General features: G+C 31.6%; 1 protein-coding gene across 1 annotated transcript; it reads left to right on the top strand.

Annotated features, from left to right (window-relative positions):
• The first annotated feature begins 29,671 nt into the window (after positions 1 to 29,671).
• LOC126742277 (gamma-interferon-inducible lysosomal thiol reductase-like) lies at positions 29,672 to 30,536 on the top strand. The gene is made up of 3 exons (XM_050448906.1): positions 29,672 to 29,809; positions 29,869 to 30,024; positions 30,089 to 30,536. Exons 1-3 carry the CDS (start codon positions 29,756 to 29,758, stop codon positions 30,500 to 30,502), a joined length of 624 nt encoding a protein of 207 aa, XP_050304863.1. The 5' UTR covers positions 29,672 to 29,755; the 3' UTR covers positions 30,503 to 30,536.
• Positions 30,537 to 72,089: the final 41,553 nt, after the last annotated feature.

Raw genomic sequence — 72,089 nt, forward strand, 5'->3', positions numbered from 1 at the left:
TATGTCGCGGAATAGTTAATAGATGTAATTGTCTAAAGCGTCGGTGGTGAGTATTTATTCGAAACTGGACTTTACTATATAAATATGAAGGTGTTTTTAATTTTAAAACTTTGTAACTAAGAGAAGTAAAATATAATTTTCGACAATTGAACATATTTAATCATCCTATTCCTGAAGCTTATGAGATTATGATTTCGGCGACGAATTCCAAAACAAAATTAAGACGAAGGCATGCATTTTGCACTTTTTGAATTCTGCGATAGTCGACTTGATCTAAGCATGGTCCATACACGATATCACAATGGTTGAAACTGGATAACACTAAAGAATCACAAAGATGCTTTTTCTTGACCTAAGACTTTTCTTTGGTTATAGATAAGTTTAAGCGCACTATATGCTTTCTTAGAGTCAATAATAAGATCTTAGGATTTCGAAGTATTAGTTATTATAATAGGGATGTCATTTATTTTGATTTTAAGTTCCTCGCTTATTCTAGATTGGTGGCTTTTATGTCCTCCAAATAAGGTAATTGACGATTTTGAAGGGTTTATTTTTTAATGATGTTGTTTGGAAACTGTAATTAGATGTTGGAGATCGGTATTAATATTTTCATTTGCAGATGTTATATTATTAGCGTTAAAGGGAAAATAAAGCTGAGTATTGTCGGCGTACAAAATGGTTATTACAAAATTTTAAAAAGTCTTTAAATCGGCAAGTATAAATTGTATAAAGAAATGGTCCTAATATATTTTCTTGAGGGATACCCACAAATAGAGGTATAGTATTAGATCTGGAACTTTTCAAAATTGTTTGCTGTCGACGATTACTCAAAAAAGAAGTAAAAAACTTAACTGCACAATTTGAAAAGCGGATATAATGCAAGATAGACAAAAGAATTTCATGATTTATGAGGTCAAAAGCCTTTGTATAGTCTAGCAAAATAAGAGCCCTAAATTTATCCTCATCCTACGCTTGAAAGATATCATAAGTTACGTCAGCCATAGCTGTATCACAACTGTATCCTTTTCGAAAGCCTGATTGTTTTAATGGCAAAATTATATTTTCATTAAAAAAAAACGAACCTATATATCTACAATTTTTTCTAATACTTTAGAAAGTGTTGGAAGAATACTTATTGAGCGCAGATTTTTCAATTCCTTAGGTTGCAATATTTTAGGCAAAAGTGTGATGTAAGCATGCTTTCACATATTTGGAATATATGATTTAGTTATACATTCATTTATTATATGAAATAAAAAAGGAATCATAAATGGACAATAAAATTAAATCATTGTAATATTAAGGTCGTCGCATTCGTATGCTTTGCTTTTTATGGATAAAATAATTCTCATTAACTCTTCCTCTATCAAACCCTTAAACTAAAAATATTTTGAGCATTATTTTTAAGATAATTTTTTATATAAAAGTCAAGTCGATTTTGCTGTGGTTGTTGAGGATTAGTACATCTCGATGGAAAAAAGTTATTTATTTCGTTAACATTAGATAGATGCGTTGGAATGCATCTTTGCTTATTTTTTGTAATATTAAGAACTAAAAAGCTCAGCCCATGTTTCTTTACAAGATAAATTACCGTTAAATTTAATCCTTAAGAAGGCTTTTTTTTCTTTGCGAAGAGCTGCTGTTGTAAAATTTCGTAATTGTTTGTAATATGCGTAGTGAACTGGGTTTTTTGAAGGGACATTTTTTTAAGGCTTTGTCTCCTAATTTTTGAAGATTTCTGATATTTTCCGTAATCCAGGGTGCATATTTAGTTACTATTTTGTTTAAATACTTTTAAGGGAGCGTGCCTTTCAAAAAGATGTTTTAGTGTAGTGTAAACAAATTTTACTTTGTCGTCTATATCATTCATAGTGTAAATATTATACCAAGGTAATAATTCAAAATCGTTTTGAAAGTTGGTAAGATTTATGTTATTAAAAGAACGAAAAGAGAAACATACTGGTCGTTATTGTTCCACTTGAAATTTACTTTTTAAATATACCGGAAGATGGTCAGACAGGAAGACGTTTTGGACCCCAGCGTCTTCAATATGCTCAAAATTTGTGAAAATAAAGTCAATAAGAGTATCGAAGTAGACATTATATGAGTAGCCTTGTTTTTTATTTGAGCAAGAATAAAAGTATCCATAAGTGATTTTAAATGTTTAGTGGCGCTTGGAAAATTTTTATTAAAGTCGCTAGTGCCTATTATATTTTCAGATACCGTGTATAGGTTATCTAAAACATCTTCTACGCATGAAAAATTACTCTTTGGTGGCCTGTAGACATTTTCTTATAATGACGTGGCTATTTCCTGAAGTAACCTTTATCCAAATGTATTCAACAAAATCAAGCATTACTGTACATAAAACTTGAAATTTAATATTTGATTTTATGTAAAAAGCGACATCATCCCCTCGCCTCGTTTGCCTATTACATCGCAATATTATAATTAGTAATATTAATATCAGTACTATTAATTTCTGAGTGTAACCAGGTTTCAGTTACTGCTAAAATATATACATTAAAATCAAGAACATAGTCTTTAAAATTTGAAAAATTTGCCAGTGAAAAAAAAGATCGTATATTAGTATCAAAAATAAGCGAGATTTAAGGGAAAAGGGATCTAAAGGAATTCATATGTATCAATCAAAATAATGAAAAAGAAATTGAGGTAAACGCAGAAATATGCTCGCCTCACGACCACTGTTGCCTAGAATATAATAAAGTACCTAATTTATTACAAATAAAAACCGAAAACCACACCAATTAGGGTAATAAACCATTAACTCAAGAAGGTCGACAAAATAAATTTACCTGCGTAAAATTATTATAACCATAATATTATTAATAATAATTTAAAAATAAAACAGAGCTTTTCCAATTTAGAGCATAAATTATATGCGATACTATTAATATAGTTACCCCTAGTAAAAAAAACAATTAAATAAAAATTTATAAATGAATGAATGAATGAATGAATGAATGAATGAATATTATTCATTTAAATTGTGCCCATTTGAGAAAAAAAATACATATTTAATCAGTTTTAATAAATTCAAGATGAATGAATGCTTAAAGCAATAATTACTCTTACCCAAATATCTATTTTCTTTTTGCCCCCTTTCTTTATCTATCCTTCGTCTTTTAAGAAAAAAAAATTGTATTAGTCATTTAAAACCATGTTAATATTAAAAAAAAACAATTCCGAGAAATGCAACCATATAAACCCTGCAAATATATAAGTTACAATAAAATTAATTAGATAAACTTAAAGATTAATTAGGGTAAATATTTTTCTTTTTTTATAAAGGATAACTTTCTTTACAATATCTACGGTCTATAGAGAATCCAAATCGTCTTGGTCTTCAATGCCAACAATACCACTTCTACTTTTCACATACACATTTCCGTTTAGACACCAAGCATATTTATATGAAAATTTATTAATTGCCGCCGATAGCACTGATAAACGAAACTTTGTAAGATCTTCTTCCACTTGTATACCGGTTGATTTCAGGAGTACCCGGCATTTTAAAGCTGATCTCTGTTCGGTATCATTGTAAAAAGATGCTAAGGTTGCTGGCGAATTCTGTGATGAATTTTTGGATTTGACGCGGTGGCATTTAACTATGCACATCATTGATCTTGAGTTTTTGTTTGTTGTTAAATACGTCCAAAACTTTTTCGCGCAAATTCTCGTTTTCTTAGTAGACAAGTCCGAATATTCTCACATTAAGGACTGCGCGATGCCTCTTCCTGCTTTTCTAGGTTCTGTTCAAGCGTTTCAATTTTTTCCTCAAGTTTTTTGGTCAGTTTTTGAACCAAATTGTCGAGAAATTGGTCATTAAAAATACCCTTAACCTTTTCAATATTTGCAGCTGTCAAACCCATTGTAAACAAACGGTCATAATGTAGCTGCACGACAAGACACAGAAAGTACAGGATAAAGATATTATTAGATATTAACTTTACATGTTCCACTATAGCAGAGTTCTTCTGGATGATATTTGCAACTTAAAATACTATTTTCGGCGTTTATTTAGTAAAAAAAAATTAATAAAAGGCAGCAGCCGCAACGAGTACATGCTCACACCTGCAGCGCCATGTTCATCTTCATCATCATCTTCAATATTGTGTACGTGTGTGTGTGAAAAATAGTTAAAAAAAAAAACAGAGGCACTACTCAAATATTCATTTATTTAAAAACCAGCTACAAAATTAAATACTTTCAGTTAAGCAGATTTAATGGTATCCTTAATATTTGCTTGTTTAACTAATGATCTATACAATGCGGCTCTTAGTTGAGCCACCATATCAGCCATATCCAGTTTTTACGGAAAATAAGTTCGTTGCGCTAATAGGATCTATTAATTAATAGTCCTCTATACATTAAATGAACGAAAACATACCAAAACTCGCCTTAGCCAGCGATAAAAGCATAGAAATGTATTATTCCAAAACTTGTCTTATACATCGCCTGTATCATTGCAAAAGTCGTCTTGTCCATACGAACAATACGAACATAGAATTTAAATTATTTTCTGGTGATCAGGTGATTTATTGTTTTTGCCCCATTTAAACGAGTAAAACGTTTGGTTGTGCTTTTAAGCTTTATAGCAGCTGTTTTTTTCTGTTCAAAAAAATTTAATACTTAATATTAGAATAGATAGTACTAATAAATCATTTTGTGAACACGTGGAACAAGGAAAAGGAAGGCAGCGTCCCAGTAATCCCAGTAAGTCCCCTGCAAAATGGGAAAAAATATTGCAAAATAAAAAAGTAATGTGTAACTTTTATTCATATTATTTAGATATTTTTGTAGACATGCTCCAATGCATTTACCAGTTTGCCATCCAAATGCCATCATTCATGGGGTAAGACCTACCGCTGTTCAACGCTCCGAATGCAGAATATTAAAAATTTCCATGCCCTATTTTATTCTTTTTAAAAACAAAGATTGAACTTTGCAGTTGAGACAATTTTATCCTAAAATATATTTGGGTTGGTAGAGATAAAAAGAGAAATAAAGAATTTTAAAACACATTTGTGCCAAAATACGTTAAAGATGTTCTGCAAGTTTCTAAGGATTGCATTCAAAGAATTGGACGCGTTTTTTTATAAACTGGCTTTTCACCTAAAGAAAACTGGGGTTGCTCAAAACAAAAACCTATTTCTGCGTATAAGAAAGGGGCTGTTACAATGTTTATTAAGAAGCTCCAATGGTCTGATGAGCATTATTGTAGAGAACAAAGTAACATATAGTATTTGTCTTCTGATTTGACTATTAAAAAGTTAGTTTAATTTAACTATTAAATATGTTTAATGAGCAAGTGCCTGAAAGAAATTAAAAGTTAAAAACATTTTTTAGAAATATATTTTGCCTTGAATATAACATTGGTTTTGGATCGCCAGCATTTGACGTTAGCTCCCGTTGCAGTTCTTTAACAAAAAAAATTAAACAAGAGAATGATAATGACAAACGTAAACGTAGTAAACTTCAAATCGAAAAAAAAGGTCTATATCCTAAAAGGCAAAGCTTTTTTTGGAACTTGAGGGAAACAAAGTTCCTTAATCCGAAAGTCCAAGACCAAACAACATATATAGCCGCTAGCTCTACACCTATAACTTTACAGTTGTAAAGGATGCCTCAAAAACTAAATTTCAAAGTAATAATGTATTCTTATAGACCTGATGGAACAAGAATTCAGTCAAAGGATCAAACAAAATTCCCTCGGCTGTTTTTCATTGTCTTTTTTTATTGTCTCAAATTTGTCTGCTTACAGCAAATTAAAATTATGTATAGATAGCTGTGGCGGACAAAATAGAAACTCAATTATGGTTGCAATGTGCATTTACTTTTTGGGAAATATCGTACAGGCCCGTATTCGTCAAATCGAGCTGGTATTTTCTATAACAGGACATTTATTTCTTCCATCAGACCGTTTCTGATATTATGAAGAATAGATTAGGAGAACATATGAAGAAAGTGAAATCAATGAATTTTGTGAAGGAGGAGTTTAAGAAGATATTTCGCTAAGAGTTTAAGAAACCTGTGCTATTTAATAACTCAATATTCTTGCAATAAAATGAAATAAGATCAATCAAGTGTTCTACTTTTTCATGCCATAACTTGTCTTATCTATACAGTCATGCCAAAACTTGTCTTATTCATTTTATTTTAATAAATTTAGTGAAATTAAATAAACAGGAAAATGAAATTAAATAAACAATAAAGGAAATCCATAAAAAAAAAAAATAACTTACAGTTGCAATTGTATATCTAATAACATGTTTTTTGCCAATTGTGAAATTTTACATAAAGTGGAGATTGCAAGTTTTTGAATGGAACCTTTCAATTGTTCTCCCCCTTCCTATCTTTTGAATAAGTGCCTTTATATAAAAATTTAAAACATTAAATAAGCATTTAACAAAACATTTTAAAACATTAAATAATAACATTATATAAGCACATTCAAAAGATAGGAGGGTGGGGGGGGGGTCAATTAAGAGCCCCACTGTATATAAAGATCATACACATTAAGCATCAGTAATATATCTACTACAGGCCCAAAATACTTTAATGGTTCTTTTGTTTCTGAATAAGAACAGAACAAAATTCATTAGCTCATATTCGTGATATTTAATGACGAGGGGGGCAAATTTTTTTTTTATCCACCTCCTTTATTATATATATTAGGTTTTATCATACTTTTAACATTATCATTAGATCTTGTCTGGAAAAAGCGTTATAATTAGAATTTTAGATTTAGGGGAATTTATTTTTTTTTTAAATTTTATTTCGTTTTTGGGAAAATTGATTGAATCGTTCAATTTGTTGTTCAAAAGTTCTTCATTCTTGCTCCCCAATTAGTCTTTTACTGTTTTCAAAATCCCAGGGCTAACTATAGGTAGGTAATCTAAGATTTAAAAACAAACACTCTTTTGGGTAACTTGAAGACTGCTTTCAGGCACTTAGAATAGTGACACTTATTCTAGAATCTTTCATTGCGTTAAACATTCAAGTGGATAAAAATAACTTAAGTCTAACTGAGTAACTATAGTTTAGAAAAACATCCTGGAAAGCCTAGAACAAGTGACATAGACATTAAAAAGCATGAAAATAACCAATTACACAATACACTTATTCTAGCTTTTGAGTTAATCCATTAGACAATAGAGTCCAAGTAAATTCTGTCTACACAGACTTTATAAAACTTTCGATAAAATTGATTATTTGCTTGTACAAAAATTATCTAATTTCGATATTTGTGGATCGGTACCGGTTTTGCTTAAATCTTATTGACATGAAAGAACGCTGATGGTCTAGTTTGGTGGATCACAATCAATAAGGTTTATTTTAACTTTCGGAGTAAAGGAAACAATCTTGGACCTTTGTTATTTATTATTTATATAAATGACATATGTACGTGTTTTAAATATTATAATTATTTATTGTATGCTGCTGATTGAAGAGTTTATAGAAATATCGATCATCTTACTGATTATCTTGATCTACAAGCTGATCTCAATAGCTTCCAATCTTCTTGTTTAAAAAATAATCTTTCATTAAATTCAAGAAATGTTTCATTATTATATATACAGTGCGGCTTTTAAATGCGTTTATATAAAAATTTGAAATTTTCCATACATCATTAGCAACCTAAATACTACTTCTTGGTCCTTTTGCTCATTTTATAAATAAATAAATAAATAATGGCTTTACTTGTATTTTTCAATAGTGTACATAGGCGAAGTCTAGCCAAAGGCTAATCTACTTAACCTATTTAAAAAATGTAAGCAAAATTATGTTAGATAGCACAACAGAAAGAAAAAAATTAACATTTATAATGGTAACACTAATAATAATATAAAAATAAATAAATATACACCCATTGGTCTATAAAAATCAAATATCAAATAAGAAATACCTACTGACAATTTAGCTATTTTGTTTTGTTAAAAAATGCAGCTTTAGTTTTTTATTTAAAACCGCTACTGACATTTCTTTTATAGGATTCGGAACATGGTCAATGTTAATTGTTACAACGTTAAACAATGTTAATTTTTGTTCCCCTATGACCCTTTTCAAATGGTACTTGGCTGACTTAACGGCAGATTCATAATCCACCAAAATGCGGTGAACGTGGTGAAATAAAATGCCACCTTATAAAGTAACCGAAAAAATAATCTGAAAAAGCCTTTAGACGCGTTTTGTCTTGTAAAAATCGATATAATTGCTGAATTTCGTTATTTGCTCCCGAAAAATTCGTAGCATTATCTGAATATATGTTACTACATGCCCCCCTTCGCGCGATAAATCGCTTAAACCAATTTAAGAATGCTTGAGTCGTCAAATCCCCCACTAGTTCTAGATGAACTGCCCTTGTAACAAAGCACACAAATACACATAAGTATGCCTTGAAAACTCTGTAGCCTCTACCTGTATTAGCCTTAATATAAAAAGGTCTCGCGTAATCTACGCCGCTGTTTGTAAATGGTCGGGAAGGTATAACCTTGCCCGTGGGAGATCGCCCATGATTTGCCGTAAATCTTTAGGTTTTACTCGAAAACAAACTATACAAGTTCTCAACACAGTTTTAACCGCATGACGACCAGATGTACGCCAGCATTTTAACCTCAATTGGGCAAGAAGTGCCTGAGGACCCTACATGCGGGTCCTCAGGCACTTCTTGCGTCCCACCCTAATTATTCCTTCCAAAGGATCTGTAGTAGAAGATTATTCCTTACATTCAATGGACCAATTACTCCTAGTGGATCAAGAACCTGTGTAACTAATGACAAAATTTGTCGTTTAGTAATCTGATCTAGTATACTTCCATAGTCAACCGGACAATTAAAACTTAACACATCGTCCTCTGCATTCCAACGTATCCCCAAGATTTTTGATGTACCGTTATCACCTGAAATATAATGTTCAACGTTCAAATCCTCGATGGTGTTAATCACTTCTGGCTTATTAGACGTCCAGTTCCTTAATATAAAACCATCTGAAGCAAGCAACTTACTAATTGTACGCCGGCCCGTTTTCAATATTGTCTGCCCCTGAGAGTAAGTCGTCCATGAAAAAATTCTTTTATCACCTTTGCTACTACTGAATCCACTGGTGCTATCTTATCTAATTGCTGCATAGATTTGACAGCTAAATACCTAGAACTCGCCATTCGGTAAGTAATCGTGTTCGAACGATAGTGTTCGATTGGTTAATTTTCATCGAACCGCCATAAAATTCTTTGATAGTCCCTATCCCCTTCCGAAACCCAAACCTGACGAAACATTTTTTCAACGTCTGCTGTGATAACTACCGAATGCAGTCGAAATCTCAAGAGAATACTAGAAATGTCATCCTGTAACTTCGGGCCTACCATAAGATAATCATTGAACGAAGCTCCAGAAGATGTGATGGCGCTAGCATCAAGCACCACGCGTAATTTTGTTGTAAATGAAGTTTTCTTTAAAACTGGATGATGTGGAAGATAATACCCTTTAGATTCCGTTTTTTGTATGTCCTGAACTGCCTCTATACGAGGCATGTCTCCTAAATCGAGATAATATTGTATAAAACCATGATACAGCTTCCTTAGCTCCATATCCTTATTAAGTTTCTTTTCGATAGAGATAAACCTTTTTAAAGCCATATTGAATGAATCACTTAAACTTGGTACCCCTAAACAAAATGGAAGTTTGACAATAAACCGAGCATCCTTATCCCTTTCTGTTGTCCCAGCGAAAAAATTCTCACACTCTTCTTCCTCCTTTGTTTGTGGCTTCTCGCACCCCACTTCTTCCAAGACCCAAAATCTTTCAAGTTCATCTTGAACAGAAATCTTGAAAACCAAATTACAATTCTGAAGCAAACTTGAATTTCCTACAAGCCCTAAGCTCAAATTTCCTCCCAATATGTAGCCTAGTTTAGTTTTCTGAATTATAAATTTACCTTCCCCTAAACGAATTCGCTCAGTACCCAGAATGTTCCAAAAAATAGATGCTCCAAGTAACACATCCACTTTACCCACATTACCGAATGACTTATCCGCCAAAATTATATTAGTAGTTATTTTCAATGCCGCTGCATTAATATTCGTAGACGGAACTCTATTAGAAATTTGATCTATTATTAAAAACCCTGAATCAATATTATACTCTGTGTTAACTGAGTAAATTTTTGTATTTGCCAATTGTGTTATTTTTGTTATGCCAGGACCAATACCCAAAATAGAAACATTTGTGCGCTTGACTGGAAGCTGTAAATTATCCCTTAATTCCCTAGTCATAAAGGATGACTGAGGCTTGACAATCTAGTAAGGCCCTACATTTATATAGATCACCATCATGGCCTTGAACCTTAATTATTGCAGTAGAGAGAATAGTCTCTGAAGCCTTATTTTTCTTATTATTTACCATTTGATTCTTCTTATATCCGTAAAATGATAAATTAGCCCTAGACTCGTCAAAGTTTCCCTCATTCCCCTATTTCTGATACTCGTTGTTCAGATTTATCTTCCCTGTTTTCCCCTGACTTGTCACTATGTAACAAGGAATGATGTTTTCCTTTACAATACCTACAACCCTGCGATTTACATGATTGTACTCTATGCCCTAGATGTTAACAATTCCAACGGACAATTGACTTATTTGCAACCTCCCTTTTTTCTTGTAATGACAAATCTAAAAATGAGTTACAATACTGAATGTAATGCTCTGACGATTCACAAACTACGCATCGTGATTTCTTTTGAGTGTTGTATGATTTAGTAGAAAAAAAGTAGAATGAGGCTGCGCCTGCCTTGTTTGTAATTTTCCTTTGTCAACGTGTTCGCCAAGACACGTTTTTCTAAAATTTGTCTCTAGTAGTGAACATTTGTTTACCAAAAACTTGAGAAAATCATCCATAGTGGCAAAGGTTTCGTCAGCGCTACTTTTTTGCCAATCTTTTCTAGTTATTGGATCCAATTTACCTGATCCAATTTACCAAAAATAACAATTAATAATTGATCCCAGTGATCAACCCCTAAACCCCTACCCCCAAACTTCTAAGCGCCCTCAGATCCTTTCTTATCTCATCCACAAATTTTCTTAGATCCTTATGTGATTCCTTTAACATATTTGAAAAACCATACATCGCCTCAATTGTTTTCGCTCATATTGTTTTATTTTCATACCGTTCCCTTAATAAAGCCCAAGCTTCCAGATAATTTTATGACGAAACCTCTAAGGAATGTATAACATCCGCTGCCCCACCTTTTAATTCCCCTTTTGAATAGTAAAACTTTTGTATATTTGATAAATTAGGATTTGCATCCACAAGCGAGTTAAATGTGTCTACAAATTTACCAAATACTTATATAACCCATAAAATGAGGATATCTCCATGGGCGAAAGTCGTACTTCTGTTTTAAAAGCTGAAGGGCTCGCTTGTGGTTGTATATTGTTCCCTAAATTACTTGATGACGTTCCAAGTAAACCTAACTGACCCTCTATATCAAAATAAGTAGAACAGAAGGAATTCTTCTCGCTCTTATTTACACTGTCTTCTACATCTGTATCCAACAGCTTAATTTTTTCTTGAACATTTTTAAATTCAACCCACAAATCATTCGCTTTTGATAGACGTAAGGGAATCCGGCATGCCTTGGAAGGATCATATTGCTGTATACATTTTTCAAAGCGCGTTAAGTTCGCCTTAATTATAGCCCTTTTCTTTCTTAATTCAGCCAAAGTACTCATTTTTGTTTAATAACGTATCTTAAACCTTTCAATTTTTATTTAATCTACCTTATAATCTTGACCCAAAGTATTTCTTTATTAAAATACAATAAAATTTAACCATTGTAACCCAGGCGAAAGGTTGTTCGATTTTAGTGACCTTACACATTTTGTTATATAAAAAAATACCTTACACGAAACATAACAGGTCCTTGATCTAATCCTTGCTTTATACAGGTAACTTTTAACAATTACGTTTTATAGTGGCGACCTTATAACCTATTTCTATATTTTGCACATTATTTAAACATAAAACACTGTTATGCCTAACTAACCCTTATAAAATACCTATCGCAAAATATAAAAATTAAAATTTAAAATACAACTAACCTGCTCGATCCTTTACCCCACCTCTCACCATTTATAGAACCCTTGGTGAAAACCAATCCTATGAATCGCCCTTTATTCAATGCGCCGCCACATTGAACCCAATCCACATTTGTCTTGCTGTATAATTATTTTCTCATACCACATACGAGAAATCCCTGCATTTTCTTGAAGTCCGCTTCCTATTAATAACCTTGTTTAGCCAGCTCTAAATCCTAATCGCCTGCTTTTTAATGGAAACATTCCATTATCCGGCTCGAAGGACCAAAATGCTTGAGGGGCTTTTGCAGTTTTAAATAAAATGTTTTTTATTCTTCGATAGCTTTTAATGGAACTACACACACGCACCTCGATAACAACTCGAGGGATTAAGATTAACAAAAAACTAATTTAAAATAAATCTAACTTTACGTATTTAAAAACTGATGCCATTTTTCGATTGTATGACTTTAGCAATCATAATTCATGTTATTATATCGTTGAAGCGGTTTTTTGATTAGTTAGTCCGTAAAACCTTGAAGATTTTCAGGTGGAAAAAGCCAAGGAGAATATAATTCCAACCATTCAAATCTAAGTTTTCTTGCCGAGTCCACGTCCAAGACGTTCCCCTACGCTCCTAAACGATGTTCTTAAAAACACAATTCATTTGGATGCCCCAGTTAAAAAAGTTTGTTGAACACTATCTATAGAATTTCTAGGTTAATAACTTGTCGATGGTATTAAATCTTCAACTGGCTTTCCAGTACCCTCATACTAGATTCATCGCTCTCTTCATGTTTCCATTTTTAACAGCTAAAAATTAATAATTGTTAACTGCAACTAGAACTACATGAATCGTAGGATAGGTTTCCATGTAAGTTCTTCTAGTTCTAAACAGAACCTCAACTGTAAATACTTAATTTTGAGTTTATGAATTTTAAAATAGATCGCCAAAAAATAAATAAAATATCTACATCTAATACTCAAATTCGTGATTTTGGTGATTCAATAAACATGAAACAAAATTTTCAATATTGTTGGAGCAGTTATGTAGGCGCAATAATGTAGATTATTGCGCCTATTGATTGCGCTTGTTGATGCATTGGAAACTACTATCAAAATCTACTGCCCTCCTCTGCCTATGCGCTTGTATATACTGCTTGGATGAAAGCAGGAAACTTATTATTATATTAAAATGTTTAAATTTATATATTAAAGAACCGGAGTAGGAGTTGACCAGCATTTTCGGGATGTTCCTTACGAATTTTTTTGTCTACTAAATCCCATAGATTCTCTATGGGATTAAGGTCAGGACTCTGAGCTGGTCACTTAACAACAGTTATTTTTTTGTCCTCTAAAAATTTTTTTATAATTTTAGCTGTATGCTTCGGATCATTGTCGTGTTGAAACCTCCATTGCAATGGGATGTTTTCCTCTGCATATGGCAACATATTATCGGTTAATATTTCTAAATATTTAAACCGATCCATAACCCCATCAATTTTGACAATGGAGCCCATTTCCATACCAGAGAAACAACCCCACAATTGTACATTTCCCCCTCCATGCTTAATAGTGCCCAAAGTATACTTTGGATCAACTCTTTTATTTTTAGGATGCCTGACCCATAAAATACCATCAAAAGGAAATAAATTAAACTTACTTTTATCCGAAAATAATACTGTATTCCATCTTGCTTCTGACCAGTTTAAATGGTCATGTACAAATTGAAGTCGGGCGGTTCGATTCTTCTTCGATATGAAGGGTTTCTTGGATGGTTTTCTTGCCGGCAAGCCACTGTTCCTTAAACGTCTTCGAACTGTATGGACACTAATATTTACATCGGCTAGCTGAGATTTTATATCAACTTCTGTGTTAAATGGATTTTTAAGATTTAAGGATTTAATCTTCTCGTCACCTCTAGGCGTCGTTTTTCTAGGCCTACCAGTTTTAGGTGGACTTATTAATGAGTTCCTAATGCGGTGTAACTTTATGGTTTTGGAAAGGACTGAGCGGTTTAATCCAAACTGCTTAGCAATGTTTGCTTGCTTAACACCCAATTGATATTTTGATATTATCAACTGTTTTATACATAACGCCAAAGTAATACCTCGAGGCATTTACAGGTTATTCTTTATTAATTAACAAAATATTATTGTGTATAGCTTTCAATAAGCAAACATAAACTAAGAACTTTAAAAATGTTTCTCTACTTTTGCTCCTCATAAAATAATGATAAGCAAATAGATTGGTTTTGTTGCAAGAATTTATAAATACCAAATATGTTTTTGCATTCCTTTGAACCTAAAGAAATAATGTGAGTATTTGTTTATTGGCAATAGTCGATTACTCTGGCTTTATATTTATTTAATAAAATGTTTCTCCACTTTTGCTCGGTACTGTACGTAGAATTTAACAGGCTATATTATAAAAAAAATTAATTCTTCTGTATTAGCACTCCTATATGTCTTTTTCAGAGCACTCATATATTTCATTTTACTTTTCTTTAAAATATAAAGAATAAAAATTGTTAAATACTTCCAGAGTGTCAATATGTAATAAAACAATTTCCAATATATCAAAATATTTTATGTTAATGTGTATTTTAATTTAATTCGTCTTAGGTGGATTTATGTATATATATCCGTCTCATATTTTATTGTTTTATGAAAGCAGTTTGAAGACCTTAAATTTAAAACTTTATTCTAATTTCTTCAAATAGTAATACATTGTTTATTTCTATCTTTATTAGTTTCATATAAGTATGTTTTTTCTTATTTTGCATAATTAATGTGTTATATTTAACCTTGATTGTACCGTAACAAGCATATTTCAATTTGCTTTTTTTAAAATTATTTATAATAAATTAAGACTTTTGTTGTGTCTCACTTTTCTATTCAATTTCTATCTTTTAAAAGGAATTTAAAAGGCTGTTAAATATCATTAGATGGTAGACAGCGGTAACATACCTTCCCCTATAGTGGCGATCAAATTACAATAAAAAAAACGTCCGGAAACAGGAACTGTTGCAACGTAACACCCTGATACTTTTAATACCAATAGGCCGTTTCAACATCTATTGGTATAGTTTGGGTACTATTTTCAAGAGGGCACAGGACAAAGTATCTCGTTACAGGCTCAATAAGAAGCCCATCAAATACTTATTCAATGTAGGGTTCAAAAAAGATTCTGGTTGATTTTTTAAGCGAATTTCCTTTATTACCTGTTAAATACCTTGATATAAGGGCTTTGATCTAAGCCGTGATTAATTCAATATGAATAAATCATTTTATAAAGTTATGTATTAAAGCCGCGAAAAGGCTAAGCAATTAGTTATAAGATAAAGCTTATTTAAAGATATTTAATTGGTCTTCAAAAATAAGGAACCTACTGTTCCAACTTTCATAAGCAAATGGTGTATTAGGATAACATAAATATTACATACATGACCTGAGAGAGAAACATGCTATTTACTTATTAAAACAGGCTACCTTTTTATGTTGGTATCTAGTATCTATAGATACGTTTTTTCTTATTAAACTGTTTTCAAACAAGATTTAAGGTTAGGAATATGGATTGATAGAATTTTCGTATTATTGAATTGTATTTTAGTCACATACCTCAACTACTTTTTTAATATAAATACAAAACTTATAATTTGATTTGTTTAACTTGCGAACAAAATGTTTATTTATTTTTGATACTAAGCTTTAGTTATTGCTAGAATATCTTTTGAGGGGATCTATTTCAAAAATCCAAGATAATCCTTTTTAAACCTTTTTTTATTATTTAAGGTAAGAGAAGAGCACTTCAAATATTCTATATAGACTAAAGAGTATTTAGACTGCTAATCTCTTATCTTAGTTTTTTATACTTACAGTAACATAGAGAAAAGTACTATGTGTTACTTATTTTAAAACTTTATGTGCCTAAGAAGCCTTGTTAGTATTTAAGCCCGATTGCCTTAATATTAATAATCCAAAATGGACGTAACAGTCTTCATTTTATTCATTTTGTTTAAGTTTAGTCAAAGGTATAGTACTTTTGTATAATCAATTTTTTCTGTAAGCTGACGTAATTTTTTATCAAAATTGAACCAATCTAGTTTGTTGCAATATGTCTAGAACAAAGTGATGGAGAATTTAAAACAGTTGAAGTTCCATCATAGTCAAACTTTTATATGATGCTGCAAAATAAATAAAACTGAATTGAGAAATTAATACTCTTATTATTGCAATGCATAATTATCAATACAAAGCCGTTCTTCTGATAAATAATTCATAGGTTTCCAGATAGAAAGGTAAATGTTTTAAAAGTATTTTAAATTCGAGATATAAATCTACGTGAACTTAATAGTTACAATACAATTCAATGATCATCTGGATAAAGCAATCGTCAAGCAATGATCACTAAAAATGTACACTTAATAAAAGCAGTTGAGCAGCATTTACAATTTTAATTGGCCTGATAAATAAAAATCTAGCAATTACTTGAAGTAATTGCTTTTTAGCAAAAGCAATTGCTTAACCAGCAAATGCAATGAGTAAAAGCAATTGCTGGATCTTGATATGAATAAAATTTTGAAGCAAATGCTGCTTTTCCTATATGTATGTAGTAATTGCTTATTTGTCCACGCGTCTCCACTCCTATCTATAGGTTTTTATTTGGTACCGAACTTGAAAATTTTGCATCTTCCACTCATCAAAATTCCTACCTTATCGTCGCCATCCCAGATATTTGTGTTTTTTTTTTATAAACATTTGCTATTTATGTCTCAGTTCGGCTACAAGAGACCAAAATTTTCTATTGTCGTTCGCAGAACTAACGAGTTATTTAGAACAACAAGTCTATATATTTTTTTAAGATAAATAATCGTAATATGGGGGATTTAAGTGAAAGTGAAAATTTGATACCGATGAAGAAATTATAGACAAGAATTTAATATTCGTACAAATTAAAGGAAAATAAAATCGTGTTTAATAAATCACAAGTTCCGCAAGTTAAAGTAGAAAAAGAAGCCGCTTTAACCGTGTTAGTAAAGCAATATACAGAAATATTTAACGTCCTACTTATAACAAAACAGCTGTCAAAGAAAATTAGTAATATGAAGGCAGAGATAAAAAAAAGTTTGATGTTAATAAGACGGGTAATAAACCAATAATCTATAAACCTTGGGAAAAATTATTATTAGAAAATTTCGAGGTAGAAAAAAAATCCCGTTTTTAAAAAAATACCAGGTTTGTTACATAACAGTTTTTAGCGATGTATATTTAATAAAAAATATAAACTTTTAGGTGCTGCGTCTGTTTGAGCTTATGAAGAAATACTTGATAAGCCGACGGCGCGGTCTACATCAGCGTGTGACCGTTCTATCCCTGCAGCTGCACCTATAAAGAAAAGTAAAATATCAAGTAAATTGCCGGAAACTAATGAAACAAAAATATTATCGACTGCTGAACTGCAACGATTGGTTTTATTAGAGCAGCTAAAATTATGTCGTATGCAATAGGAAGAAATTCTCAAGAGGAAACTTGGAAGTGATGACTCACTTGAATCAAGCAATCTTGTTACAGAAGGGGGCAAAGTGTTTCGCAAATTATAGTTAAAGAACACTATTATATTTGTAGCAGTATTATTTTTCTTCATCCATATTAATTAGTTCAATTCCTTACATATTACAACTAGAATTTATATTTTAATTGGGATTAAATCGTAAGAATAAATGTTAAGTTCAAAATGTGTCAAATTTATTTTCATATTTTCATTTATTTTAATGTTTATAGAGTAAAGACATAAAGTATGCACACCCCCCCCCCCCACACACACACATACGCATAAATTTAAAAAATAATGAAACTACAATTATAGATACTTACACGATTATTGAAGAGCATTTCAGTTATCAATTCTCTTTTTTGCTGTCCTAATTGACGAACTATATTTGTTGGCATATTGTTATTTTGTGCGTCAATTTCATAATTGATTTCTTCAATAAAACTAAAATCTTCTTCATGCAGATGTTTTGCGATATTACGAAGCACAAAGCAAGCAATTATAATCAATGGTGTTTTTTCTAATTTATTTCTAATTTTGTACTGGTAAAGGATAGGAAATCTTGCTTTTAACTGCCCAAGACATCGTTCAATTATTACACGTTCTCGACAGAAAACATTATTATAATTTTGCTGCTGTTGGGTTGTCGGATTTCTCCAGGGAGTCATAACCCAAGGCAATATTGAGTAGCCATCATCTCCTAATAGTACACATTCTTCTGCGCTGTTCTTAAGGATGTTGTATATGTTAGAATTTTTAAAAATTCCGCTATCGTCCACAGAGCCTGGCCATTGGCTGTCCACACTTGTGAATATTTCTTCTGCATTACAAGTTGCCTGCAGGTTAATACTGGGATATCCTTTTCGGTTTATATATTCGTCACCGAATTCTTGAAACTTTGGAATCCTTACGTGTGTGCAGTCTATCACTCTGATGGCATTGGGAAAACGGTATTTCTCTGACCACAACCGTTTGGCTTCCACAACAGCTTCAGCACTTCTACGAAATGTAATAAAGATATTGGCCTTCTCCGAAACTGCATTCATTACCTAAGTGAATGTCTTACAGATAGTGGTTTGGTGAACACCGAGTTCTTTACCTACAGAATTTTGAAAGGCTGGATCTGCCAATACTCTCAGAAATATTTTTATCTTAGTTTGAGGTGATAATGCAGCTCCTCGTCTTTCACCAGTACTATTTAAGAAGTAATTTGCTAACCAGTCAACATTTTCACGGTCAAATCGATATAACTTTCTAAAATCATCGTCTCAGTAATTTTTACGTACATTGTATATTTTAGTTTTACGCACAGTCATATATTCAGCCATGTTAACCGACAGCGATACACTAAACTTAGGTTTGTAGCCACAAATGAACGAATTTACTGTTATCAAGCAAAATGATGCTGCGGTTGACCTACCTTAAATTTTTTTTAACAATTGCTTCACTACAAAAAGCAATTCCTTAATTTATTCATAACATTTTTAGCAAGTGATAGAAATTGCTTCTAATATTTAAGAAAAAGCTTTGACTAGAATCATTTTCTGACCTTTTCAGCAATTGCTGGAGGCAAAAGCAATTACTTCAGATTTCATTCATTGCTCTTCAAGCAAATACTTAGATTTTATCAGGAAAAGCAAGTGCTGCAATTTTCTTCATTAGGCTCAATGTCTATTCTTCTTTTCTTTTTTCGCAAGAATATCTAGTAATTGTTCATTAGTCACTAGAATATTACGCTGCATATTGCGTAACGCTTACCCATTATTTTCTAACCTTGATACCCAAATGCGTTTTCAATTTCCAGAATATTAAAAATGACATTTCACTACAAACTAGTGTAACTGGTAGATGTGCTTTTAAAACTCCATATCACACCGAACGAGACCGCCAAAAAATGTTTGTGGTCATTCCCGGAGAGGAAGTAGTTTTAGTAAATTCTAGATGGTCTTGACTAATTCAAGTTCATCAATTTCTGCATATTTTGTTGCGATAACATTTTGTATTTTGGAAACCAGATTTCGTGGCTTTAAGAATTTCGATTGAAGCTCTTTGGAGTACTTGTCCAAGAATAGAATGTAGATGAATCGCCTATAGTACTCTGTAGAATTTCAAGCATAGTTGCTCCGCCTTTTCTGACGTTCTGCTTCTCGAGGATGCACGGTATCAAATGATTCAGCTATGTATGTAACTAATTCGAAAATTAATCGAAATATTTCATCTGCTTTGATACGCATGTTCGTCACTTTATTATTCGCGTATTCAATACATTTACTCAAATTACTCTTCTTTTTGTGAAAAGATTCAAATTCTTAGTTAGCCGCAATATTAATTTGGGCTGCTAAGAATTACTAAATAATAATATAAATTACTACTTAGAATTACTAAAGTAGTTTTACCTCGAATTTACAAGAATCTTTTAATAACTTATGTTCCTGAAGTACGTAAGATGATGGAATTTATTATTTATGTTATTTTTATTAGATATAGTATAGACTACTTATAAAGTTATTTATATTTGTTTTAGTATTTAAAAAACATTTTATTAATACAAGTAATTGCATACGCGTTATGGAGAGCGATTTGCTTAATAATGTTAAGTTGGTTTCGGAAAGCAACTATTATAGTTAAAGATATTCTAAAAAGTAAATAAAAAGCTAATCAAGAATTGAACGTGGCATATTTATAAGTACTTATGTTATTTACATGTAACATAAACTAATGTTAATAAATTTTAAAGTAACCGCAGTTTAATCTAGGACTTTTTTAGTTTTTACTAGCAAACAGCTTTGCATGCTCACCAGTTACCCTGGCGAACCAAAAATTCACAGTTATGATCCTCTAAGGACGCACAGTCTGATCTTATTACCAAATATGATAATTATGCATATTTACAAGGCATAAAAAAGACAATTTTAAACTAAAGATGATCGATGATTATGAAGATCGATGATGATTATAGGTAAGAGACAATTACTGCGATCGATGGCGAATCGATGTTTTTAAATTTTCGGCTAGATATTGGGCAATATTATATTCCAAACAACTTCTATGTAGCTACGCCAAGCTGACTAGCAAACTTTGATAATTAAGTTTGGATATTAGCTACCTGTAGCAAACAAGCTGTTTTATAGAATTTATTAAGATTAAAGAAAAAATTTTGTAATTTTTTTTTACTTTTTGAGTAAAAACTTCATACATTTCTTTTTTTTTATTGACGTAGTTCATTTTATGAATAATGAAACGTAAATAAATAATGAAATGCATCTTTGTAAACCTATCAACATGCGAAGACAGAAGCTGGCCAATTGGTTAAATAAAGTGCCATAAATTAAAAAAAAACTTATAACCATATATTACTGAATTATTATCAATATAATTTTAATTTAAAATGCTGTATTGTATGTTTTTTATGCAGTTCTTCCATATGGGTCATTAATATGGTCATCTGCACACTTATTAACATTCCATTGAACAACACAACCTGCCGAAACCATATACACAATTTCGATATAATTTATCGTGTTACAAACGATAATTTGATTTGTTGCCAAAACAAGCCGACCCAAAGGGCACAAAAGAGGGCTAAGGGGGCTGGGGGAGAGGATGAATACCACCTAAATCGGATCGGTATTATGCAGCAATTTTGAGCGAATTATTTTAGCGAATAATTGTAATGGACGACGGCGCTCGATTGAATCGTTTTAATCAGTTTAGATTTGGTATAGTTCGTTATAAAATTATTGAACGACTAAAATTTTTGCTTTAGCTTGTCAATAAAATTTTTAAATTTTGGACGATATTCACCTACATAGATGATCTTACATATATTATACTTGCAAACCCAAACATAAGAAGAATGATAGGTATATTATCATCTTTCCACTAAGAAAAGGACTTTTTACAATCATTCAATAAACATAATTATTCAGTTATAAACAAAAATTGATATCATATATTTTTTATATATATTTTTATATCAGTTTGAGTATATCCTATAAGCTTATATTAAAAAAAAAACGAAAAAATTAGTAGAAATAATGATTTTTTCTTTCATTGAATTTGAATTATTGGCGATTCATTATAATATTTTTTTAAGAAAAATACTAAATTTCTTTGACTCTGTTATAGTATATCTAAAATTTGATGCTATATTTTAAACGATATCTAATTAATTGATTGATTGATGTATCATTTAAGGTAAGTAAAATATGAACAAAACCATTCAATAAATATTCTTTTACCCACAGACTTATTATAATTTTTTAATCAGTAATTCAACATGAGCTTCAAAAAAATCGTATAACTTTAAATATTACGTGATTAATACATTTTTTCACCTTTCTGTCGGCATTTTTTAGAAAGTTCTTCATTTCATGCAAACTTATACATTTTATTAGTATTTTCCAGTGATATAAAGGTCAACGGAATATTAATTTATTTTCAGTTACTGGCATTTTATTGACAAAATGTGTTTCCTATTTGAGCCTATGTAGTTTTATATTGGGCTAGGAGGCTTTCAATTACCAAAAATTAGTTTTTAATTGAGTTCAAAGAGATAATCTTGGATCGAGTATCGAGACCAAATTTGGATTTCTCAATTTTTTTATAACCGAATCTTCTCCCATATTCGAGAATGATATAAACCATTGTCTAGGATAGCATAAATCCATATTCATTGTAACATCACATATTGTAAGATGTTTTCCTATATGTAAAAATATAATTAATCGTTAAAACTATAATAAGCTGATTTTTTCTTATAAGTAGAAATCCAACTTTTTTTTTGTAGAGGGTAAATATAAAATTCATAACTGAAGAAAATATAATGTCAGTTGTTAGTATATAGCGTAATATATTTATAGAAGGGGAGACGGTAAGCTAAACGCCGTAAGCTCAACGGCGAACTTGCCGGGTTGCATTATTTGTTGAATAGTTATTGAAAATTGGTACCACCATCCCCTTGTCGCATCAAACTTCTTCAATTTCAACGTACATTTATTCGAGGTGATATATTTGTTAATGTTGATTGAAATATCTTACTTTAAATTAAATTCTGTAAAAGAGGAAAGGACTTTTTGTTTGACGTTTTTATTATAGGTAACTTTATTATCTGACGCATTAGAGTCTCAATCGAAAGAAGAAAAATCAATTTTCTTAAATCTATAAGTATGTTTACAAATGTTTCTCGCAATAAAGCACAGCATTTCTGAACTATTCTATGCTAGAGTTGCTTTATTGACCGAGATTGCGTTTTAAAAATTATAGATTTTAGGTGATCCCACAAAAAGAAGTCAAGTGTCTCGTTTATCTGGGCTCTCATTCAAGAAAACTTCTTTTTCCACTAGTTAGGAAAATGATCATCCAAACCTTACAAAATGAAGACGTGCTCTATCGTGTTGGAATTATAGTAAGCGTTCTTTACTAAATAAATTTCCGTGTTCGTCTCTCTGATTTTCTAATTCCCACACTATTTGTTGTTCTATAGACCTCTATAGCATTTCAGCATTCATGCCGCCATTTAAAATTCCTTGTATAAATATGGGACCCATAATACCATCTCCAATATACCAGCGTAAAAGCAAGAAAGCTGTATAAAAGTTTAAAATTTAAGCATCTTTCTTATTGATTCACGAGATAATTCAGTTGGTATAGTTATATAATATTGATGAAGTTGAATTCATTGCAAACTGACTTTCAATTTGCAGACCAGAATTTCAATTTGCGTTGTTTCATCGATTAATTTCGGTTAATTTCTCTTTTTATTAATGATAGAACCATTTTCTTCAAATTTGGCTACTAGTTGGCGAACTTACTCCGGCCTTACATTTTAACCCGGATGTTTTTTGTTTAAACGTTGAGATGTTCCTAAGAAATATTTATCCTGGGAATCATAAAAAATAATATCTACACATTTATGCAGTACACTATTGTTAAAGATAAGAAGTACTGTTTTTAAAGGGTAACTAAAATTGTTTCTGTCATCCTCCTCTTAATTTGTACTTTTGTTAGAATACTGTGTATGCTGTACTGTAAATACTGTTTTTGCTTAAACTGAACCGAAAGTCAACTGTCTTTAAAATAATATTACTAGTACAAATTACTTTTAAAGAAAGTATATTATGTAATGCAAATTTTATAAGCAAGGTTTTTTTTGGAAAAAAACCACATCAAATAAACCAGTACAAAATATCTACGGGCTTGACATATTTAGAATTCTTAGAGAGATGCCAGTATATCTGTAGCCATCATTTTAAACATTTAAATTATTAATAATAATATTAAAAAAATCTTTTCCTTGATAACCAGAGAAGAATTTTCTGAAAGAAACTTTTTTCAGCGATCTTTTATTCAGTTCTTCGTTCCTAATATATAGCCATTTCAAGTTCTTAAATTCTCACCCTGTGTGTTGATGTGTAAATTATTTAGATTTTCCCAATCTTGTAACTTCGCTAAGAATCAATGAATTCATACCATTCGTTGAATGTGGTAAAAAATGGTAATTTAAATGAGTGTTAAATTTTTTTGCTTGTGTAAAATTTCGCACTTTTCCAAATTACCATTTTTGCCGCGAATTGCATGTTACATATACGTTTTTTATTTAATGTAGTATATATATTGCTTTCATTTGAAAACAAACCCCTCTTAACAGCTTCTTTAAAAGTACAAAATTAAAAAAAACACGTCAATTTAGATATACAGGGGGACGTTTCATTTTATATTTGACAAAGTTCTGTCACCTCCTCACCTCCAACTAACCTCACTTTGATATGTTAAGTGAGAACCCCCATTGTGTGACACATCGTTGTAGACAGCAATAAAATGACCACTCAACAGTGCCAAAAAAATAAATCGGTTGACGTACCAGCGAATAGTGACGAAAAATATCTTGGAATAATGAATATTTTATCGATGTCATACTTTGGTATATCAAAATTCCTATAGTGTGATACTTCATTCCGTAAAAGACGATTATATAATGTATTTTATTTTAATAACTTAGGATTTTAAGAAAAAGAAACTGCATATTTTTAGATAAAAAATTCGCCTTACCTTTTCCTTTTTAAAAATATTTAACACATAATCTATGTTCAAAAATGACTAAATAAGAGGCAATTGTCCTAAACCTCTTATTATAATTTTATTTGTAGGCCATGGTTATGAATCTCTATGAAAACAATCCCGCATTATTTTTAATGAAGCTACGACAGAATAACAGATGAGACAAAAACCTATAAATTTTGAAAAAAGTTCTGTTCTTCTAGTTGTGCAGTGCAAACTTTACTTGAGGGACAGACTTGAATTTTAATAGGTACCTTTAACTTTTTATCCATTATACCCCTACTTATTAACGGGTTTCATTGCCTCTTAAGGTTATCGCCAGAGAAGACAATCTTTTCCCAACAGGTTTTTAGGACTAAAAGAAAATGTAAGTAATAATGGTGCGTTTTCGAAACCAAAACCAAAAAATTATCAAAAGGAGAATCAACTGGATGAAATTAATATTTTGGCATGCCTAGAAATCCATCTAGTCATGTTATAAGGCAGGCAACATAAATTAACTGTGCTTTTAATAAGTGGGTCAAGGAAATAAGTTTAAGTTAAGTCTAGTGTAATTTATAATCGACCGCTGACAGGATATTTCTAAAACTGGGATGCTGTTTCTGGAATACCGAGACCATCCCTGGATAAACCGTAATATCCTGGATATATTTTGTTTTTTAAATTTAGCTGTTGCTAAACAAAGATATTATTTATTTATTTATTTATCTATTTATCTATTTATTTATTTATTTATTTATTTATTTATTTATTTATTTTTTTTTTTTTTTTTTAAAGTCAGGAAGACGAAAAGCCTATTTGATTCTAGAAATATATAAATTGAACGTTAACTGTCGCCGATTTGTAATATGAAACCTATTTTTTATCAGATAAAATCTTCAATAGGTATAATAGCAGATATGGACACAAGAAAATCCTCATATTACTCTTTTACGTAGACGGAAATTAATAGGAACCAATGGTCCCATAAGGCAGTTAACAAGATAGCCAGCAAGATCTCTCAATCTTTCCATTTTGGAATTTTTTTTGTGAGGCTACCTATATAAATAAAGTTTATATAGTCTGATATATAAATTTAGAACAATTACACTGATCAATAATAACAGCTTTACAGAATTTGCATAAGGGTCTCATTATAATTTTAAATGCGATAAAACGCATTGCGAGATTATGTAAAATTTGTGTAAGAGAAAATTAAATCAACTTTGAACAATTTTTATGGAATATTTAGAGGCAATTTTTAACAAGAAAAAAGTAAACAACTAAAATATAAAATAAAATACCGATTTTTAAAAATAATTAATTTTGCTTTTGTTAAAATTGAGAGTTCTTTAAGAATCTGTCATTCTGTCATGATCTTAAAAAAAATACGGTATTGTTTCCATAGTATTGACCATGGCCTACTATTATTCATGAAAATTGTCTCTTATTTGCTTATTTTTAAAAAATAAGTGCATAGTATTATATATTTTTAAAAATCAAGTGGATTTTTCTACTTTAAAGTACACAGCTTGTTCCATTAAAAACTATAAGGGTCTTTTTTATCTTAAAATCCTAAATTATTAAAATGAAACACATTATATAATCGAATTTTCAGCAGAGCAAATTTTAATGCTTTTTCTTCTACTACAGCTTTGGTTAATTGGAATGCAGTTGAAATGGCTCCTGACCCGTTTACTTTGTTATTTCATGTGCTATGTGACAAGATCAATCAGTGTTTTTCTAAAAAGAGGCTTAAAATGAAAAATAGAAAACCATGGGTCACAGCAGGCCTCAGAACTTCAGCTAAAAACCTCCGTTTTAGTTTACAACTAATGCAAACATTATTCTTTATCATCAGAAATGTCGTAGTCTATATAGAAAGACGATAAAAGCAGCTAAGGTTAAATATTATAGTGACCGCTTGAATATGTCCTCAAATAGGCAGAGAGAATGTTGGTCAATTATAAATGACTTCAGGCATTCTCACAAGAAAGTTTCAGAACCAGAAGTAAGACCAAATAGTTTAAATCATTATTACTGTAATATTCCTCATTTATTGCTCAAGGATGTGAATACTAATATTGATCCTTTGCATTATATTCAACAAGTGTCAGTTCAACATTCTTTTTTCTTTTATCCTGTTAGCCTTACTGATGTTAGAGATGCAATTAAAAGCTTAAAAAACCATAAATCAGCTGGAGCTGATGGAATATCATCAAAATTACTACTCCTTTTGCCTGACTCAGCATTGAATGCCTTAGCTTCTGCCATAAACAATTCCTTTCATAATGGCATCTTTCCAGCATGTTTGAAGGAGGCAGTGGTTATCCCTCTTTATAAGGGTGGAGATGTAAGTGAGCCTTGTAATTTTCGTCCAATTTCTATATTATCTACCCTCTGCAAGATAGTTGAAAAACTTGCAAAAATCAGAATTTTATCTTTTTTGCAACATAATTGCATTTTATCTGCAAATCAGTTTGGATTTCAAACGGGAAAAGGGACTCATCTCGGCTTTTTGGAGAGTGTCTATGTGTCCTTGAATTCTGGAGAGTCTGCGGCGGCAGTGTTTTGCGATTTATCCAAGGCATTTGATTGTGTAGATCATGGAATACTGCTGTCTAAGCTCAATAATTATGGCTTTAGAGGTGTGGCATTGCAATGGCTGGAATCCTATCTGTCTAATCGTACCCAAAGAGTTACAGTATCTGGGTGTTTATCCGATTCCAGATCCCTTAAAACTGGAGTACCTCAGGGTTCAGTGTTAGGACCACTATTATTTTTGCTCTATGTAAATGATTTGGGTTCATTAAAACTGCAGGGCAAAGTGGTTCAGTTTGCTGATGATACCACCATTTTATGGAATCAAAGAGATTCTGATAATGTTAGAGCCCAGGTTTTTAAGGATCTTAAGATTTTATCGGAGTGGTGTGTTTTTCCCTTACCAATCCCTACATCCTCCCTCACCAAGAACTCACTTATATACCTTGGCAAAAAAATTTACAACCATGTATCAGATCCTCTATGTATCAGACAAATTTTAGAAGTTAAGAGATTCAAAAAGGAATTAAAATCACTTTTATTATCCAGGCCATATTATAGCCTTGACGATTTTTTTAATGATACTTTTTAACCTGTACTCTGACATCATTTTAGTGTTTTAGTTTTGTTTCCTGTTAAATAATTTAATTTACTTCTTCTAAAAGCTGTTTTATTGACAGCTTTACTTATTTTTTAATGAAATTTATCAAAAAGATGCTTTTTTTTCTCAATCTGTTTTGTTATGATTAATTTTGGTAATGTATGTAAATTTTATGGTAAAGTGTTTTAGATGTTATGTTTGTTTGAAATTTGAAATTTAAAGTGAATTTGGAATTTTTTAGTTTTTAGGATGCTTGTACACAAGATTTTGTTGTCTTACGTAATATAGCACATTTTCTTTCTTTCTTTCTTTCTATTCTATAGATAAAATTTTATTAAAAGCATTTTTTACTTTTTCAATATATTAAACAATAACGAAGATACAAAGGGGATCCCAAAATCCAAAATTTTCAAAATTACTTTGTAGATTAAAAGCTATGACAGTTGTTAAGTTTTTGACAGTGGCATATCTAGTTTTATAAAAAATCAGCAGAGTAATGTGAAGACCGCAAGGCTCCATTACCTATATCAATCGAGACGACGTACAAAAGTAAACATCCTATACCTAAGGTAATGTTTAACATGTGGAAACTTACTATTTTATCCTTAACAATAGTTTATGTAATTGATGTTCAAAAATACCAAAAGCTTAAGCTAAACAAATATCCTAACCTTTTGTAGAATTCTCTATGAGTTGATTTAGGGCATACTTAATTTATGGGCACCTAAATTATGGGCACGTTCATGAATGTGCCTATAAATTTCCTTCGTGCTATATCGCCAAAGGCAAAAATCTTTTGGGGATAAGTCTGGAGATCTAGGAGGCCATTTAATCAGACCCTTTATGATAATAATAAAGTAGAATAAATTAATGGTACCTTGCAAAAAGATATCAAAGATGCTTGGAAAATATTAAAATGTTTGTCTTCATCTAGGATGTCATCTATAAAAAAAGCAACAATAATTAAGTTTTTTAGAATGCTCATACAGTCTTTTAATGATACTACCATGAAGTTTTCTGCAAAGCATTTTAATTGCAATATTTAGATGTTTATTTTCTGTTGAGTCTGCAGCATATAATAAAAAATTGTGATGTCGATGAAGGGAGATGACACATTAGTGAATAAAATATTCTCTCTGAATGTTTTATCATTTCTTCACAAAATATCATCTGCATTAGTTTTATCATTATTTATCTCTCATAACAATTAGATTTAGTACGGCTTAAAATATTCCGAGTTCTTCGGAGCTGAATATTCAATGCTTCAGAAATTTGTATTGTTACGAAGAAAGTAGTGCCGAAACAGCAATTTGGCGAATTTACATGCTTACACGGGCACATTTGTAAAAATTTTATAAACATGCATTTTTTTCACTTACCAATTATGTCTAGTGCAGAACTAGAGGTATTTAATAATTTATTTTGCTTCGTATATCGAAAGATATTATGTGCTATTTAGAAGCCATTAAATATATGTATTTTATTTGGTTGGCGTTTTTATTTCTATGCCGATATAATCACATAGTTTAGTGATTTGGTATAGACGCTACCTTTGGTAGTGTGGGTACCTTTTTCACCCACAATGAAATTTAAATATATTTTATGTCGATGATAATGTTAACAAATTATAAATAACACGTCAAATGTATATTAATAACTTGAACGCACGAGCGTAGAAAAAGTTTTTTTTAAGTATTTTTATACTCTTGACACGATGATTTTTAAATTCAATTGTTGACGATGTTTCTATTGGTGAACCCACGTAATTATATTATAAAGGAACAACTATTTGTGTAGAAGATAAGCAATTTAATAATTTTTTAAAGCACCTATTCAATTGCCTTATCTTTATCAGTACCACTAGAAAATCTATATATAATTGAGAAATTGATATACTGTATTTATATTCTACATTTAAAATATAAAAAAAATGGTTTTCTTTATTACTATCTGTTTTTTAGGGTTATATGCTTTTAATGTTAATGTAAGTAAAACCTCTTTATGTAAGTTGAAAATACAATTTAAAAGTAATATATATTTAAGGGATTAAAAGTCGAAGATAGGGTCCAAGTGCAAGTATATTACGAGTCCTTATGCCCTTACAGTATTGACTTTATCGTAAATCAATTGTATCCTGGATTTTTGACTATTGGAAGTGACAAAATCAATTTGGAGCTCATTCCTTACGGACATGCCACTGTAAATGAGTTTTATTAAGAAATTCTAGTATTTTTATTTTTTTAATTTCTAGTATTTTTTTTAGGAATCCTTAATTAATGGCACTAAAACCTTCAAATGCCAACACGGACCAGCCGAATGTTACGGTAACAAAATCCATTCGTGCGTAATCGATTTGTACGACGTGAATTCGAGTACTCAATTCATTTTCTGCGCCGAAGGCTCCGATTCTCCTACCGATGATTCTAATCTACAAATATGCGCAAGAAATACAAATGGGATCTCCTGGTCGGAAATTGAAGAATGTATGAGTAGCGGCAAGGGAGATGATTTGCTTTCGGAAAATGGCAAAAAAACTGCTCTAGTTAATCCCTTGGGAGTACCATATATCGTCTTTGATGGCGTTTACTCAGACAAAAATCAAAATGCCGCTCAAACGGATTTTAGGAAGTTTGTGTGTGATCTGTCGGGAAATCCTAGTACCGAATGTAATATATAATAAAAAAGCAAAAATTATATACTATATCCCTTAATGAGAAACTGTTTTAACCTTGTGGCTTCCTGCTTGTAGAGTCTGTGATTAGAGCTAATATTTAGATTTAAATTGGTAAGAACCGCGGTTACTCTTTTGGTTGACAACTTTCACAGGTAAGTGTGACGTATTGTTTCCCTACCACTTAAAAATTTTGATTCAAATAAACAGTCACTCTTATGTATAATGGTCATGTAACTTTGCATGGATGAAGCCATAAACACTTATTGCTTTATTAATTAATTTTAAATTTTCTATCCTTTAACTTTTTTGTAGCGTATTACTACTTCAAGTCATCATCAAGGAGAGATAATTTAAAACTTATTGGTATTTATTTTTCTTAATTTATAAAGGACGCACATCATATCGCAATTCTCAATTAATTTTTTCAAAAGTCCAAAACTGGATAATAATTAGTAAATACCAAACGCCAAACAGCTTATCCGTGATGTCACAGTTTCCCTTATTTTGGTTAAAACCAGAATCGCAGAAACGCATTGGTAAATACCAACTAAAAACCATACCACGCTGAAAATCGGCTTAGATATGTGATAAGTGGCATAAAATATACAGGTTTATACAGCCTATACATAGTTCCTTAATCGTAAAAAGCAATGTTTAAAATGTTTGTTATTATGTAGTAAGCCCAAATCTAATCATTTTGTATATAAAGTTTTTGCCTAATGTAACATGGCGACGTAGTTTCCTAAAAAGATTCTTTCATTCTCTACAACATATCTAATCGTGTTGTGAGTCTTACAAATAAATTCATGGGAGTAAGTTCGGGAGGTCAAATATCAATATCGTGCGTATTTGAGCATAGTGATTTGTATCTGCAGCTGAGGAGGCATAAATAGACAAGATTGGTTGAAGTTATTATTAATAAAAATATTTTGTCGCGCATTGCTTCTGTGCAATTTACATAATTTTTTATATTTTTTTTTATTGCATACTATTTTGATGACCCTAACCCTGTTTAAATAGCCAGATTGTATCTGCTTGTATTTAAGCGTATTTATTTATTTATGTATAGCCTCTTCCTTTTATATATATTTTGCTGGTTTTCACGTTAAAAAAGGAAAATCGTTTCTAAGCATAAAAAATATATTACCTTTGTCATTACTCTCATTTTCTGTATTATGACCAGGTTTTTTTCATAACTTTTTTCAAGGACTTCGAGTTCGAATAAACTGGATGTTATATCTAGTTGCTTCTAACAGAAATTGTTAATAGTAGTTTCTCTTTTTCTGAAGCATGTAATGATAGTAGGGTCTTTGTCATATTGTCTACCCTGATGGTTTCTCTGCACTTTTTCCAAATACTATGTAGTGCTCAATAGGAATAACAATATCAAATTTATTAGAATCTTTGCAGGAATATTTAAAAAATATACGAGAGCCCTTAAATCAATTTTAATATCTTGCAGAAAGTGCGGCAATGTATTTGAATTGTTGTAACAAAGTTATTATTTTCTGGATAATGCTAGTTAGGTTGTATATATAATGAGCTGGATTTACTAATTATCTACATAAAAATATCATTATTTTTTATAAAAGAATATAATTATTTTTCTGGCATAATTATCTTTAAGAATATTAAGTGTGTCAATTTTCTTCAAGGATTCGATAACTATTATTCTACAATTAAATATCCATTTTCGCGCCATAGTACCAGTTTCCACTCATGGTTGCCCGAAAGTTTTCTCATGCAACTCCTTCAACTTACCCCGCAACAAGTGTTAAATATTCCGTTGTTAAAGATTCCATTTTTCCATTTTGCCTACTCCGTTTCTCAAGCCTTTAGGGCTTCATAAATGACTTTAAAACAAGTTTTTTTCTTTAGTTCAGAACTATGACCGACGGTAAAATAAATACACGTCCCAAATAAAGTCGCAAATATTATTTTCGTATTTACAAAATTATGCTCGTCGCTTTAAATAAAGGCAAATTCGATAATTAATGTAAGATTTTCTAATTTTTATTTTTTATAAATGTACCATCTATTCTAAATCGAAAAATACGTTCTCGTTTGTCCATGCTTTGTCAGCTAGAATGAAAGAAAATATCAAATAGCCATAATAATCGGGATTTGTTTATGTTTATGTTAACTGGCGACTGAAGAGAGGATGTAAGACCAGAATAGGTATTAAAAATAATTTTTTTTTTGTGACGGGTCACGCCGAGTTTAGTTCTTTTAATAAGTAGACGTTTTCTGTTGTGGATAATATAATATTGTCTTTTATCTTTTAACTTGAGCCTTACATAGCAGCGATGGGATAGACTCAAGACTTCGAGTTTGTTTAGTGAAGTTATAAAATGGGAAAATTTAAGCGAAGTAGATCGTCTGCCTACAGCTCGTCCTCAAAGAGTTCCACACAAAGGAGGACAACTAGAAGGCTAAAAAAAGGTTAAGTAAACTGTCACAACAAGTAAGTTCAAGTAATAGTGGTCGAGTTTCGTCTATGAACAATTATTCAGCTTTTAATGAGACTGTTATACCGATATTTGACCCGAGTTCTGAGACGTTGACAGTTACTGAGTGGATTCAGAATGTTGAAGAACTGGCTATATTTCATAACTGGGATGAATCATTATTATTAAGGATAGCTACAGGATTATTAGCAAGGATAGATTTCGGGGGAATGCTCGCCGGTGGTATGATAATGCTAATGTAGCTGGTTCGGGTTGGGAAGACATTAACAAATAATTAGAAATTAATTTCAGTAATTAAATAAGAACTATAAAATTTGGTAAATTATTAAAAAAAGCCGTAATTTTTTCTTCTTTGCCAAATGAAAATTTAGGAGATTATTGTTTTGAAAAAGTGTTAAAGTGAAATAAACTTTACTTGTCCATTCCTAGTTTGTTCTAAATTAATAGTATTATAGAAGGTATCACTGATAAAAATGTAGCTTTAGCGGCTAGAGCTGCTAATTTCCAGTCTATTGGGGAACTAGCCAATTATATAAGTAGTGTAGGAAATGTTAAGTCTAAAAATAATAATTTTAGTGTGGTAAAATTTAACTTTCCGCCAACTAAAAATGCTTTTGAACCACGCCCGTTAACTTCTTATGAAAATAAAGTGAAGGAGCGCGAGCCTAAAAAAATAGTGTGTTATAACTGTGGTAGTGACCACTTTTTAAATCAATGTAGATTCCCTAAACTTAAGTGTAAGTTAAGTCAAAAGTTAAGACCGGAAAAGACAGTAAGAGTGTTGCTGTTTGTGACGTTTCTGATAAGGTTGCTAATTTATTTCTGAAAACGGCACGTATTAATGGACATAAAGTTAAATGCCTTATTGATTCTGGTAGCATCTGCATCCTACTGAGAGCATCAATTGCTGAACATTTGAAACTTACTATAGTTAGTGGATTTTCCAGAACATTAAAATCATTTAATAGTAAGTCAGTATTAACAAATAAGTCAGTATTTATATCAAGGTAGAGATAGAAGTAGTGGCGGCCACTGTTACAGCTTTATTATTAGATGATTATCAGCTAAGTTACGACCTACTACAAGGTGCCGATTTCATAAATCAAGAACATATCGTACTTTGTACTAACTATCGCAAAACTAGAAAAACTGTAAGTCTCAGTTTGTTTAAACCACTTTGTATGGCTGCCTTGAATGGTTTTAATGTAAACCCAATAACTGTTAATACGAAAGATGCCATATCCCTGGATATGTTAAAAAGTGGGCAAGAAAGTGAAAGAAGATGAAAAATTACAGCTAGTAATTTAAATGAATAGTTATCATGATTGTGTTTATTGGTTTAAGAGACCTTGGTAAAATATCTGCCACAAAAATTACATTAAAGTTAAGATGTGAAGAATCAGTAGTTTATAATCCTTACCGGATGTCCGTTTCTGAGAGATCGATTTTAACTTGGAACATTGAAAGTCTAGAATTAGTAAACAACAACTTTGTTTGAGTCCAACATGTGCACAGGGGCAAGAGGGGTGTTTTGTTTACAAACATATTGGCCGATTCTCTGTTGTCAAGTCGACGCAAATTTCCAACAGAGAAAATTTTTAGCTATATTTTGACAACCATTATAACGTTAATTTAACTTATTTGTGTTGTATTTTATAGGAAAATTTAAAATAAAAAGTATAAATACTACAATTAACCTATTTTAAGAATAAATATAATATACTATATCCCATATAGCAAAAAAAAAAATATTAAGATTCTTATCTCTAAAACTGCTTCTAAAAAAATTTGAAGCGACAACACCGGAGCTTAAGTGCCTGAGCCATACGCTTAGTGTCATCTGTCAAACGGCTTTTTGTTTATATTAGGGATTCGTGTATTTTCTTCCAGTTTTGGTTTAAAAAGGAAAAAGGCCGCATTTTAGTATTTTTTTAAATTGCTAAGATGGCAAAAACTTGTGTCGTTTTTGCCATCCTAGCAGTACCGCATCATGATAAAAAGGTGATTCAAGCAGATATTTTCACAAGTAAGTACCGATACTTTCATAACATCACATCATGGGGTTACCATCATCATAAACGTAGAATAAGGGATCTTAGATCTTATAGATATAAACCTAATAAAAACTTGAATGTGAAAGTGTGCGTAAAATACCAAAATATTTATATTTTTAAATCTAAATATTTTTTTGAACTTATTCACCTATAAAAAATATAAAACTAGAATTTTGTCCGTGGTTTTATCACAGGATTTTATGTATTTTTTTGTTGTTTTGGCAGAAAAAAAGGCATAATACCTATGTACCTATCTATATACAGTTATGTTTTTTTAATATAGACATTAGATAGATAGATGAAATAACTAATTTTTAATTGCCTTTAAAGAATTTTAAAATTTATTTAGATATTGATATGGTTTGAAAAAAATGCTGCTTTTTATTAGAACCTTTCTCTAATGAAGTCCGTTAAAAAAAACATTAATAGCTCATAAATGGTAATATTACTTATACTCAAACTTTATAATAATTAATAAAAATTTTGCATATAAATATTTGTTGACGACGTCAATGGTAAAGAGTGCTTGTATCAGTGGCATCAACAATGTGATTGAGCGGCGTTGCGATGCGATTACCGTTTTCTCTAATTTTATTTACATTTATTCAACGTTGTATATTGACTTCGATATAGAGTGTCTTATCACATTTTATGTGAAAAAATGCTTGATATTTTATAAAAGGGGAACAGTAGTATTGTTTTGTGCCTTCGGAAACAACTGAAAAGTTCTATGATATTATAAAGTGATTTTTGCCATTTCTATATAAGCATATTTTGGCATCATTTCATCAGAGATGTTGCAAGCAAACAAACCTGCCCATAGTTCCACGGCATGCTACTTCTAGCCTTTCAATGTTGTAAGGATTTTACGGGAACTTATTAATGAATTGTTGTCCAATAATATAGTCCGTGAATCTATTTCACTCTATGCTGGCATAGAGTGAAATAAATGTGCTAAAGACGCAAGGTGGCAAATATGTAAACTATGCTATGATGATGCCGGACACCTTGCCTTGGAAAAGACTTTAGAAAGGATGTCAGAGAGTTCCCAAAAATGAGGAAGTTTACATCTAAATATATTAAGGATTGTCTCAATTGCCTTTATAACATCATAGTATCAAGCAGATACAAAGTGTTATGAATTGTACAAGTCATAAGTCTACAAAGGTATCACCGTTAGAAGTTCTTGCCGGATATAGAGGTCGGGCTATGGCGGAATCCAAAGTACTTAATAATATTAAGGATTCTTGGGATCACATTGATTTGGAACACTTACGTTCAGAAGTGTTCCAAATATACTACTCTACCCGATTAACGGTAGAGTAGTTGGCTTAGAAAAAAAAGTATGACAAGACCAGAGCAGAAGATAAACAATACAAGCAGGTAATGGTGGTAATGGTTTTTAGAACGGATCACCCAGCTACAGGTCGTAGTCGTAAATTTCATCTTAAGTTTAAAGGCCCATTTTGTGTCACCGGCGAAATACCTAATATGTGCAGTTGGCATAATATATTATAAGTCGCAGTTTGCGATATCTTCCTTAGTAAAGTGTCTGCAGCTTGCAAACCTATTTGTAAAATTGTATGCAACTGTCAATATTTGTACTAGACTAGGGAATAACTTTAAATAACATTATATTTAGTTGTTGATAGGTAATGTTAGTATGTTTAGTCTAAGTTGTAGTCTGTAAGAAAAAAAATCTTAAATAAGATGTTAGATGTAACGTTTTAAGTTAGCTTCCTGAGGACAGAACAGAAAGCAGGATGGCCAAATGTAAGATTTTCTAATTAAAATTTTTATAAATGTAGCTTTTATTCTAAATCGAGAAATACGTTCTCGTTTATCAATGCTTTGTCAGCTAGAAGAAGAGAAAATATCAAATAGCCATAATAATCGCGATTTGTTTATGTTTATGTTAACTGGCGACTAAAGAGAGGATGTAAGACCAGAATAGATATAAAAATATAGTTTTTTTGACGGGTCACGTCGAGTTTACTTCATCTAAAAAGTAAAAGTTTTCTGTTGTCGATAATGGAATATTGTCTTTTATTTTTTTAACTTAAACCTTACATTATTTAATGATTCTCGGGGGTTCGGTACGTTGTTTACGATACCACTTGGAAATTATATACTTGAATTATTAAAATAAATTATAATTACCAATTTAGATAACTATCATATAACCATTAGAAATAATAAGATAATAATATATAAAAATAATAAGATATATAAATATTATTAAAAAAAAGAGATTTTAAAAGATATTTAATTTTAGAATCAGCACAACTAATTTAAAAAATCAACCGAAATAAAAAAAAAACAGTATTTTTTAAACGTTGTCATTTAATCTGATAAATATACTATAGCCGAAACGTTGACGATATCATTGTTTATTCTTTCGGAAATCGCCAACGTCAACAGCAAAATGCGGGGCCAAATCGGAACAATAGAAACGATAATTTTGTTTGGGTAGAGGTCGGAGCGATTTTGAAATACAAACGGTTTTTGTGATCACGTGATCTCGTTTGGAAAATGCAATTATTTTGAAAAGATATTTAAACATTATCTGGCCGCTGTTGATCGAATGAGAATTAAGATCCATGTAACAAATTGTCATCATATTTTAGTAATTAGTGTTACCTAAAAATGACGTTAAAAACCATGTTTTTATATTTAATATTTACCTTATGTTTATTAGGTATTTGTTACCATAGTAGATATATTGTTACTCTTAATTTCCCAATTGTCGTTAATTATTCGATCAACGTTGCTTGAATGAATTAATATCATTAAGATGTTTGTAGTTTGTCGAAAAGCGACTCTAAATAGGATGTTCTCAAAGAAGTATTGCCTGTACAAGTAATTTTATTTCATAGTATATCAATCATTAGTTACACAGTAGAACAAGTCTTACTGACAGATACGTACGGGCAAAGAAAATTGATTAAAAAATCTCCGCGGAAATTTTAAATTATGTGAACATCAAATGGGCTCGAGATAAATTTCAATCTTAACAGGTCCAGATGAAATTCGAGCCACTCTACAGTCATACTTCTATGTAAAATATTCAGAGCATGGTCAAGAAAATGACAACAAACTAGATATAATCAGACTTATGGTTGGACACTCAAATAAATCAAGATAACTCACTTGTGACACTCGAGATCACGAGAAAGTTTTAGCACTAACCAAAACTAGTTTTAATATTTTTTTGAAGAGTAAGTTTTTTTGTCAAGAGTAAAGTACAGAATTTTCGTTAGTGGGAAAACTATCTCATGATTTTAGATTTACTTAGTATAATGGCTTAACTGTTTAAATGGAATGCCGTCTCTTTTCAATGTATGTCTATTAAAATCCGCTTGAGAATCACCTGATGGTGTATGCCGATATTGGTGTAAGATTCTTTTCTTGTAACAGGACCTCTTTTAGAAATGACATTTACAACGATTTTCTCGGAGTAAGCAATGTCATTTATTAAATACTGACAGTTGTCACTTTAAGGTAAGATATTGTCTACAAACATCACAAAATCAAACAAATTAATAGCTTATGACCTTAAAGTATTTCTGTGTCGATTGTCAAAATTATTATACGGATACAACCGAGCATCCGAATAAACCAATGTCATTTGTCAAATGGGGAGTTTATCTGCATACTAGAACTCGCACGCTTGTAGACCACTTTTAACATGCTTTGAAGCATTCTTGAGTCCAGGTTCCTAAGGTTATTGAATAAGTAAGGAGCGTTCGTTCATAATCACACATGTCCTCACAAAGTAATTTCGAGAAAAACGCGAAATTGTTGCTTTTAATACCTCGAATTTAAAATTTTCCAAAAATATGGAATGCAAATGATATTGCATATACTCACTTAAAAAAAATTAAATCTTTGTGGGGGAAACCTAAAAATATTAATGGACTTGTCTGATTCTGTCTAGACCCAAGTTGGATATGTCTGGTTTTGTGCGAGAACGGTAATAATTTTTTGTCTTATTGTGCATATTCATTAAAAAAATTAACTTTTACTGTAAATAAACAATTTTTGTATTTTGTAAACTTTATTTGGAATACAAAAAAGATACCAAGATATTCTTAGCTCGTTTCTTCGGTTTTACAAAAAGTAAAAATAAGAAAAACAATGCAAATCATGATCAAATATGTAAATCATGATCTTCTTCCATGCAGTCGCATTCATTTGGTTCTTCTGTTATATCCTCATCTCTGACTTAGGAACTCCTATCTGAAAAAAAATGCTTGAAGAAACTCAATTCATAAACATGAGTTATTTTTTTAAAAAAGATTCGTTAAGTAATCCTTTTTTTAGCTATCACGCCAACAGATAGATCATATGTACACAGAAAAAAAAACTTAACTTTATCAAAAATAATAATGAATGAAAAATTGGAATAGGCCTTTATCGAACCAAAGCATTAAAATTTTAATATTAAATTAGACGATCTGACCTTTTCATTTTTTTAAATTTTGCGTTGTGAAGGTCTATATTTTTTCTTTCTAGATCCAGAATTGATAGCACCAACGGTGACATCCATTATTCTCCACAAAGTGCATAAAATACCAATAAACAAACCAACAAAAGGCCCGAAAAACAAGTCAATTCTGCAAATTATTCTCGTTCAGCCACGCGAACCTTTCAGTAATACAGCTGTACAAAATATAGTAAAAAATAAATATTTAATTTTAACCGAAATACTCCTAGATGCCGGTCATCCTATTTGATCGGTCTTATCCACTAGTAATAAACAACGAGATCGATTTCAGAAGAAAAACACGATTTATCTCGTATCGGCTTTCGATAAATCCGTGGTGGAAAGTTTTCAAATGAACACCCTGTAGTATTTAAGTGCTATTGGATATGTCTGGTTTTATCTGGTTCGCTGAAAATAATTTTAAATATGGAAATGTTTGATTTTAACTGAAGTATCGATATTTACATGCAAATTTAAATGGATTTTGTCTGATTTCCAACGATTCTTTTATACGTTATCGATAAAATCTTGGAAAAATACCATGAATCTGTTCCATTCGTATTTTCTTGTTATGACAAAAATAATAGTCCGGCAAGACTAACCGGTTTACAGGGAGTATTTCTAGGGAATTGAGTTTGTTCGACAGTCTTGATTTAAAAGTTCTTAACAACAAGAACAACTCCCTAGATCTGATAGGTTCCAGAAACCTTGTTAAATTTAAATGATAAAAAAAGAACCTATCAGGCCGGCTTCGTGGGTTCTCTGTATGGTCAGTTGTCTCAGTCACACTCACTCACTCAGTAGTAAAACACCTTAATTTAATTTAAACAGGGTGTTTATTAAGTTGTAAGGCAAACAAAATCTACATGGAAAGTAAATATACATGATGGTATTCAAAATGTAAACAAAAATAAATAAAAGATATATATGATAAGTTTATAACCTAAAGGTACCTGAATTCGTCAGTGATCACTTCGGAAGCATTACATAATAAAGCGTAACATTGAATTGTTTTAATTTACATAATTATAAAATATATATAACTTAAGTTTTAAAGATTAAAATGAGAAGGTGATAAAATAATAAATTCATGTTAAATCATAGGCGGAGAGAGATGATACTAGATTTATTTTACGACACGATTAATCTCTCTCTGTCACAGCGGACAGTACGGTTCACCTTTGACAGACGCAGGACCTCGAAAGACCCCCCAGATGCGTCGCGGAACTGCTTAAGTAGCAGTCCAAAATACGTCTGTGCGCAAGACCGGAGATTGAGGATCCACAAATAATTAGAGTGGAGATATCGTTGATAGTGGTTCAATGAAAAACATGGCGAATTCCATTAAAAATCGAAGGCAATTGTAATTATGGTGGGTGTCTCAGTCAGCAGTCTCGTACTTATAAGGTTTTGAAAGAAATATTTATAACAAGGTCATTTTTAAATATTTTAACCAAATGAATAAAAGTTAGGATTCTCCAGATCCCGTCTAAAGTGCAATTAATCCTGTAACATTCTATAAAAAGTGAAGATGTTTGGTTTTGAATGGAAGCTCCTCAAGTGTTGGTGACAAACCCTTCCGTAGGGCCATAAAACCAAACCAAGTCACTGTTGTTGTATCTCTGGTCCTTGGCATTACGTCCTTCATTTGGTTGCTGACAGCTTCAATGAATGTGCGCACTTGATAATATATTCTCCTACGCAATCAATTGACGTATTCTTCCCCGGCAACATCTTTTCAACTTCACAACATCAGGTTCTTGCAGGATAACCAAACTTTAGATCGTATGGAAGACGAATGTCTCTTCCAATCACTATTGAGTCGCAGACCCCCTATATGCTTTCATGGATGACCGATCAATAGACCAGCAGAACCAAATGAAGCCTATTCTAGTGTCTTTGGGACTAGAGACTATTTTGGCCAAATACCGATTATTGCTCTTATTTATTCGTTTCATCATGCCGTCTGACTGCAGGTGTAATGCATGTTCTCGTTTTCTTGATTCCAAGTATTATACAGATGCTCTGAAACAAACTATGGACGAAATTTTATCCTTGAATCCAAATTTCGTATTTGGTCTGAATGTAGCTCTAAAGATACACCAATTTGGCAGATCCATTATTTTATTAAGACGTCTGCGATTTAGAAGCTTCCTGGTTTCTTAGAGGGTATGCCTCAATAGATTTTCTAAAATAGTTTATCACAACCACTTTAAAGGGACTTTCTTCGTTCTATTGATGCATGAAAGCCTTCTGTTGTTACACACTCGTTGCACATATAACTAATTTGATGCGCCCGGGGTTTTTGTTACTTCAAGATGTCCTTACGCACCGGCATGGATTTTCTCTAGCTACTCCTAATTCCGTTTTGCCTACTTTCCTCTTTGCCGTCGTAATCAACTATTTTACGCCCCAAGAGTCCATTTTCCAAAATTAGAAAGTTCAATTGTGCCCAATATGAATTGACATTGAGAGAATACTTGGCAACTTCTTTTATCCAAGGTATGACTATCTGGATATCGGGATATTTCTCTTGGTCTTTTATAAGATCCCCATTTTGCCAAGTATCATTGACAATAGTGGTTCTTAACACCTAAGCATCTTTCCCCTCTACCCGTCGGCAATTTGCAGATTTCTGGATAGAGTCTTCTTGATACGGCATCTGCATTTACATGGATTCTCTTAACTCGGTGTTCAGTGTCAAAGCCAAACTCCAAAGTTAGCCTCTCTTTTAATCTTGCCACTTCACCCTCTGGATTTTTAAAGGAGCCATTTTAAAGCTGCATGGTTAGTTCGCAGCAGCAACTTTATTTAGAGATATTTATTTTTAACTATTTAAATCTCGGAACAATATTCCAAACTCTACTTTACCAAACTGACGGCTGCCTTCCATCAGCGATGTGACCTTATATAATCGGCAGAATGCTGTGCCGAAAGATTCTCACTAACCTTCGAGACGTGCCATTTGTATCATTCCGGAATCACGGAGAATTAGTTGGTTTCTCGGTGCTTACAATCTATTTCCCGTCAGTATGCAAATGTAAGTTTCATTAACGCATAAATAAATAAATAAATGTACGATTTATATTCGCAAACACAAATTACTTATTTCATATAAGCCGAAAAAAAATAATTTAAGATACATTATTTTGGTTTTTAACAAAAGCTTTTGTTTTAAATTAAAATGTTTCTTTATTTGGATAAAAGCCAAAGCTTTACTATCATGTACTTTACATATACTTTTTAATTTTATGACGGTACCAAAATAATAAATATTTTAAAATTAGTAATTTGATCTAAAAAATTTGATAGTAAATCTAGATATAATCCTGAGCGCCTCATAATTTAAGCCTCAACCTTTGTGTGTCACTATACCTTAGCCCACACGTACACGTATTCAAAATCCCTTATAAGCCTTTTCGGAGGATCTCTAGCAGAGCAGCAACATATTAAATGCAGTATTTGGCTTGAAAACGCTTCGAAATTTCCATAAATTGTCCCTAAAATACCATACGGTTCCGAAGCCAGGCGTAAAACTTGTCGAGAGCTTGGCCCCAACATTTGAATTTTGTTTTAAACTCATTTGCAATATGGCGACCTGAGGTGGACAGTGGTCAGACTTTCGCTTGTAAATTACGTAGATAAATAAAAAATATAAACTCTAGTTGTTAATTATTTATTATTTCTTCACGCATAACTTTCCACAATCTTTTTATTTTTTTTGTTCTTGTCTTCTGCGATTTGCTGTATATAGAGAAAAAAGAAAGAAAATAAAATAACGAAGACAGAAAAGTGAAGAAGAAGTGTTCTTAATTTATTTGTGTTGTCAATTTGTATCAATGTAACTTAATTTGTATCAAATAATATGTCAATTGGTAAAGCCAAAAATATAGCTGTTGCATCAATGATGATTCTCCTGGGCAATTAACGCGCCAGAGATCGACGAAAGCACCTGATATGAGATAGGCGAAGCCACATGTGCTATTCGCCGGTCTCACTAATTGATAGGATAACCCAGAACGATGCTGAAGAGTGCATTTGCAAGAATGCATTTTTTATTATTTCTTTAGCATCGGAATTTCAATGGCTTCTTCTAAAGGTGGCCACAGAGCTCGCCCATGGTTGTCGTATATTTGCATTATAATGCCACAAAAAATAACTTGTCTTAATCACTTGTTATAAGAACAATAGCCACCTCAAGTTAACTTGGATCGATGGTATGCCAGAACATATTTCTACTTATTGGTTTATCTGAGGCAAGGCTACCAAATATCAGAAAAAGAGAAAAATATCATAAAATAATAATATTCTTATGAAACGAGGTAAATGAGACACCAAGCATTTTAATTTCTTGACTTATTCTTGAATTTTAAATAACAAAAGTATGATCAAATTAATCAAGGCAAGTAAAAAATTAGCTTTCAAATTATTTTTCACATTCAACATTCTCTCGTATAGCGAATCAAAAATAGAATGGAAATATACCTCCGGTGAGTGATGCCCTACGGTTGCGAAAAATTCGCTAACCTTCCTCGCATCTCCAGAGATGTCGTGCGGAGTTCCCGCTTACGTTACCGCAATGATTCTGGAATCGCGAAATATAGCTGATATTTCGCGGCCCATATTGTTTCAATACAGATCATCCAAGTGTGCGCCCTCACAAGTGCAACAGAGTAAGATTTCGTGAAGGAACTCTATGACGACATTACAACTTCTAGAAGACCAGAAAACGCCCGTAAATGCATAATTATTCATTATTTAAATTATAAAGTAGGTAGAAAAATAGACCATCTTGAAAACAGTGTAAAGTTTTTTGACAGCAGCAATAACCCTGGTAAAAGACTAATAAGTTATGTACAATATAAACACTGTTGCCTAAGCTCATCTTTTTTCCAAGGTCCAAGTCAGACACATGATATCTCCCAATAGTCTTACTGGACTTGGAAGGAAGGCACCATTGAAAACTAACAGGAGGTAGCTCTCTTAAAATCTGATATGGTCCATCCCTCTTTAAATAAAATTTAGAGGTAAGTCAATTTTTTGCATCACTCAAAGCATGTGTTTTCAATAGAACGAGATTAATTTTTTCTGCTTTACGTCTATATTGATCGGCAATCTCTTGACATCGTCATCATGAAAATATGGTGTTATCATTGGAACGAAGTTTTTATATTTAATAATGGCTCTTATGTCATGAGCGACATCATCAGCAGTTCTGAATTGGCGTCCAAAAATAAGGAACGAGTCTGGTCAGTATTTTGACACTTCGCTGAAGGATGATAAAATGACGTAAGTTGCTGATCAATTTTGAGCACTGTAAATATATGCTGGACAACTTCACTTATAAACTGCACTCCGTTGTCGCTTATCATAGCACGTGGTACTCCATAACGAAAAAATACTTCTTCAAGCAATACTTTTGCAGTGGATACAGCATTGGCCTATAGAGCAAACAACTCCACCCATCTAGATGCGGTGTCCTCGACGATCAATATCCATTTATTTCTTGTCTTGGTCTCTAGTAATGGCTCAAATAAATCTACTGCAATTACTTCAAATCGAGAAGATTGCACTAGAGTTTGTAAAAGTCCTGCAGGTTTTAATATTTGTCGGTTTATACTTTTGACACTCCAAACATCCTTTTACATAATCTATGACACTTTTGTGCATCCCTGGAGAAAAATGTCGGATTCTAAAACGAGTTAATGTTCGGCAATGTCATGGCACGCAGTCTCAGATACATATTCCATCAAAATGTGTTGGCGTTTTTGTTCGGGTATAACGAGCTGTGCCTCTTTTGTATTACTTTCTGGCAAACATCTGTATAAAACCCCTTTTTTCATAAGGTATCCCCTTTTTGACCATCGGCTAAAGTCCGATGAATCTTCAAAGGACTTAATTATCTTGGCAAGTTCTGGATCTTCTATCTCATACCTGCGAATATCTGCAGTTGAATCTCTAGGTAATTCAACAGTCACATTACAAATGGCAACCTCTGACTTATTTAGTACTGACAACCTGAAAAGTGTGTCGACCACAACATTTAATTTTCTTGGGGTTTACTCCACTTTGAGAATGTATGATTGCAACTCCAGCGCCCAACATGCAGTACCTCTAGTGGGTGATTTTATGGACTGCAAAAGGAAGGGTTGATGGTCACTTTGGTCACGGTTGGTCACAATTTGTCCATCAATGTATCCTCTAAATCTTTTTACTGCCTAAACTACCGCCAGTGCTTCCCTTTCCATTGTGCTGTAGGTAGTTTCTTTTAGCTACATAGAGTAGTCGACTATTTAGTTAATAGGCCTTTCATCCTGAGAGGACTCCCCCTGGAGTAAAGCAGCTTTACTGGCATAGTCACTTGCATCCGTTGCAATAATAAAGGGTTGGTTTTCATCTGGTTGTCGTAGAACTGGCGCAGTAGTCAATAACTCCTTCAGTCATTGAAACGCTGCACCTTCCTGACGGTCACTCCAAGTCCATTGCCGTAACTTTATCAGGATTTACTATTATGACCATAGGAGTCAAAACATGTCCTAGGTACTTAATACTTGAAGCAAGAAAATTGCACTTTTTCCTATTATCTCTAAGGTTAAATTGTTGCAATTTCGTAAATACCACATCTAGGTCCTTAATATGCTCTTCGAAAGTCTCAGATAATACTAGAAGATCATTAATATACGCTAAAAAATTGCCTGGGAGAGCTTCTAGTGCATTTTACCATATCAGCATCGATGATATTTTTGACGTTCATTTTTTGGAATATGCCTAACATTTTGGTACGAATATTTTCGTTTTTTTGTTAAGGTTCCAATAATCCAATTAAAGCCGGTTTTATATCTTAAGCTTTATTTATCATTGAATGACTGCATATCATCCAAGAAACATGTTTTTATGTCATCAATACTGCCTACAATGATGTGTCACACGATGATGGTTCCCATTTGATATATCAAAGTGAAGTTAGCTAAACTAAAAAAAAAAGTTAGTTAATTAAGAAAATATAAGATTAAACGTCCTTCTGTATATTTAGATTGACGTATTTTTTTTGTTTCTAAGAAGTTATTAAGGATGATTCGTTTTAAAATTAAATCATAAATAAGATATGTATATGTTATACATATGTTTAAAATATATATAAGCCTAAGGTGGGCAACCCTGCTCTTATAACTTCAATAAGGTCCATTGTATAAAAAAAAACCTATTCTAACAAAATATTTTCTAACTCTTGACAGGTCTTTAATCATTTTTTTCCTCGAAAGATGTCACTCCACATAAAATTAATCAAAACTATCTCCCACACGGACCCAAAAAAAAACACAACCGGACTTCCCAAAATTTCCAAACAGTTTGTCCCTTTGTTTTGCCCTTTCAAGTCGCTTTTAATAAAATGGATTTGTCAGCGCTCGCTGTGTTTTGTGTTTTTGTCCCGCTACACACATTTATATCCTGATGGCATTGTTTAAATTTGTCGGTTGTTATTTTTGTTAAACAAAACCAAGTATTGTTTTTAGTCGGTCACGTAAAATGCGAATAGAGGCAGCAGGGGTCAAAACGTGGCAGTTTTTTTATGCTAAATAAATATATTTAATTAGAAAAATCTCTTTATTTAGAAAGAAAATAAAAAAAGACAAGCTTGATATAATTCATAATCCCTAGTTAAGTATATATTTATTAAAAAAAAGTGAAAAACTAATCACAAAAATATCGCGATGGTAATCCTGGTAAAAACTTAAAAACATCGGTAATCTGGAACGTCATCCGACAAAAGAGACGTCGTTCTTTTCAACTGTTTAATTAAAAAATGGTAATGAGAGAGGAACGCTTTTCCCTAAGCGGCCAGAGATAAACATTTTCGGAAATTACTCTGAGTTTTTCAGTGTCTCACTTTGCGTATTTCTTTATTCGCATATAAGACTTTTAAAAAAGCGAAGGTAATTTGATAATAAGAATAAGGCATATTTTTATCTAATTTATTTAAGAAAATAAAACCTAATTTTAAATTTAAGAAGATAATTAATATGAGTTTAAAGAGTGCATTTTCTCAAAAAGGTAAGGTGTACTATTGACAACATCTATCAACATGTTAAACCTACAGTGATTTTATTTTCAAATAAATCATACATGACCTTATTGATTTATATTGAATACTTCTTAAGATAAGGAGTTATTTCACCATTAAATATATAAGCTAAACATTATTTAAAGCATGGATATCAGCGTGATTATGAGTATACTGATAGAATGCAAAGCAAAACTTTAAGTGGTTTTTCATGTTGACATAAGTCGATGTTAACATGATTTATTAATAGAACTACAATTCGTAGAAGCGTTTTAGCCATAGGATCTTTTAGAACAGAAGGTTACACGATTTTATTAAAACTGGCAATTAGCAGGATGGAAAAACGTGCTGCTTACAGATGCTGTTGAGCTGAGTCTGTGATGATAACCACTTTAGACTATGGAGAAAAACATGACCTCAAAATAAAGTCTAAATGGTCAATTCAAACAATTATATATAAAATTTAATTAATTTAATATGTTATTTTAGTAACCCACTTTATTTGTTTTGAAATTTAAGGATTGATTAAGTTTGATGTGGGGTCAAGTAAAACATAAGCCAATTTTAATTTACATTTTTTTCACCATAATATTTTTTTTAATTCCAACGTTTCTGGTTAAATCAATATTGAAATAAATAAACTAGTATTATATAGTAGGCATGGAATTACTGACATGCTAATTAGTCTTCGATTTTTTATACCAAGAAATACTGTATGCATATATATCGTTTTGCAGTCTGAGAGTCTCGGTACAGAAAAATTGATTACCAATTCGGCCTAATTACTGTCTTTAAATTTACCACATATATCTATATTTTTATCATTAATTATACATTTTCCTTTTACTTTATTTATAAATATGTGCATTCACATAGGCAAGTTAAAATACACCCAGTGTATGTAATAAACCAACCCTAGCATGTCAATTTTTATCCCCCAATGCTAATAATTCATTAGCAGATTTTAATAAAATGTTGTCCGATAACTGGTGGCATTATGGCCTGGGCTGATTTATATCTAGTTGTAAATTTAGCATTGATTTTTAAATTTTATTTGCATTAGTTTTGGTTTCAGCATAAATTCGACTTGGTGCTTTATTTAAACTGGAACGACCATCAATGCCAGATGCAACGACATTAATTTATTTATATTGCGCATTCAAGTTTTCGGCTGTGTTATAAGTTTAGCATTTTCATTAAATAAAAACAATAAAAGGTCATTAAGTTATGCATTTAAGACTTTACCGATTTAAGATTAATGCATAGACAACTGCAAATTTATTATTAAATTTCACATGGTTTCCAATAATATTTAAAATTGAAAACTTAATAAATTTAATAGGTAATGATCGAATTTTTTAGCTTCTAGCCATATCTTTTAAAAAATATGATATAAAAATGTATGATATTATTTACTACTATAAATAATTATATGATTTTGTAAAATATTTAAAAAATTACTTTTTAAAGGATCTTAAGAAATTTCACTAATTTCGTCTGAAAGTACACCTAGGATGATCTGCGGGAGCAAATAATCTATCCAGAATCTATCAGAATATTATGTTGGGTCATCTGCGAATTTAGTGAATTTTCCATAGATGGATAATAAGCTTTAAAATGGATCACCGGCTCAGTAAATAGGAAACAGAGACGTTTTAATTAGAGGTGTGTCTTATATTTATAAAATAATAAAGTAAAAGTCTCCACATTCAAAAAGTCATCTTCAGGACGAATGTTAACATACTTAATTTGCGATTCAATGGGATAAATATATACCATGACAGGGGTCAGCAAAATTCAAATTACCTTCTATTTATAGCTAAAGTATTTTAAAAAATTCTGCTATATTTCCGCTTTCTTAAATCATAATATAAGCTTTGTCTCATTTTGCCGCAATTTGTGTTGTGTAAAATTTTCTTTTTTTATTCCACTTATAAAAAAAGGATAATTTTGCACACTTGTTACATAAATAACTATTTTCGATTACTGTGTTATCCACCACCCAAGTAGCAACGTTAGTACTGATCCTGAGCTTTTTAAAACATGGATGAACACAAAGGAAACATTAAGTGCTACTGGAAAAATTAAAAACGACAAAACATGGATACGATGGATGCGATAGTATGCAGGATGTCAACTGATATTCTGAACTATGTTGCGAAACGACAAGATGATGAGAAAAAACAAGAATTATGCAAATTGTATCTAATACATACATACAGGCTCAACGGGATGAGGAAAAACCTGGGACTGAATTTGTTTAGATTGTGAACAAATACCAAGGGTACGCAGCCAAGCGCAGTCTATAATTATTTTCCACATTTTTAGATGTCGTTGGAAAACAAAATTTTACTTCGGTTTTTTGTGGCAAGGTAACGCAAAAATTTAATAATCTCACAGACTTGCCAATCATTGAATGCAAAAATCATTACAAAGGGGGCATCATTTTAACGATCGACGAGTACCTAAAGATAAGGTTTTTTTTGCTAAATCTTTCAATCGGTTAGGTTCAGACAGTAAATATTTTAATTATTATTCTAGAGAGTAAATTAATTGTATATTAATTTAAAGTAATTTAATATATTTATACATACTTTCTACTCAACATTCTCTGTGGAACAAAAAGGAAAATCTAAAGATTTGTATAATATTTTTATAAAAATCATCTTCTCAACAATATTTCACATCTATATACTTATTAAACAGCCTTGTTTTAGAAATTTTTTTGAAGAATGAATGTGACAAGTTAATGGAATCCTATATTTAATCCATACCTACATAATTTCATGTAAATTATTTAATTATATGTATGTATCATGTATGGCAGAAAAAGTAAAAAGTAAAGCTGTGGGGAAATAATTATGTTCGGTGTGCTATGCAGTTCTTTGGATCTTCGGTTAAGCTTCTCGATGACACTGCATTTTCAAAAGATAATACGTAATTCAAGTTTCTTAACAGGTTACACAAACATGAGAAAAACACCTTTAATGTTACGGTTACAAAAACAATCACATTTTCAAAAGGCGGATTCAGCCAATCATAGTGAGGCACACTTCTGACCCACAGCGCCCATGTGGCAAGTTTCTAAAAGTAGTTTTTATCTATTTTTGGATATATACCTTCAGCATACAGGTTAGTCTACTTATAGTCCAATCAACTAATCTTTGCGTTCACGTCATCATTAAAACATGGGCGACATTCATCCGATTCAATCAGCTGTCAATTCAGTGTCGTCGGTTTGAGTCGGTTTGATCGGCTTTCACTGCGCGGTGCTAAATTGAAGTGGTCGCCCAAAATTACCATTTTTTTGCGGCTTGCGAATATATTCGTCAAGAGCAGTTTGGTCCAATTTACCATATTCATAAATGATTTTTTTTTAATATTTACAGAAAAAAATACAAAATAGTTTTCTAAATGCTAGTTTATTTTAATAAATGTGATACACGTTCAATATGGTATCATAAAAAAAACATTTTGGATGGGTTACATGATTTAAAAGTGTTTTTTTGGATGACATATTTCAAAACAGGGAACTATACAAAGTGCTACATCACAAGTTGGACACATATATCTTGATTCGCGTCTTCTTTTATTTTTTGTACAAATGACGCATCGTTTTGTAGTTCTTTTGGGCAGTGGATGGAATGAAATTTGCAAAGTGTCTTTCAGTTAGACATAATTCCGAGTTTTCATCTAAAACTCTGCGACTTACCCTATGAGTGGAAACTGGTGTGTGAAATTTCGCGATAATTTGTTTAATCAGCATTAGATAAAAATCTTCAATTGACACATAATGCATGGTATTGCATTAATATAATTGGTAGGCATTCAAAACCGTGCAATCTAATAAGTGGAAAAATACTTTTCGTACCATTTCATTGATTTGCGAATGCACTCTACAGAAGAAAGGAGCATATCTGATTTATCGACGGCACCCATGTGTTGATTATAATCAACAATGCAGCTGGGTTTCATGATCCTTCTTCCTGTTTGATGTTCTGTCTTTCCTGTCTCCTCGACGTCAGGTTTATGGCAACTTGACAACATGTTAACTTCCCTTTTATCTTGCCATCTTACTGCAAGCAGGTTTTCAGTAGATCTATAAGTAAACTCACCCTTTTGTAACTTCTCTCTGTAAATTTTGGCATGTTTTTCCTATTTTTCTTCACGGTACCACAAGCGGTTGTCTTGCTTTTATACAACGACTCAAACAAATTGGGGCTAGTGTACCAGTTATCTACGAATAAGGTGTGACCCTTTTCTAGGTAAGGCTCAAGTAAAGTCATTACTATACTGCCAGATTTTCCAATATCAGCTCCATCAAATTCCTTTACATTTGTCGAGGCACCAGTGTAGACAATAAAATCAAGTATATAACCCGTGTCACATTCGCATAATAAAAAAAATTTTACTCCAAACCGGTGTCTTTTCGATGGGATATATTGTCGAAAAAAAACTCTACCTCTAAAAAGTAACAAACTTTCGTCAATACATATATTCTTGAATGGACAAAATGCTTCTTTGAATTTATTTTTTAGATGGTCGACAACTAACCTTACTTTCTGCAAGGAATCTTTTTCTTCAGGTAAGGGACCATTATTATCAGTGAAATGAAGTAATTTCGTTATTAGTAAAAATCTGTCTCTTTTCATAAGTCTGCTAAAAATTGGGGTTTTGATAAATTGATTCATATGACCAATAGGAGTTTAATTTGTTTTTCTTTAGATGTGGCATTAGTAATGCTACAGCAAAGTAAGAGTACATCTTCTTATATTCCACTGGCCGCCACCTCTTGATACGTGAATGTTCAGATTGGTCTTGCAATAATAAATAGTCGTAATATTTATTAGTTTCGGTCGCTAATTGTTTCACTAACTCTTGGGTAAAAAAAAATTAAAAATATTTTAGAGCTGAATTTTCCGTACCTTCGATTTTGCATCCACAATTTGTACTATCAAATTCATGTACCTTTGGGTCAAAAGCCTTAGTTGTCCATAAAAAGCTTCTCTCACTTTGAAACGCTGCAGCTTACACTGGTTTATCACCACTGCTGTCTGAATCTTCACTTGACTCCACTAAGTTTGTTCTATTCGAAAAAAACTCCTCAATATTATTTTCTTCAGCGGGCGTTATAATGATGTCATCGTCTGGCCAATCGTCTTCATTCTAGAAGATAAAAAACCAATGTAAAAGCAAGTAGATCGCGTACATATCATAATTACAAAATATAAATTAATAAACCTTTTTTTCTGTACTTACGTCAAGCTCCATTGGCTCGTCAATCTCGTCATATTCACTATCACTCCGAGCTAATATCTCTTCCAACTCCCTATCTGTTAAATAGTTTTTAGACATAATTATCTCACTAACTAAAAGCTAGAAAAACCGATGAAAATGCCAAATAAACAAATAAACGTACTGGTAAATAGCGGAACACTACACTAGATTATCACGCCACAAGACCTGTTACATCATATCCCCATCCTTCGGATACTTTGCGCAAGTCCCGCGTCCCGCGGCGGCAGCATGCGGTCGAGAGAGGCACGAAAACAACGCTTGCAAATATATTCGTCAGGAGCAGTCCAATCCTATTTTTATTAGCGATGCGAGTTTACTCGTCTAGAGCAGTTTACGGCATAGCGAATAAATTTGTCCAGAGCAGTTAAAGGGTTAAAAAAGTTAAAGAACTCGACTATATTGATTTTAAATATATCTGCCTATTCGCTTATGATATTTGTTTACCAGATATGTTGTCAATGGTCTAAGCTAACCTCAAATCCAAAAACAGGCTCGTTGGTTCGTCGCATTAATCTTTTATTAAAAAGTAACTACAGTATATAGTATATATTGTTACTCTGTGCTTTTATTATAAAAATCATGAATATTCATAACTGTTTATAATTATAAAACATTCAAATTATGAAATATTTTCGTATGATTATTTGAATGGTTTATAATCGTACTGCGGAGCTTACAAGACAAAATTATTTTATCAAATTTAGCGAAGTTTTTCTTGATGAAAACCAACCATTGATCCTATGTGTTACTTCTATTTTTAGTGATAAAACTGATAAATGGATACAGAATTTGATTTAATCAAGCTATCGTAATACCATATTTATCACCAGAGTAATTAAAAGTACAAAATCAAATAAAATGCATTTCTTTGGAAATAGACCGAAAATGTTGTAATAATATTAATCACAAGTTTTTTTTAATGATTCTAAAATGAAATAATGAATTGTAGTATGTAAAATATTTAATCACTTACTTTAAAAATACATATAACATTTCACTTTGGGTAAATCACTTATTAGTTTATTAATATTTTCTAGTAATGTTTAAATTTTGAAAACATGATGGTTGCTTTTCTAACTCAACTGAATGATATAGAGCATTATCCATTTCAATTAAAGATGGTTTTTCTAAATTTGGAATTAATTGATTTTCTACCAACTTTAAAACCACTTTAAACTTAAAGTTTTCACTATTCATTTCTCCATGATAATTCATCAGTTTTGATTTACTAGCAAAAACCAAACTGGCATTTTTTATAAAACCACGTTTGTACAATGAATCATTGTAATACAATGAAGCGTTTTCCATCAAATCCACTTGGTCTACGAACACTCTTTACATTAGCATCTTTCCATAATTTCATTTTGTTGCCCTTTGAGAAAATCCATGTTTCATCCAGAAAAACTAGTTGACGTGTAAATTCTGAATGTTTATTTTCCATATATTTTCTGAAAAATGCTGCTCTCATTGAAGCTATATTAGGTGTCTCCATTAGTGCTCTTCGGCTATCATCTTTCTTGTATTTAAACCGCAAATGACAAAGCAGGGTTCGTAAAGATCTATAGCTTATATCAACTATTTTTTTTTGGCATAGCTCTTCTTTAAGCCGTTGTATGGTTACATGTTTCTTTGAAAGTATAATAACAATATATAATTTTTACCATTTTTTAAAATATATAACTTCCTTTGTGCACACATATTATATAATACATTCCAAACCTCCATTTTAGTATCCTTAATCAGGTCGAGGGTTTTGGTTTTTCTTCAAGGCCTATTTTTTCCAGGTGTTGAAGGCAGCGCATTTTGATCATTGGATACTTTGATGCCGATTACAGTTCTTAAGCTGATTTTCAGGGCATGAGCAACTCTCTATGAAGTTTTTCAGTTTATCATATTATCAAATATTGAATAAAAATAGTATTATTTACCTCTTGGACTGTGTTTAGAGAAATAGGCGGACCATTATTATCTCTTTCAGCCTTAAAATAATCAATGAGATTCCCAACAAGGACACGTGCTTGAGAATTCAAGCGTTTTCCCGGCATGTTGAGCTTAGGTTATAATTATTATAAGTAGTATTATAAGTATCATAAGAGTAGCAACTCCTGATTATTATTTAAACACTAATAAAAGTTATGAAAACAACTGTTTATATATAATAATAAAAAGAAAATTGAAACCGCAAATAAGCAAACAAACTGTTGAAAGTCTAAATATAAAAAAAAAACGACAAAACAACGCCAACGGTCTGTGTCAAATATCGAGTGTCGGAAACACGAATATTATTTTTCTTTGTTTAACATATGACATTTATCAGCTATAAGGCTACTACAATAGTATACTGATTGTCTTGAATAGATGTAAAGAATGATGACGTGAACGCAAAGATATATTTATTGAACTATACCTCAAGTCTCCTTGCGTTTGCCTCCTTGCATTATTTAAATTTATTTATTCTTCTATAAATTCATCATATTTTTGTTTTATGTTGGATTTTTAACTACATCTACACTACTAACATGTGCTAGCCTTGTCTACATGTAAAATGGAATTATGTTGAGCTGTGCATTTTCTGCGCCTACTAGATTTACAATTTTTAACTTGGTGACTTAAGCGAAAATATTTGTGACATAATCCTAAATCTTTTATTAATTTGGATCTATCGGCAAGTTCGCTAGTAAATAGCCCCAATTTAGTACACTCTGTAGCCAGTACTAGTAACCCTATCAACCGCAGCACATTTATAGTAAAACTCACTCATCATTATTTCCGTTATCTAATATAGATTAGTCTAATACATCTAATTCTAAAACGGTTTCCTCATAAGCGTCTAAAAAAAGAGTTATATTTTGCTTAGAATAATTTTTAAATCCCCGAGGTTTCTATTTATATCTACCGCGGATAAAACTTTCTGCCTACTTATTTGACTCTTAAGTCCACTATTTGCTTTTGATTACTTGCAAGTTTTTACGTTTTAACTGATGAAAATCAAACGCTTATCCAAATTCAACTAGGCCTTTATAAACTTTTATTATTTTTGAATTTGAATTTTTTTTTTAAATTATATTGAAATATTATTTTAAATTTTTAATAAAATATACTGTATTTTTTATAATTTCTAGATTTTACGTCAAATTTTATAAAAATTAATGTTTGATATGACATTCTTGTATTAAATTGTTTTTAAGTTATGAATTATTAAGAATTGCCCCTTTTATGGCTTTGAAGCGGCTATGGTGCTAAAAGTATTAACCATAGTGAAAGACGAATTTCACGTTTCTCTTTACTTTTTAAGACCTGGCGTTAACTTTAAATATCGTCAACTATCACTATTTTTTAACTTTGTTCGAGAGATGTTAAAAATATTAGAAAGAAATGTGGAATTCGTTTAGTTTTAGCACCATAGCGTCCATATCATCTTAAATTCGATATTATTTTACTAATTTACAAAAATTTTTGTAAAAACCACTCGAAAAAGAAAAAAATAATAATATAAAATATTTTCAGATAATTTGACTACTATAAATACTTCTGTAAAATAAAATATTTTTGCTTTTTCATTTTGGCTTAGTTAAACTATACAGTATGAAATCGGCTCTTATACCCGATATGTTACACCATTGAATGGTCAGAGCAGCAATAAGAATAAACGTAAAGAAAGAGAGAGGGCAACACTTATACAGGGTGTTGCAAAATTCGGTGCAAATATTTTAAGAGTGTATTGTTGGAGACAAAATAAAACTTTTTTTCCGATAAACATGTGTAACATAACAATATAAACATAAACAACAACCAGGAAAATTGCTTAAAGAAAATCGATTATTTGGAACATTGACTATGATTATTGAAGCAGAAAATAATATAGACGCGCGGTCAGTATTGTGGTGTCCTTGTTTTTTTTTTGGGAATTTTAGTTAAACCTAACTCTTTTTAATAACTAAATTTATTCTGTGCCAGTTGATTATACTTCTATCTACCCTGACAAAGTGTTATTTAAGTGAATGACTGCAATTTTATATTTAATTTTAATAGTTTAAATAAATCAAAACAAACCGAAAATATTTCAAAAAATTATGAAGAAGAAAAATCCACTGTAAAAGATACTATCTTAAAGCTACAAAAAGAAATATTAATAAGGATAAATACATCAAAAGTCTAAAAAAAAGTTTAAGGGCTTTTGAAGTTGATTCTCGGGATCCAGAAGAGAGTTATAATAAGGAAATCGCTAAAGAAAAAATGTTATTGGCATTCTAAGAGAAGAACAACAGAAAATTTAAAAGTGCCAATAATTGCCTGAATTGTAAAATATTTAATAAAGATATTCAGGATAGATAGATAGATAGATAAGATATTCATTATTAACTGAAAGCAAACTGTGATTCAGCCAAGAGCTGAGTTTATCACAAGAAGAAGAACAGTAGGACACCACTGGACGAATAGGAATGTCTTGCTTGTGGATTTTGGGGAGGCCATATAATCGGGGGGTGGAAGGGTTGGTAGGCGTGAGCTTAAACTTATTAGTCCCGAAAAATTCTAAAGTGTTTGATACCTGTTTCAGTGTATTTTTAAACTTGATGAAAAATTTCTCTAAGGGGTTACAAGTAATATGCGAAAAATTGTCAGAAGACAAGAATAGATCTACTTTATCGACATACTGAGTCCTATTCAAAATTACTAGACAATTGCCTTTATCTGCTTTGGTCAGAGTAAGATCATCGCTCTTTATTTTACTCTTTAAGTTTTTTAAAGTTCTAAGGTTTGAATCAAATCTAGATGGTAAATTGTTTAAATTATTGTAATAATTACTCAAACAAGAAGCTGTCTGGGACCTAAGAGTTTCCTTTAAGGGTAAATTATTTAAAACAGAGAATATATTTTCACAGTCGACCGCCAACAGTTCCAAATCTTATTTTTTTGGACTTATATGAAAATTGTATTTAATTCCAGAGATTAATAGTTGTGTTTCTTTATCTGTAAAGACGGTGTTGCTTAAATTAAGCGATCTAGGGTGAAAATTGAAATGTGGGGTATCATGTTTTGAGGTGTTTTAAATAGAGTTACATATTTTAAATAGAGCGCAGGGTGCGCTCTATCTTTTGAAAAGTTATATATTTCTTTTGTTCTTAGTTCTTGTTGACATAACAATTATCCTAATTTTGTAATTATGTGATTTTAATGTTTGTATAGACCCTGCTTAGTCCCTTCTCATGCATCTTAATGTAAGTTTTTTGTCTTTAACGTTCAATTGTTTATTTGTTAATTAATTGAGGCTTTTTATCATTATTGTAGATGCCCTTTTATTAATTGTTGAGATTTTAACTTTTGACCTCGGTTCTTTATAGATCCCTGAAGATGGACATCTTATATGTCCGAAACATGTAGGATAGATGATTTTTAAATAAATTTAGTGGAGGATGACAGAAACAATTTTAGTTACCCTTTGACTTATTAACTCCACTGCAAGTATGAACTACTTCTTCAACTACTAATTTTATATTTACTTCTATTCCCACAAAAAATGTTAATATATTTGTTTGGGAAAAAAATTGTGGATTTCATCTAAAATTAAAAGAATTTATTTATAAGGTGCATAATTATATTGCAGAATATTTACCTTATACTGACATTAATATGGCAAGAGATTTTAAAATAAATAGCTTTAAGTATGCACACAAAATAATTGATACTATAAAAAAAGTTAAAAAGACAAAACAATCTAATTTTTATAAAAACATTTAAGTTTCTCAGTGATGCGAACATTGCGGGTGAATGTATTGAGCCAATTAAAATAAACGTTAGTATAGATGATCTAAAAGATGTTATTATAGACGAAACGGGTATAGATTTAAATAAAAGTAGTAGTAATTATAAAGGTACTATTGACTCAAATTCTCTTAACATTCCAACTTCTCGTACATCAAAAAATAATTTGACTCATAATATTGGTTTAAAGAATCAAAAACTTATAAAAGAAAAGAATAAAGCTAAAACCGGTAACCTAAGGAATACTAACAGAAAAAAGCTTTTTTGTGCAACTCAATCATGTGACCTTATTATTTTAAGCCTTAACATATATGTAGTATAAGGAAAAAAGTAAATTTGTTAAATGTATTTTTGAATGAAGTATTACCCAAAGTGGTGTGCTTAAATGAATCGTGGTTGTTTAGTGAAGAGGCTAGTGCATACGCCTTGGATAATTTTAACTAATTAGTTTTTCCTGTGGAAATGAATCAAGAGGTGGTGGCACTGTAATTTATATTGATGACGATTTGCAAGCCAAACCTATTTTTCCTAAAACGATAAACAGTGTTGAGGGGCACAGTGAATTTACCTACGCTGATATGTCATTGGCTAAGTGTGAGTTGACTATTGTTAGTATTTATAGATCACCAAACCCTGACTTAAATATTTTTTTCGATATAATACATAGCTTCTAACGGAACTTTACGAAAAGGATAAAAAAATTATTGTTTGCGGTGATTTTAATATTGATTATTATTCATCAAAATATCAAAAGCTAAAAAAATATTTTTTGTCGTTTAATATTATCTAACATGGGTCAGAATGTACCAGACTGAGTAATAGGGGTGCAAGATAGATAGACTATATTTGATCTAATTATGATAGTAGCGAAATTTGCATGGATCTAAAAAAGTGTGAGTTTGCTGATCATCACACGCTTTTACTGAAGCTTAGAAATTCTTTAGAAAATATTAAGGATTTTGATAAAGTACTTAGAAGAAGCTATAATGATATAAATTTGAGAATATTTCACGATGGTTAACTTTGAGAAGATTGGTCAAAAGTTTATGAGTGCCAGGATGCCAGTAGGATGTATGACATATTTTTCCAGATTTTCTTTCGGTATTTTGATGCCAGTTTTACATTAAAAAAGCAATGGGTTCTAGAAGGGCTTATTGGGTGACTCCCGAAATAAGTAGGTAATCACAAAGTATAAGGAATTGGTATGATCTTTATAAAAGAAGAGGTTCCCAGATTATTTTGGATACATACAAATAGGGAAAAAAAAAGAACACCAAAATTTTTTAAATAATTATCGCAAAGCACCTAATAACAATATAATGCAAAATTCTCAAAATAAGTCTAAGAGTATGTGGGGTCTCATAAATAAAGAATTGCGGTCTAGTACGAGTAAAGAACCCCTTACTCACGAAAATAAAATTGTTAAAAATTCTAAGTTAGTGGCTGAAATATTTGGAAATAACTTTGGACAAGTGAATACCAGCAGAGTCTTGAGCAAAGTTATAGATCATCAACTCAAGAACATTCATTTTGATGTTTTCCCTGTGAAATTAGATAAAAGTATACCAGACACTATGTATCTAAGTCCTTTTACACCCAAAGAAGTAAAAGGTATGATAATGCATCTCCCACCTAAATATTCAACGGGAATTGATGAAATACCGGAATAATAATGAAAACCCACATTAAAAATAGTTCCTGATATAATATGTTATCCATTGGCTCAAATCTTAAATGCATGTTTCGAGCAAGCGGTGTTTCCTGATGCGTTAAAAAAAGCCAAAGTTATCCCGATCTATAAAAACAAAGCGATAAACAGGACTGTAATAATTACAGGCCTCTTTTATCTGTGTTCTCAAAAATAATAGAAAGAGCAATATATGATAGGTTACTTCACTTTTTTACCAACAAAAAGATTTTTCCTCCGAATCAGCTGGTGTTTGTAAATAAGTTAAGTAAAGTAATAACTTCTCATTTAGTTTTCCAGTTGGCTGATGTAATGATGTATTGGCTTGTAAACGTCTTGTATTCTTATTGCCGAAAATGATACCATACCCGCAAACAAAACAAGCATTGCCATAACCGAAATGTCAAGATGGTATGAAATCATTTTAAATATACGTAAAACCCCATGTTTTATACTAATTTTTATTTTTCTTTCGAAAATGTCAATTTTTAGAAAGAAAATAATATCAAAAAATTGACCGCGGACAATTGAAAAGCGGACTAAAATCCAAGCACCTTACAAAATATTTTAAACACTTCCAGCACTCACAAACTTGTCACCTCTTTTTAGCCAGTCTATTAAACAAAGATAAAACACCTGCGTTCTGGCGATTCCTACTTTAGGCTGTGCAAGTGATTATGTAACTCTCTCTATCCCACTGATTTTAAGAATTACGGGGCCGTACCCAAATAAATTTTTGGGCGGTTTTTGTATTACCTTCGACGTGTTTTTAAAAAGATCTGAAAAGATGATGGATGGGTCTATTGCCTTTAAAATAGCTGTTGGATGGGTCTATCACCTTTGGTGATACCACCTTTGGTGGTTGGGAGGGGGGCCATGTGAGGCTATTATTTGATGTGTTTTGCCGGTTATGCTTTTTACACGTTTATGAAAGTAAAGAATTTAGAATTTGGCCTGTATTCGTCTAAATTTTGTGCAGTTTTTACTGTGAGGAAGTGTGTTTTTTTATTTGTGTTTGTGGATTTGTTTTGGTATTATACCTAAAGACCTTAAAATGTTTCGACCCTGGGAAAATAGGCAGGAAAATTTGGCAAATGAAGAGGAAAGTGTTTGTGCGGGCTTATGGAGACTGTGGGTGTACAAGAAAGACAATAACATTTGTGATAAAAACAATAAGAGTGATCTCGACAGTGATTTAGACTTACATAGTTCTGATAGTTCATTTTCTAGTGTTGAGGAAGCAAAAAAAAGCAGGGGAAGTAGAAGCTACAGAGGAAATCAGGCAGTTTTAAAACGTAATTGTTTAAGTACAGACGCCAAACAAATTTATCTAAATATCTATAACAATCTAAGGAATGATCCTCAGTTCATAAATGATTGTAGTGCTTTGCAAAAAACAGCATTTTTAACAGGGGTTAAAAAAAGGATTAAAGGCAGAATAAAAAGGAAAGATGCAGGACAATCAAAGGGACTTGACACGGATATTGCCAAATTGCTTAGGAAAGGTGTATATTCTAAATATTAAAACAATGAGGTTCTGACCATAGAGATACCTTATCTGCAGGGGACAAACATTCCTCAGTCTCAACCTTGCGGAGATACCTAATAAAACTTGGATTTAAGCTTAAGATGATTAACAAAAGAGCTGCTGTAATGGAATTGTCAGGTGGTGTATAGAATATTTGAGGAAAATTTAAAAAATTTGGGAGGAAGAAAGATCCATATATTATTTAGCCGAAACATGGTATGATACATTTATGATTGATGTATGATTTCCATTCTCTGGGAAAAAGTCTCTTTTTTGCCATAGTAAGAAAACCATATTTTTATTAATTAAACATGTTTAAAATTTTGTTTTTTACAGCTTACTGCCTCTGTTTGTCCTTCAGTGACACAATAAAGACTGCTTCTTCCACCATTCTCTGGGAAAAACCCTTTCTTGCTATGGTAAGAAAAACACTGTTTTTAATAAGAAAACAAGTCTAAAATTTAGTTTTTTACAGCTTACTACTCCTGTTGTCCTTCAGCGATATAATAAAGACTGCTTCTTCCTCTATTCTCTGGAAAAAAGTCCCTTTTTTGCCATAGCAAGAAAACCCTATTTTTATTAATTTAACAAGTTTAAAGTTTTGTTTTTTTCAGCTTACTGCCCCTGTTTGTCATTCAGCGACACAATAAAATATATATAATGTATTGCTTTAGTATCCATAGGCTGATGTGCGAGATGAAGTTGGAATCCATGGCGGCAACAGAAAAACTGTTTCCTTTCTTAATAGAAGAAACTGCTAAAGAACAATGGCAAAAAACAGAATTTAGAAAATTGTATTAACTTTTTGGGCCAGATTCAAAAGAGTGGTTAAATTTATAAAAGTATTTAGTATCCTTACTGTAGTTTTAGGATCCAGTATACTTAAAATGTAGTGTTTTGTATAAGATTTTCAGTTTTTAGTATAAGCATTTATTTTTGTTAATTTTTATCTAATCTCTCCTAATATGCATAATAACTAAATACGAGGCAAACAAATTAATAAATATTACATTCAGGATGTAAAGTGTGTTTTTTTATAACTAAAACTTTTGTCTTTTAAACGCATAAAGTATACACAGCTAGATGATTTTTATTGTAAAAGTTTATTTTAAAAAATATACTTCCAATTTTCTGACTACATAATTACTTTTTATCAAAAGAAGTTGGTACTAAATATAGAGATGGGGGTTTTCATGAGTATATTATTATATTAATATATCATAATATGTATTAATTTAAAAAAAACTATAATAAAGGACATTGAATATGGCAGCCAAAATCCCCATTAATAATCACCACCAAAAAAAGGAAATATATAACATTTGAAGACAAACCAAAACATTTTACACTTTTGTGTCAAAAAGTAAATATTTAATGCCTTAATCCACAGAATAAATGGGCCTAAGTAATTCGTGTCACCTATTCTCTCATCACTTGTTATAAGGGACTGATGACTGATAAAAACTAAACTTATTAAATTAAAATTTTTGGTTAAACTCATTTTACGTACTTAAATCTTATATTTAAATTAAATATTATCTTGCTATCAACTATCCTGAATTTCTAACTTAATAAAACTAAACCCAAAAATCCCGAATAATAAAGTTTTGAATACAAATAAATTTTAAGGCCGGACCTGTGCAACTTTTCACGCTTGAGTGGCTGTGACTAAGGTCAGGCGTTTAACAAAATAGTACGTGGGCGCATGTAGTCAAATTTTACGAATCAAATGTATAAATTCTTAAAAAATTGCTTAAAACATTTATTTAATGAAATGATTAAATATCCCTTAGAATATTACTTTATGACTCTTTCCACATAAAATTTTGCGATTTAAACATGCATGTCATGTGACAATACAAGCAACACCGGCACACGGACTATTCGCGGTCCATCAAAGATTCTAATAGATCTCTGAACTGAACTATAAAGTCATATTAGCCCAAAAAAGGGTAATAAGGTAATACATGCTAGGACTAAAAAATACCGAATCTGTAGATCACGCTTGCAAAGACTTAAAATATAGACAGTGCCATGCTTGTACATTTTGAATATTTCCATGATAGCAAGAAATCATTTTACGTCCTTTCAAAAAAGTTCAGATGTCTATAATGTAATAACGACAAGGCAGTGCAAAAGTCTTCGACTTCCCTCACACCGAACGGCAATGCTTAAAAGATGTCCCTACTATAATTGCACTAGGGTGTATAATGCTTTACCTGATAGTTTTAAAAAATTGTCAAGTGATAAAGAATTTAAATCAAGACCTTAACAATTATTGTGTGAAAATTACTTGATGAATTTTGTAACCACATATCGCAGACGTTAACACGCCTGTTTTAAATTGGAGCTATTTGGAGGTATTTATTGTTATGATTCTTTGTTTGTATTGTGTTTCTTGTGTATTTATTTGATTAACCTATGTAGATGGGTAGTTGTAATAGTATTATTAGATATATCATAAACTTCTGCTTTAATTATTTGATAATTAATAATAATGATAAATAATAATAAAATCCATTGAAACTGATGATGATAAATAAACTTGCTGCAAAAAATGCTGTAAACCCAGATTCAAGGGGATTCATCATAGGGGTATGATGGCTCATATCTTAGGTTTCCAATAGGAATTTCGAAAATCTAGAACACCATCTAGTTAGAAATAAAAAAATCTAAAATTATCGTTTCTTGCATCTTTTTGTTACAATTAATTTGATTTGAAAAATCAAAGCAGTCACGGCCCATTTCGTTTTTTCTAATTTTATATTTTAATCGGGTTTAATAATGCTCCTCTTTCGTTTATCAGCGATATTTTCAAAAACGGTTAATTGTATCGAAAAAATGCAAGGTACCAAAATTATAGATTTTTTCATGGCTAACTAGAAGGTATTGCTAGATTTTTAATTATCTTATCGAAAACATAAGGTAGGGGCCATCAGAAGGGTAAACACCTCTGAATCTTCCCCTAAAATAGGATTTACATCATTATTGGGACGGAAAAGAGAAAATAGAAATGAAAAAAGCCCCCAAAAAATGGGGACTTGCCAATTTTTAATAACAGATTAATAGATACATAGATACTATAGATAACTCTATTCACGGTTTTAGATATTCATACTGTTTTTATCAGCCAATTTGCGCGGGCTGTAGCTCTGAGAGAAAGCATTTTAGCACACATGTGTATACGAAAAAAAAATCTTATCTTGACTCCAATAATACACTCTAAAAAATAGTTGTACTAAATTTGTAACACCCTGTATGTATGGTAAAAAGCAATAAGTAACAGTCGAAAATAGTTGTTAATATTAACGAAGCAAAATCGAGCACCTAAGAAATGAAATTTCATTTTCAAGTAAATAATAAAGACAAAAAAGTCAACAAGTACAAAACTTCATACGAAACAAAGGCGAGAAATGTTATATAAATAAATACCTGAAAAACGGAAAATCAGTTCAGACAGATAAATAGAAAAATATCAAAGGCAAGAAAAGATGTGAGGGATTATATCAATAAATGGAAAACAAAGATTATTGAACAGAATAAGACTATAAAAGTACTTAAGAAACTCAAAAAAGAAAAAATAGAGATTAATAAATAAAAATGTCAAGACTGGCAGTACACCGCATACGAGAGATAGTGAGCAGGAAGTAGTCATTGGTCATCTTTCTGCCTGCCGTTAGCTACAGACATCTCGATTGTATTCCCATTATGTGAATCCTGGGTTTATTCTGCTCAAAGAAAGTTATTTTTATATCTGTCCGATGTTTCAGAAACATTAATCTTTGAAAAAATGTAGTATTTGGTTTGCAAAAATGTTTCATTTGCCTTTTTTGAGGGCTCTAGTTACTTACTAAAGAAATTAGCCTCTTTTAGGGGTAAAATAACTAGTTGCGCTCTCAGGAACTCAATAAATAAGTAATACCTGTATTTGAACTGCAAAAGTGTTTTTTGCGAACTGGCGTTAAAAATTCTATTTCTAATTAATCCTTCCATTTAAGAAAAATTCTTGCTAGACTAAACTAAACTCTTTAAGAAAATTTCTTGCTACACTAAACTTTATTAGACAAAGTAATATAAAACCAATAATCTTTTAGACATTGAAGAACTTTGATAGTAATTTACACTACTTGTTAGGCGGCTTTCCTTTTCCCTAATCCGGCGCCCCTCAAGGTTCAACATTGCCTGATATTGGGTCTTATTGTCTCCCCCATTTCTCTCGGAAACAAAAAATAACTGCTTTTCATTACCGCCCCACGATCGACTTTACGATTGGGTAAAAACGGCCTCGATTAATCACTGAACAGATAACAAAAGAAATAATGTCAGGATCTGACGAAATTTCAGCCAAGTCACCTACTATACTTGGAAAACCTTCTATTATACCTCTATAGAGAACAACGGGGGGTAGGTAATTAGGTTTTTTGTCTTTGGTGGAGAAAATGTTGTTTTTTTTTATAAGCCTCTTTAAAACGAGAATTGTAACAACAAAAAATCATAATATCAACGTATAAACTCGAAAAGTTTCTTTGAGAAAAGCATCCTCTTGTACGCCCTCCTAAGAGACCAACTGAAAAGAAACTTTGTCAAATACAAGAACGCCCGGAATTCAAAATTATGGCGGTTACCTCTTGCGAGCGCCGGTATTATTCAATCTTTTGAATACGAAATATTCTAAACTCTAGACGTCGGGATTATATGAATAACATTTTGCGCGGGAAAGTACGGGGACTTTTATATACGAATTGTAGATTCTCCAGAAGTTTTCAGGTGAAGTTTTAATGTAGCTTTTCAGAATCGTGTTATTAATAAATATGTATATTGTAGATTGAGGAAAGTGAGTTTATATTTATTATATAAGATCTTCACAATATTGCATCCGAACTTATGAGGATATTTATAGAAGTTTAGTTCAAACAAAATGTAATTTAGGAAAAATATATTTTTCGTGACGAAGAAAATACTACAATAGGTATTCTTGCTCTGATTTTAGTAAATTTAATCTATACTGACTTTAGTAAGTTGAGTCTATATATTCCTTAGTTACAATGTCTTAAAAGTAGTTGGTTGATTCCTGTGTTATTTCGTGAAAAACTTTGTGTTTTAAAAAATCAACTAATTCGGCGGGTGTTTGTGCCGGAAGGAAATCTTTTTTCTTTTTTTTTGTCATTTACAAAACGAATAATTTCTGTATTTAGTTTGTCTAAACGAAAGATCATTAGTTCAATCTAATCGCATGTTCCGGCACAACTAATTTAACTTAAACTTTATAATAATTATTTTATTCATCGAGCTAGAAGGTACCCAGAGTTATTACCTTATTGACCGCCGGGTATATGCCCAGCGCGCAAGTTAAGTACTAACCGGCGCGACCCAGCTATTTTAGGGCAAGACAGTCGCCGGTCGTTTGTTGAGCATAATACATACGAGTACAGCCATTAAAATCACACAATCGACCTACGACCTAAAACCTAAAAATCTAATAAAATTGTGGAATTGAGGAGTGCTACTAGTACTGTAGTGGTTGGCGGCAAATAAGGAGGTACCTCCAGAAGCGACGGCAAGGGTATCAAGGTAGGCCTTATATTTTCATATCTCTGGGTATTCTCGCCTTTTTTTATTATCTTCTTTTTTTGGGTGTTGCGAGTTATTATTTTTAATCCATTTTCGCGACCTTTTTGGTCCTTCGAGTCGGATTGTGCAAGAAAATCAAATTTACATAAAATTTTAAATTCTAAAATTAGGGCGTTATTTTTAAAAAATTAAAAATTTCTCTTGTAACGAAAAAACTCCGCCATTCCGCCTCCCAAACGCGCATCCGACCACAAATATAATTTATTTATTTATTTATTTCGCTCGCTAATTGTCCATTTGGTTGTTTTGCCTGCCGCGCAGATTGTTTTGATTTTCGAACATATGTAAGTATTATAATTTTGGGTTATTCTCTAGTAGTCGATTGGAATATATATAACATATTCAGGGTGTGTAATTTATTTTGCTTTATGTATGGTGAATGTTGAAAAGCAATTTGTTTTCGCTGGTACGCATTTAAACGTAACTAAGGCCTCCTGTACAAAATCTTAAAGAGTAAATTATACCCAATAAAATAAATAAATCAATATTTATTTCAATAATTACAAAACATAAACCTCTCGGGGAGGTATGATGTAGCTGTACCTTTTATTTATAATTTTTTATTATTCTCAAACTTCAGAGTCATTTCTTGGAGCCATGATATAAGCTGAAAAGCTATTAAACTTTATAAACTGTATATGCCTTAAATTATTTAATATACAGGGTCTTCATTTGAAAACTTCCCACCATCCGATTTATCGAAAACCACTGTATAAAAAAAAATTTTACGCCGATTACCAACGCCGAAATACGTGGAAAGGTTTGTCAAGGGGGACAACTTTCTAACCTAAAATTACTTCACCCTCTACCCCCCAGGGTCATCCCCTTAAAAATTTTAAATAACAAGGGGTATCGAGTAGAAGCTTATTTAAAAGGTCTTTCGAAGTCTTTATTTTGATGTTTGACTTTTTTAAATCGGTCGATTCGTTTTTGAGAAAATTAGAAAAATCTTTGTTTATCTTAATTTGTTCAGATAAAAAACAAAAACATGAAAATATCAGTTTTTATTGCAATAAGTGTTCAAAATGTTGCCCGTTAGGGTTTGCCAAATCTACAATTCGTTTATAATTTAAAACGGAAAATACCAACATAAACAGCAATTCCGAAGATTAGACGTGGAAAAAACTAAATAACAACCTGAATTTTTTTTCGCATTCTTTTCATCAACACAGGTATCCTAGAGATACCTGTGTTGAACAGATATCCTAGCAAACTGTATTTATTCTTATACCTGCTTAGTTATTTATAGTTGCTAAGGAAAATAAAGAATTTATTTTGCCGTCAGTTACATTTGTGACAGTCGTGGAATAGTGAAAATTTATTTGTTGAATTGAAGATTTTACTTCCAAAATGGTTTACACACTAGCCGAAAGAGTGGAAATTATTCTAATTTATGGTGCCCAAAATCAATGTGCTCGGCAAACTGCCGTCACGTTTAACGCCAGACATCCGGAGAAGATAACTTCGCATAGGTATGTTTTGGACCTTGTTACTAAGTTTACTGAAACTGGATCTGTTGCAAATAAAAAACGTGATCATCCGCGAATTTTGGATGAAGCCGCTCAAGTTAAATTTTTGGGTCATTTTGGAATAAATCCTAATACTTAATGAAGTATAAGCAACAATTTTGCGTAATGACGCAAAATTGTTGCTGCCACTGGTATTTCATTAGGCTTTGTTCACACAGTTACCAAACTTCATAAATTTCATCCATTCAAAATGAAAATATTGCAAGAATTAACCGACGACGATTTCGATAGGTAAGTTGAGTTTTGTGAAAAAATGACTGAAGCGATTAATGATAATACTATTCATGTAAAGAATATCTGCTTCAGCGATGAATGCACATTTTATCTAAATGGATTTGTTAATAAGCATAACTGTAGATATTGGAGCAATGAAAATCCTCATGCATTTGTAGAAGGGCATACCCAGTACCCTCAAAAAATTAATGTATGGGCAGGCATTTTAGGAAATAAAGTGATTGGGCCATTATTTATTAACGGAAATTTAAATGGAGACATTTATTTGTATATGTTGGAAAATACCATCAATCCGCTTATCACTGAATCCATTGAAAACCAAATCGATGATGATGGAAACGCTATACTTGATGAGGCTGAAATATATTCACTTCCCGTTCGGCAATAGCTAGATGACGAGTTTCATTGATAAATGGACAGGGCGAAGGAGGCCTATAGAATGGCCTGCTAGATCTCCTGATATAACGCCGTTAGATTTTTTTCTATGGGGTCATTTGAAATCTATTGTGTTTACTCCTCAACCTGAAAGTTTGGATGAACTTCGTCAACGCATCATCGACAGCTGCCATGATATCCCACAACATGTTTTTAGAAAATATTCGTCAGGAATTTGAACATCGCCTATATCATGGTTTGGCCAAAAACGGGCAACATTTTGAACACTTATTGAAATAAAAACTGATATTTTCATGTTTTTGTTTTCTATCTGAACAAATTAAGATAAACAAAGATTTTCCTAATTTTCTCGAAAACGAATCGACCAATTTAAATAAATCAAACGTCAAAATAAAAGATTTCGAAAGACCTTTTAAACAAGCTATTACTCGATACTTCTTGTCATTTAAAATTTTTAAGGTGATAACCTTGGTGGGCAGAGGGTGAAAGGGGGTGAAGTAATTTTAGGTTAGAAAGTTGTCCCTCTTGACAAACCTTTTGACGTGTTTCGGCGTTTTTTGTTTTAAACAGTGGTTTTGGATAAATACGTGGTGGGAAGTTTTCAAATGAAGACCCTATATATTAAATAATTTAAGGCATATACAGTTTATAAAGTTTAATAGCTTTTCAGCTTATATCATGGCTCCAACAAATGACTCTGAAGTTTGAGAATAATAACAAATTATAAATAAAAGGTACAGCTACATCATACCTCCCTGAGAGGTTTCTGTTTTGTAATTATTAAAATAAATATTGATTTATTTATTTTATACCAACTCTTTAAGATTTTGTACAGAGGGCCTTAGTTACGTTTAAAGGCGTACTAGCGAAAACAAATTGCTTTTCAACATTCACCATACATAAGGTAAAATAAAGTACAAGCTTGGTCTTATTTTATTATATTTATAAAGGTAATTTTTTCCTCCTTTTTGGCCGTCATACAGTAATACACTTAAACTACAAGGGCATTTTGTTATTTTTATCTTATTTTATTTACGCCCTGAAAAGAAAGGCTGTAATAAACAGTATTTCAAAATTGTATGATGAGATGCAAAAGCTTGATAAAGCTAGTGAGGAATTATTTTTAGCTCGGTGTGAAGGATTATCAGAATTTATGACAAATCTTTAACTGTTCAAAACCAAATAATAGGGGTGGTTAATGATAAAGGCTTTACAGCTCACGATGCAATTCGAGAAAAAGTAGATTCAACTTATTATAAATTACAAGCCAATAAAAATGAATTAACTTAGTGCACCATAATTCACATATTTCAGATGTTGAAAAATTCTCACATTTAAGGGCTTTTTTAAAGGGTGACCCAGGCCATAAAATTTCTAATTTAAGGTTAGTTTCGTGTTTGTGACCCAATATCTTCAATATTGCGGAGGGTTGTTGGGTGGGGTCAGAAATAAAACAGAAACCTGTTTACCTAAATGACGACGTTTCGACTTATATTAAGTCATCCTCAGGATACTAAGTCTAGGTTTCTTTAGTTATAATTAAAACACATTTATAAAAGGAGGATTTATAACGTCGACATTTAGGTAAACAGGTTTCTGTTTTATTTCTGACCCTACCCAATAACCCTCCGCAATTCTAATTTAATGTTAATGTTCTCATCTAGAGCAAAGGTCACAAGCAGTTTCCAAAAGCCACAACAAAAACAAAATTACTCTACTGACAATGCATGCACTACATTCAGGAAGTCACAAATTCCCTTGTCCTTCCATGCTAGTACCCCCAAGCTAGTGCAGCTAGCTGCCTATTATGCAAACGATCACATTTGCTATACCAATGTCAATCATTTTTAGAAAAATCTCCCACAGAAAGGTTAAATTTTGTCAAACAAAATTCTATTTGCCAAAACTGTCTACGAGCACCAGCTTATCCCCTTAAGTCTTTTTAATCAACCACTTACTGTCGGATATGTAACCACCCTCATCATTCCCTATGTCACATTTCGAAAAACACAAGCTCTTTAGCTCACAATTATATACCAAATTCTGCACTTTCAGCTAGCATGGACAGCTCATTATGTTCATTAAATCCTGCGGCTTGAAAAATCCAATTTTCAGCTTGTTCTAGTTGCCACCTTCCTAATTATTCTACGGCACTGGTTGATTGATGCTTCAGGCACATAATGAATACTTTTTAATCTGCCAGCATGGCTCATTTTATATTCGAGGCGTGCATGTCGCGCATTGGTTTGAAAAGGCAAAAGTTCTCAGTGCCAATCAAGGGTGTAAACATGCGTCCTCAGCAAAAACCAATGGTATTCACTGTACAATAAAGGCACGGCATCATGTGCAACCTAAATTTTCCTTTAAGGCTCATATAGTTAATAAAGTCTCTTCAGACTTATCAAAGATCCCAATTAATACTACAGAATGGTCTCATCTAGAAATCTATCACAT

Source organism: Anthonomus grandis, chromosome 1, assembly GCF_022605725.1.
Source record: "Anthonomus grandis grandis chromosome 1, icAntGran1.3, whole genome shotgun sequence".
NCBI lineage: Eukaryota > Metazoa > Arthropoda > Insecta > Coleoptera > Curculionidae > Anthonomus > Anthonomus grandis.

What these genes read in the sequence shown, in the direction of transcription:
- LOC126742277 (XM_050448906.1), top strand. Translation starts at nt 29,756, where the DNA reads ATGGTTTTCTTTATTACTATCTGTTTTTTAGGGTTATATGCTTTTAAT. An exon ending in TATATGCTTTTAATGTTAAT is followed by an intron (nt 29,810 to 29,868) that starts GTAAGTAAAACC and finishes TATATATTTAAG; the next exon opens with GGATTAAAAGTCGAAGATAG. An exon ending in TTCCTTACGGACATGCCACT is followed by an intron (nt 30,025 to 30,088) that starts GTAAATGAGTTT and finishes TATTTTTTTTAG; the next exon opens with GAATCCTTAATTAATGGCAC.